This window comes from Hyperoodon ampullatus (assembly GCF_949752795.1).
Source record: "Hyperoodon ampullatus genome assembly, chromosome: 8".
Classification (NCBI taxonomy): domain Eukaryota; kingdom Metazoa; phylum Chordata; class Mammalia; order Artiodactyla; family Ziphiidae; genus Hyperoodon; species Hyperoodon ampullatus.
In genome coordinates, this window is record NC_136921.1 from 101,086,709 (window position 1) to 101,156,379 (window position 69,671).

General features: G+C 58.7%; 1 protein-coding gene across 1 annotated transcript; it reads left to right on the forward strand.

The window, feature by feature from the left end:
* Positions 1-13,400: 13,400 nt before the first annotated feature.
* Positions 13,401-57,282, forward strand: HS6ST1 (heparan sulfate 6-O-sulfotransferase 1; the record flags this gene model as incomplete). Its single annotated transcript, XM_079709880.1, has 5 exons — positions 13,401-13,927; positions 53,547-54,512; positions 55,981-56,035; positions 56,353-56,509; positions 56,905-57,282. 2 exons carry the CDS (start codon positions 13,401-13,403, stop codon positions 54,253-54,255), a joined length of 1,236 nt encoding a protein of 411 aa, XP_079566006.1. The 3' UTR covers positions 54,256-54,512; positions 55,981-56,035; positions 56,353-56,509; positions 56,905-57,282.
* Between the last annotated feature and the right edge of the window lie 12,389 nt (positions 57,283-69,671).

Below are 69,671 nucleotides of genomic sequence, written 5' to 3' on the forward strand. Positions count from 1 at the left end.
CTTTCTACTGTTCCTCTGTATATAATGCCTTTTTTCCTCTGGCTGCTTTTAAGATTTTATCTTTATCTTTGGGCTTCAGTAATTTGACTATGACATGCCAAGGTGTGGTTTTATTTGCTTTTACTCTGCTTGAGGGTCACTGAGGTTCGTGCATCAGTGGGGTTATTGTCTTTCATCAATCTTGTTAAATTCTGTATCATCTCTGTTAAATATTTCTTCTGCCCCAATCTTTCTAGCCTCCCCTTCTGATGCTCCACTTACACATTTATTGGACCATGTGGTATTGTCCCACAGATCTCGGATAATCCCTTCTTTTTTTAATATTCTTTTCTTTTGTATTTCAGTTTGGAGATTTTCTCTTGACCTATCTTCCAGTTCACTGATGTTTTCTTCTGGTGTTCATTAGCAAATAAATTTTGTGTTTTCGATAAAGTATTTTTCATTTACAGAATTTCCATTTTGTTCTTTTTTTCTTTTAAAGACTTTTTAAATTTTATTTATTTTATTTACTTATTTTTGGCTGCATTGGGTCTTCATTGCTGCGCACGGGCTTTCTCTAGTTGCAGTAAGCAGGGGCTATTCTTCGTTTCTCATTGCGGTGGCTTCTCTTGTTGCGGAGCACAGGCTCTGGCATGCAGTCTTCAGTAGTTGTGGCTCACGGGCTCTAGAGTGCAGGCTCAGTAGTTGTGGCACATGGGCTTAGTTGCTCCACAGCATGTGGGATCTTCCTGGACCAGGGCTCGAATCCATGTCCCCTGCATTGGCAGATGGATTGTTAACCACTGCACTACCAGGGAAGCCCTGGTGTATTTAACTAAACAGAAAATTAGAACTTCTATATGACAAAATATATGAATTAAAAGATAAATGAAAGTCTTTGAGAAATTATTTCTAAAATCTGTAATAGATATGGGATTAACACTATTAATATTTTAGAAACTAATAAAAATAAAAAATAAACACCCCAATAGAAAAACAAAGAAAATGAGTGAGTAACTTGCAAAAGAAGAAAATAAATGGTCGAAAAGAATGAAAACAGTTCATTGTTATCAGTAATTGAATAAATGCAAATTCAAACAGTGAGATACCATCTTTCACCTGTCAACCTACAACAGTTTGAAAATAGTAAGAGTCCTTCATTCAGTAAATATCAGTTCAGCATCTTCTACATGCACCATCTGTATGTATCCCTGGGAGCTGGAATCCAGAAGTGAATTGACAGTCTCTGCACTTAGGGCCTAGTGTGGGCAAGACAAGGTGATAAATGTAAGGGAGAAAGATAAGGGAAAGAAAGGGGGCTAGGAAATAATGGGGATAGGGGGTGGCTGTTTTACATAAGATGAATGGGGAAGGCAATTCTAATCAAATAGTATCTGAGCAGAGACCTGAAGAAAGTGAGGGCCGTTTGGATGTCTGAGAAAAAATATTTCAGGCAGAGGGATCAGCAGGTCAAGCCAGGGACCAGCCCCTGAGGGCAGGACATGCTAGGAACACTCAGGATTACAGTAGGAAAGCCATACCGTCTGGAAATGAAGGGGAGCATGAAGGATGGAGTCAGAGACCTTGAATTCCTGGAAACTAGTTTTCTCATACACTGTTGGCAGAAATATTCATTGGCAAACATTTCTGAAGGGCAACTTGAAAAGAGTTATCAAAAACCTTAAACCACACATATCCTTTGACTCCAAAATTCAAAACTTCTGAATTTATCCTGAAGCAATAATCAGATGAATGCACCAAGGTATACATAGAAAAATGTTCATCACGGTATTAATTACTATTGAAAACAGGGTAACCTAAATTTTCAACATTTGTGGTTATTGAAATTTTGTATATTAGTACAATGGAATTCTACATTGTTATTAAGCACAATAATATACTTGCACATTTCTTGACAAGGGAAGATGTTCACAATACGTTTTTAAAATGAAAAAGCAGATTACAGAATGACATGTATTTTATGATTCCATTTTAGCCAAAATGTTTTTTTCATATGCATTTGCATACATAGAAAAAAGTCTGGAAATACAAATATCAAAACATGAATGTTGCTGTCTGCTGAGTGGTGGAATTGCAGTAATTTTTATATCTTTAATAAATAACATGCTTATGGGACTTCCCTGGTAGCACAGTGGTTAAGAATCCACCTGCCAATGCAGGGGACATGGATTCGAGCCCTAGTCCTAGAAGATTCCACATGCCACAGAGCAACTAAGCCTGTGTGCCACAACTACAGAGCCTGCGCTCTAGAGCCCGCAAGCCACAACTACTGAAGCCCATGCGCCTACAGCTCGTGTTCCACAACAAGAGAAGCCACCGCAATGAGAAGCCCGCAAACGAAGAGTAGCACCCACCCAGAGCAACTAGAAAAAGCCTGCACGCAGCAACGAAGACCCAACGCAGCCAAAAATTAATTAATTAATTTATTTAAAAATAAATAAATAAATAACATGCTTAATTTTCTTGCAATCACCATGTATTACTTATGTAAGCTAGAAGGAATGTCTCAAAATCAAATGACACACCAAAATGATAAGGGAAAGTGTTTTTAAAAGGTGAGTCTCGGGGAACTGCAAAGAAAAAGAAAGCAAGGTTCTCTTTGACCACTATAAAGATTTTATTGTCTTTCATTTTCACAAGTTTAATTATGATGTGTTGACCTGAATGTCTTTGGACTTATCCTATTTGGGGCTCACTCAGCTTCGTGAGTCTGTGGGTTTATGTATTTTGCCACATATGAGATGTTTTCAGTCATTATTTCTCCAGGTACTCTTTCAGGCCACTCTCCTTCTCCAGCTGGACTCCAACAGCACATGCTACAAAGGTGGGATCTCTTGTTATTGTCCCATGGATCCCTGGAGATTTTGTTCAGGGGGTCAGGGGGGGTGTTTGTTTTGAGTCTATTTTCCCTCTTTTGCTCAGATTGGATGAATTCTATTGTTCTGTCCTCAAGTTCACTGATTTTCTATCCGCATCAACACTCTAGTACTGAGCCCATGCAGTGGGCTTTTTAAAAATTTCTGTAATTGTACTTTTCAGGTATAGTTTTTATAACCAATTTCTTTGCTGAGATTTTCTATTTTTTTCATTTGTTTCAAGAGAATTTGTAATTGCTTGTTGAAGTATTTTTATGGTGGCAACTTTAAAATCCTTGCCAGATAATTCCAATATCTGATTCATCCAGGGTGGCATTAATTGATTTTTTTTCATATTCAAGTTGTGATTTTCCTGATTCATTGAATGATGGCTGACTTTTTATGGTATTCTCGACATTTTCCTTACTACATTTGGTGACTGTACGATCCTACGTTTCATTTTAGCAGTCAGTTGCCAGTTTAGGTTTAGCCTGGATGTTCTGGCCTAACTTTATGGACTGAGTTTCCAATGAGAATCTAATTTCCAGAGCCTTACAGCACTATTTTGGTCTGTTGCTTGATCCTGTGCATGCTGTGTCTCCCACTGGTCCCTACTGGTGCCAGAGAGGTAGATGGGGTTTTCCCAGGCCCAGTCATTTGGGGCCTCTAGGTGGGTGAAGGGATTCTCCAGCCAACAGGGATGAAGGGGCTTCCTGGGTAGGGCCTCTTAAGGGTGGAGGTGGAACTCCCCCTTGCTGTGGGGTTGAGGCCCAGCAGGGAAGGAGAGCATCTCACCTGGCCACTCACTGTCAGGGACCTCCCCAGTGACCCTCCTGTTGGTGCTGCCTGGCTCACCTGTGATTTCAGCAGCACTGCCAGTCCACTGGGGGAGGAACGAGCCCATCCAGGGTCCTTATGTTGCCAGACTAGGGGGCGGAAAATGCCAGGCCCAGGTCCTTCTTCTGTCACTTGGGGTCTGTATGTAGCCCTACCCCTGTGCTGTTCCTCCAGTCCTAGGGTCTCAAACTAGCTCACCCTCCTTTTCTACCTTCCAGAATCCTCCACGGGTTGTCTCCTGTGCCATTTCCAGAGTTTGTAGCTATACTTAGCAAGGAGGAATAGGGAGAAACGGGTCTACTCCACCTTGTCCAGACCAGAAGTTGAAACATTGCTTTCTCTTTCTTTTTTCTTTTTTTTTTTTTTTTTTTTTGTGGTACGTGGGCCTCTCACTGTTGTGGCCTCTCCCGTTGCGGAGCACAGGCTCCGGACGCGCAGGCTCAGCGGCCATGGCTCACGGGCCCAGCTGCTCCGCGGCATGTGGGATCTTCCCGGACCGGGGCACGAACCCGTGTCCCCCGCATCGGCAGGCGGACTCTCAACCACTGCACCACCAGGGAAGCCCTGTTTTATTTTTTATTTAATATTTATTTATTTATTTGGCTGCATCAGGTCTTAGTTGCGGCGCACAGGCTCTTCGTTGTGGCGCATGGGCTCCAGAGCGCACAGGCTCAGTAGTTGCGGTGTGTGGTCTTAGCTGCTCCACGGCATGTGGGATCTCATTTCCCAGACCAGGGTTGGAACCCGCGTCCCTTGCATTGGAAGGCAGATTCTTAACCACTGGACCACCAGGGAATTTCCAAAGCATTGCTTTTTATTTCTCCATCTGCTCGATCTGCTTGACAGCCCCGTCCCAGGGTTACAACAGAGAACACCTGATTTAGCCCCACCCAGTCATTCTAGATAGATCCAATCATTGTTAAGGTTTTATCTTCTTTCTTTTTTTATTTTCTTTCTTAGCTTTTGTTTATGAAAAGTTGGAATCCACGCAGAAGTAGAGAGAACAGCATAATGAACCCACCGACGCCCATCACATTTCATAGGCACCCCTCCCTACGGGAGCATTTTAAAGCAAATTCCGTAAGTGCTTCAGATTGTGTCTCTCATCAGATTGTGATCCTCAAATCCCCCCTTTGGACAGCCTGGTCTCTACTTGCACAGCTCAAGGAAATTCTTTCAGAACTCTGAATTCTTAGGAGCCCAAGAGGGCCCAGAGCAAGAGGGCAGGTGAGATTCATGGGAAGCGGGCTCGCTGCTGGGATTGATGTGGCCACTGTCGCATGAGGGGAGGCTGGTGGAGCCACCCACATGCATGGGCATGGGCTTTACTGCAACCCCAGACCTGGCCCTGTGGCCCACGGGAAGCCACCCTGCCCTGGGACGCAGTCAAGTTCTGAATCCCTAGTTGGGGCGTCAGAAGCCTCCAGGCCTCACCTCAGCCACAAAGAAACCAAAGGCCGCTTGGGAGAACAAATCCAGCCTGCCCACCACGCATAGCCGTCGGGGCTTCCCCCGTTGGCATGGGCTGCCCTGCGGAGCGGACAACACCACCGAGCAGCTCTGAAGGGACTAGGCCCCCCACAGACACCTCTGTATTCACGGACACCTACTTTCATCTTGAACGGTTAAGAGACGAAAGTTTTCGAAAATGTTTATCTCACAACGAAGTCTGCCTTTCAAGCCTACTGGCCAGGTGCAAACTCAGAAAGTCTCATTTTGGAATTCTGAAGCTGAAGATTGCTCCTGCATGCCCAAACTGTCTGAGGCAAGAGGATGCCTCCAGCGAAAGAGGGAGACTTCAGGACCAGGGGATGCAAATGAGATGGGTGTATTAACATATTCAAAACATATTATTCCAATGAAAAAGTGATGAAGGCTCTGTGAGGGGAAACAAGGGCCCAGAGGCACACTCAGTAGGGTCCCAGGGTGGGAAATGCCAAGCCAAGAAGAGTTGGGACAGTGCAGGGGGAGGTGAAGGCTGGACCCCACCCAGAACCTGGTTCTTGGATTCCCCCAGGGCTCAGCTGCCCAGAAGTGTGAAGGTGAGAGGACCCTCGGCCCCAGCTCTCACCAGGCGTGGGATAGTGTCACCTTGGCCAAGACACTTCCACTTGTTCAGCCTTAACGTCCCCATCTGTGAAACAGGGGAATGATGCCCATAGGGCAGCTGAGAGAACTGAATAAAATAATGCCCAGAGGAGGCCAGTCCAAGGGCTGGCACATGGGAGGAGCTGGTCGTCTGTATTCAGTAGAGTGCTTACTACGGATCTTTAGTGTGTGATGTACGTTGGTTCACTTATTCCTTACAATGACCCTATGAAGTAGTCTATCCTCATTTTACAGATGAGAAAATGGAGGCCCAGGGAGCTCAAGTAACCTGCTCTGGGTTACACAGCTGGTTAGACAGAACTGGGAAGTGAATACAGCACCCTGATTCCTAACAGCTCCACTTGACTTTGTTCTTATATGGCTGAGGCCGAGACCCTCCTCCTTGGGCCCCTGCCCCACATGGCCTGAAGCGACCAGCCTGAGGAGGGAAGGAGTGTCCCAAGTCTCAGTCACCCAAAAGCCAAAGTCCCACAAGGAGGCTCTCGTCCAGCCCCAGGGTGGCCGGGATGTGCAGGCAGGCATTGCAATGCAGGCCCCCATCCCTGGGCCTCCTCATCTGAGGTGCAGCCTCTCCCTGCCTTGCAGGCCTCAGCCATGAAGCAGAGGCCTCCATTCCCTGCCTGCTTCCTCCTCGGCTGGCCCTGTGGCCTTGGCCTGGCCTCCCTGAGCCTCAGCTTCCTCATCTGTAAAGAAGGGGTGACAACCGGACTTGCCTGAGAAGTTGCTGTGTGTGCAGATTAACTGAGATGATGCCTGAGAGGCTGGTAAGACTCGTTACCGGCACAGAGGCGGCCTGACTGCCCCGGGCAAGTGGGTCTGAGCTGTGCTCACTCGCCCTGCTGCCCACCTGAGCCAGAAGCAGACCCCTTCCTGACCACCAGCCACGTGCAGCCACCGCAGGGAATTGGGCCCAGCCCAGACCTCAGCCAGGCAGGTGTCCTGGTTCACCCTGCCCACGGTGTGACCCCTGCCCCCTGCAGCTGCAGAACTGAAGTAGATGCTATAGCTGGGGGCTAGCCCTCCCCATCCGTCTTGTGGTACCCAGAGGGGGGTGCCGCCCTCCTCCCATTAGCTGCTTAGAACCCCGGGGCCAGGGCCCAGCTGGGACTGTGTCACAAAAGCCTCCTCTGTGAAGGAGGGGGGTTAAAAAGGGGAAGGGAGAAAAATGAACGGCAAGAACATTCCCATTTGGAGAGACAGGTGGTCACTGCAGAGCTGGGAGAAAGTGACATGGCCAGTCAGGTCACAGCTGGGGGACACAGGAGCAATGCCTCCTGGGGCCTGGTCTCCAGGACAGATCAGCCCCCTCCCCACAGGGCTGCTGGGGCAGGCAGGCCACACAGGCAGCAGCCCGGGGACCCTCTTTGACACCCAGCCCTCTCCATAAGCCGCCCGTATCCCCACCTTTGTGCCCCCAACTGGAGCCCACTAAAGGCCCTCTGACCCCACCCGGGAGAAAAGCTTCCATCAGAAAAATCAACCAGGTGTCACACCAACTCGAATCTATCAGGAGGGTGAATCTTAAATAACAGCCTAAAAGGACAGAGGAATCTGTTAAGAGCCAGGAAGAGAAGTAAGGGGTAGGCCGTTATCTTGCAGGATGGGCGGCTGTCGCAAAAGGGGGAAATGCACCCTAGTGAGATCCACAGGGAAGTCGGTGGAGGGGCCAGACAGTGAGAGGCGACCAGCTAAGCCCAGAGATAGAGAGACACGAGCTGGTCACAAGCCTCACATGGAGTGGAGGGTGCTGACCTCACACACCCTCTCCCCTCGCCAGCTCTGCAGGGCGTCGGGTCCCCGGAAGACCCTCCCCCACCACCCCGTGCCCTGGCCCTGGTGGGGGCAGTGGCAGCAGGCACCCCTGTCCTGGTGGCTCATCTCCATCTCTTCCATTCAGCCCTCTAAAGGGTGCCAACCCCCCAGGGAATAGTCCTACCACTGCATCTTTCCACTGTGCCCCCACTGGCCTCCCAGATGGCTCCCCCAACCCCAGGTAGGTTGGGACCCCTTCTTGGTAGAAAAAACAATGATATAAATGTGGGATGACGTCCTGCTGGGAGCTGGACACACCAATGAGACACCTCTCGCCTCTCACCTCACCGTTAGCCCTGGAATTTCCAAAGGCGTGTCCCTTTACGAGAAGTTTCCACGTATAAGAATGAGGACAATGCTCTCGGGATAACATTATGCCCGACCAGGCCCCACCGAGCTGGCAGAACCTGGCCCTGCCTAGTTCAGGCCCTGCCCTGTCAACATCCCGGTCAGCAGGGAAGCACCTGGGAGGAAGGCGGGCCTCACTGCCCTCTCTGTGGTCCAGGAGGGGAGGGAGACCCAGAACAGGGTCTCCAGTGCTGGGCGGGGAATCCCCACCGGGCAGCAGGCCAGGTGGGTCCCTGCCTCGCCCACCTCCCAGTGCCCTCTACACAGCGGGCACCCGGTAGAGGGTAGCAGGGCCAAGCTCCCAGGTGTGATCGGTTGGCCAGGGTGGGCAGTCACCCGGGTCTAGCCGGGCAAGGGCTGCCGAAGAGCCACTCACACGGGTTTCCCCTCTGGGCCACAACTGGGTCACAAACCTCAGCTTTTGGGGGCGCGTATTAGATGTGGACTATGTTATTTCCATCTGAATTGCTCAGACTCTCATTAAGCTATTTATACTCCCAGCTCCACCACCACCCCCCGCCCCGAAAGGATTTAAGGATGCCTTAAAATCCAGCAGGAGAGAACACAAAAACCAGCCACTGGCCACTCGGCGGTCAGGGCAGGCAGAGAGAGTTAGAGACCGCTGCTCTGGGGCGCCCCTCCCCCAGGCCGGGCCGGGCCGGCCCCGGCCCTTTCAAAGTTCAGGTGGAGGTGGGGACAGCCCTTCGACCCACAAGACCGCGCCCTGGGAAGACACTGCGCAGGCCTCTGTGCTGGGCCGAGGTGGAAGGAACTGGGTACCGCGCATAGCCTGTGGTGCAAGCCAGCCCTGGACACCGGGACAGCTCTGCGGCGGGAGGGGCGGGTGACAAGGCTCCCTGGAGGAGGAGGCCTTAAATAGGCCGGTAGGACTCCCCAGGAGACGGGGGCAAAGGCAGGAGACACAAGGGGGAAGCGTGGGGACCCCTGGAGAGAGAGGCCTCCATAGAGGGGAGGACGCGCTGGTTAAACCAGAGTGGCCCTGAGTCTCCCGGCTCGGGCCCCTGGCGACCCCACCCTCCCAGGTCCCTCTGGGCCAGCCCCTGGGGTCACGGCAGGCCACTCGCGGCCCCCCAGGCCGGTCTAATCGCAGCGACGCCGATTCCGCCGCGATCCAGAGTCCCCCTTAAAAGTTTGTCCCCAAAGAAACCCCTCTCTCTTTCTGCCCCGCCGTGGGAAGCGGGACCATCCCCGGAGGAGGCTCTGAGGACAGAAGGGGCTGCCCTCCTCCACCCCCTCGGAAACAACAATGGGCGACCGACCGAAAGAGAACGAGGGAATCAAGCGTGGAAAATCCCCCAATCCTGCAATGTCAATGCTGGGCGCGCGGCGGGCGGGCGGCCGCGGTGCTGCCTCCACGCGCCCTTCCGCGGGACTGCAGCCCGGGAGGGAGGGGTGCCACGGGTTGATCTCCTGGTTCTCGGACTCTGAGGACGCAGGGCAGGTAGGGAGGGAAAGCTTGCGTTTGGGTTCTTCTGGCTATTTTAGGCTCAAAGGAAATTGCATTTCATTCCTAAAGCCGAAATCTTCTCACTGCTTGCACTTTCCCGAAGCAGAAGTACAACGACTTGTTTTTATTTGATGATCACATCCTACAACTAGCCGTGTTTTTTTCTCTTTCTTCGATATTTAAGCCAGAGATCATACATTAAAGATTTTATGAAGTGAATAGTTAGAGGACAAAGATAGTCATGGATCAGAAGAGCGGCGATTGCTTTTTCCTGAACTTTGAAAACACTCAAAGCTGGGCGCTGCATCCAGCAAACTATTAGCCCTCCTTCTATTCATTCATACACGGTCTTAGGACCGTGGGGAACCTTGGCTACCAGGCCGATCAGGTAGGGAGAGGAAGGAAACAGCGTGTGAGGAGGACCCAATGAGTGCCAGGCGCTTGGCGACGCTGTGACCTCACTTGAGATCCACACCGCCCTTTGATGTATGTGTTTCTCCAGGTTGTCAGGAGGATGGTGGAGGCTCAACAGGGAGTAGGTTGATGAGGCTGCCAGTCGGGGAAGGGGAGAGTCTGTACTCCATCCGGCTCCCAAAGGTCCACTGATTCACTGAAGCAACTTGAGTCCATCCGTGGCTCCTCTGACTTGACTTGGCGATAAACTCACCTATGGCCTTGGGGTCTCACAGTGTGTGTGCAGCACTTAAATCAAAGGGGATAACTGAGTAAAATCCTATAGCCATCTAGAAAGATTTTCTTCCCCCTAAAGGAATTCTAGGAAGAAAGGACTTCTGAGCTGAATAGGAGGTTCCCTATGAGCCATTCTGGCAGGTACAAAGCTGGATTAAACAGCTTCCCTGGCAGAGCTGCTAATCCGAGGGTCAGGAAGCTCTGGCTCCCATTACGGCTCCTGGGAGAGGCAGCCACCCACTGCAGACCCTGTACTAGACCCTCTACCCTCTCTGGGCCTTAGTTTCCCCATTGGGACAGTCAGATTGTCACAAGATGGGGCCGCAGGCCAAGCACAGATGGTTTTGGTGGCCTTTCGGTAACACTCCAGGTTCCTCCTGGACATTCTGGACCACATTCCCATCCGGCAGCAGAGACCATCACCAGGAGCTGAGGAATGGTCCCTCTGGACCCTCTCGCTGTGCCCTGCTCAGGCCTTGGCCCCTGGCCTGGGGGAACCGAGTGGAGTGCAGGGGTGAGTAAGGGCCAGATGGGCCAGGATCAGAATCCCAGCTCTGCTGACTTCACAAGAGTAAGAGGAGCTCTGCCAGCCTGGGGGGCCACCTGGGGTCTCCACGCTGGGCCCAGACACCCAGAGCTGAGGGGACGGGGTGCCCGCAGGGGAGGCTTTGTTCACCCTGCTCTCAGTTTTCTCTTCTGTAAGATGGGTATTATAGTCTCCTCTGCAGATTTGCTGATGGGCTCAGATATGAGACATGTCTGTGCTGCTGCCTCCAGGGCCATAAAGGAAGCCTCCTCAAGCCTCAGCCAAAAGCGGGGTCAAGTGACTGCAGACAGGCAGGTGGCTCCAGGCTCCCCACTGTGTGCCAGCCTCCACTCCTGGCAAGAAGGAGTCATTGCTGGAGAAGTCTGAGCAAGCTACCCGCAGGCCTCCTGGGCCAGGTCCAGTTTTCAGGCAGCTAGAGGATGGGCGGGGGCTTTGGGGCCCTGGGTCACACTGGGGACTGGCCACCCTACCCCACCCCCGGTGGGCCTTAGGTCACCCTGTATAGTGTTCAGGGTGCTGCATCAGAGTGGAAATGCCTTCAGCCCTTTCTGAAAATTGCATGCTTCCCTCTTAGTTGGATTTTTGGGGTGTCAGTCGTTGGTTTTCCAGTTCTCCGGGTTTGCTACCAGAAGGGATTTCTGGCATGATTTTATATATTTTCAACAGTTTCGTTGAAGTAGAACTGACAATATAAACGCTCACAAACCCTCCCCCCGCCCCCATGCTTTCAGGACCCACGACAGAACAGAAACCAGGGGAGCTCCTGACATGGGGTGACGTGGGCATTTGAACCCAGGCCTGGCAGCCGCCTGAGTCCAAAAACTAGGACCCAACCCAGCAGTGCGGGACACTGAGATTCTCAGCAGGTCATTTCTCACCCTGGCCCACCCCATTCCACGGAGGTGCCACAGCTTCTGAGCCCAATCAGGGCCAGGCGGCGTGGGTTTCGGGGCTAATGCGGGGAGTGTGGCTCAGGGCCCAAGCTGGCAGGCGGTGGGGGGGGCAGGCTGGGCTAACGGGGAGGGAGGCCCGCAGGGCCCAGGGGCACCACCGAGGATAGGAGAGGCCCAGGGCCGCTAGACCCTCTGACCCATCTACTAAAGCAAAAGTTAATGTTTTTGTGGACCATCAAAATTTTAAATATTGGTTCAACTTTTTATAACTTTTTCATTGGGATCATAATAAACTTGCAGGGGAAAGCGCCCATTGACTGAAATTCCTTTTAAATAACGAAGGACTGCATAAAGCTGGCCCTTGCGGACACTTCTGCATCTCTCCACGAGGGGGGAGGGGGGAGGAGGGGGAGGAGGGGAGGGGGAGAGGAGGGGGGAGGGGGAGAGGAGGGGGAGGAGGGGAGGGGGAGGAGGAGAGGGGGAGGAGGGGAGGGGGGAGAGGAGGGGGAGAGGAGGGGGAGAGGAGGGGGAGGAGGGGAGGGAGGGGAGGGAGGGGAGGGGGGAGGGGAGGGGAGGGGAGGGGAGAGGAGGGGGAGGAGGGGAGGGGGGAAGGGAGGAGGGGAGGGGGAGAGGAGGGGGAGGAGGGGAGGGGGGAAGGGAGGGGAGGGGGAGAGGAGGGGGAGAGGAGGGGGAGGAGGGGAGGGGGGAAGGGAGGAGGGGAGGGGGAGAGGAGGGGGAGGAGGGGAGGGGGGAAGGGAGGAGGGGAGGGGGAGGAGGGGAGGGGGAAGGGAGGAGGGGAGGGGGAGGAGGGGAGGGGGGAAGGGGAGGGGGGAGAGGAGGGGGAGGAGGGGAGGGGGGAAGGGGAGGGGAGGGGAGGGAGGGGAGGGGGGAGGGGAGGGGAGGGGAGGGGGAGGAGGGGAGGGGGGAAGGGAGGAGGGGAGGGGGAGAGGAGGGGGAGGAGGGGAGGGGAGGGGGGAGAGGAAGAGAGGAGGGGAGGGGAACGAGGGGGAGGGGGAGGAAGGTCCCACCACTGCCGTGGGTCCCAGGCTCCCCACCCCCAACCCTCCCTCGTTCCTTCCCGACCCGCGCCCCGCCCCACGCCCCCAGATCCCACCAAGTCCATCCAGCCCGGGCCCCCTCGCGTTCGGATCTTCAGAGTGCCCAGCGTGCAAAGCCAAGGCTTTCCCTCCCGTGAAGCGGTGAGGGGAACCCAAGCCCCAAGGCACCCACCGCCGCGAGCCCCTCCAGCACAGAAGGGCCGTCCGCGCCCCACTACACGCTTCTCCAGTCTCTCCCCACGCCTCTGAAGACAGAGATCAGTTCCTAGTCCTCGCTGCCCGCCTCGGAGCGGCCTCCCCAAGGCCGGAGACCTGCGTCCGGGGGCCAGGTACCGGCCTGCAGCCCCGGGGCTCTGGGGGCGGAGCCGCGGATCGACGCGGGCGGCGACGGCAAGAGGCGCGGCGGGGGCGGGCCGGGGGCGGGCCGGGGCGGGGCGGGGCGGCGGCAGACTGCGGAGACGCGGCGGCGCGCGGGGCGGCGCAGAGCGTTCTCGGCGCGGCGCGGAGCTGAGCTGACCGGCGGGCGAGGGGCCGCAGGGGGAGCGGACCGGGCCGGAGCCGAGCCGGAGCTGAGCCGGGGTCGGGCCGCGAAGCGGGGCCCGGGCGGGGAGCAGCCATGGCGCCGCGCAAGGCCGGGGCCTGCGCCGCTGCGGGCGGCCTGGGTGCCGAGTAGCCGGGCCGGAGCGCGGGCGGCGGCGGCGGCGGCGGCGGAGGCAGCTGCGCCCGTGCCCCCGGCTCTCCAGGCCCCGCGCCCCGCGCCCGGGCCTCCGGCGATGGTGACACATGCGGCGGCGGCGCGCCGGCGGCAGGACCATGGTTGAGCGCGCCAGCAAGTTCGTGCTGGTGGTGGCGGGCTCGGCGTGCTTTATGCTCATCCTCTACCAGTACGCGGGCCCGGGACTGAGCCTGGGCGCGCCCGGCGGCCGCGCGCCGCCCGACGACCTGGATCTCTTCCCCACGCCCGACCCGCACTACGAGAAGAAGTACTACTTCCCGGTGCGCGAGCTGGAGCGCGAGCTGCACTTCGACATGAAGGGCGACGACGTGATCGTCTTCCTGCACATCCAGAAAACGGGCGGCACCACCTTCGGCCGCCACCTCGTGCAGAACGTGCGCCTCGAGGTGCCCTGCGACTGCCGGCCCGGCCAGAAAAAGTGCACCTGCTACCGGCCCAACCGCCGCGAGACCTGGCTCTTCTCCCGCTTCTCCACGGGCTGGAGCTGCGGGCTGCACGCCGACTGGACCGAGCTCACCAACTGCGTGCCTGGCGTGCTGGACCGCCGCGACCCCGCCGCGCTGCGCACGCCCAGGTGAGCGCCCGCAGCCGGCCGCGCCGTCGGCCCGGGACGGCGGGGTGCCTGCTCGCGGCCGCTCCCCCGGGCCGGCCCTCGCCGGGCGGACCTGCGCCCACCCTCGCTCCCTGCCCTCTTCTCCTGCCCTCTTGGGGACCCCACTCGCCGCGGCCCTTCTGGATCCCCTCCTGATCTCAGGGCGTCCGAGCCCCCAGTGGGTCCGCCGCGGTCCGCCGCTCGAATCCCGCTCTCACCTCCTTCTCTGTGCCTCTTTACTTTTCCGCATCACCCGGCGGGCTGCGCGGAGCCTGGGCTTCCCGGGGTCACCGCCCCCTGCCCGCGGCCCGTCACCTGTCGTGACCCAGCGCTGGGTCCAGGCTGGCCTGTGTCGTCGGGCGGGAAGACGGGTTCCTGTGCGAGTGTAACCCACCTGGAGTGCTCGCTTTCCTGCGCCGCTCTCACGCCCAAATCGGAAGTGAGAGAAGTGAGGTGCCTCTCCCCCTGCACCTGCGGGGCCCCCGGCCCACCAGCCTGCCTCGAGAGGGCTGGGGAGGAGCTGCCAGGGATGGGGGCTGGCTCTGCCGTGCCCGAGTGTGCAGGTAGAACAAAGGCCCGAGTGTCCCCTGGGGCTGGGGGCAGGGAGAAGGCAGTGCTGCGTGCCCCTGCGAGTTGGGCCAGAACCAGGCGCAAGCTCGCTCTGAAAGAAGAGCAGACGGAGGCCTAGGGCAGGTTGGGGGGAGCTGAGCTGGCTGGGGGCACCTATGCAGCCAGGTGCCTTCCCTGGGGGCCCCCATTACTGTGGAGGTTGGGAGCACAGGGCTGGCCTGTGTTGGGGGACAGCTCTCCAGGGAAGCGCATTGTAGCCAGAAACACTCTCTCTCTCCCCACGGTGCTGGGTTTCCAAGGGTTAAACTTGGGAATCTTTTTCTCCTGTTCACGTGGGTGCCCTGCGGGGCCTTCTCCCCGAGATGCCTGGGCTGGGAAGGTCCTGAAAGGAGGTCTTCTTGCCGGCCTTTTGTTTATCTTCATCGTTTGCCTTAAGAGTGCGGTCACAGGCAGGATGGGCGTCGGGGCGCTGTGTGACCCGTGTAGCTGAGTTCCTCACTCCTGGGTCGAAGGTGCAAGGTCTCGGTGTGTCTGGGTGATGAAGCTTTGGTATCTGGCCAGCTCGGAGCTCTCCCTGCTCAGCCTTTCAGTCGTTCTCCTGTTGTCTTTCCCAGATGGTTAGGAAATTGGGGCCATAGAGCTGCGGGGTGGGGGGGGAGTGTCTTCCCACTTTCCCTTGGCTGTCCCCCCACCAACAGTAGCTCCCAGCCTGAGCGGTGATGTGCTGGGTGCCTTAAGGCTACATGGCCACCAGTCGGCCTGTCCAGGGGCCCTTGAAGCATTGCTTCCTGCCCAGCACTTGGTCTGATCTGCGTAGATGCACTTTCCTGGCCTCGTACCATCCCTTCACCCCCTCGATCCCCGGTGTCCCGTCGCTCTGTGCTAGACTGAGCTGGGCCTGGGGGCTTGCAGCCACTTGCCCATCTGTCCTTCTGCCCACCAGGGCTGCAAGCCCCCGGAACTGGGCACTAAGCAACCCACAGAAGCCCAGGTGGGCACCTCTCTGCCTGCAGGAGTCGGGGTGTGGAGGGCGGAACGGTCCTGTCTGCCAAAGGCAATTAAGAGAGCCGGGAGCGGAGAGGGTGCAGACCTCGCTCTAGGCGCTGCCGAGGGGCCCGAGTCAGGCTTGCCAGCAGACGTGGCCTCGACCCTCGTTTGCCACCAGGACACTCGTCCTACAGCCCCACCTCCTGAGACTGATTTTCTCTTTGGGTCACCAGGGTAAAGGGCCCCTGGCATCCCTTCTCCAGAGTCTGTCCACCAGAGCAGGAGGCCCCGCTGCCCCTACAGACAGGCACGGAGGAAATGGGGAGGCAGCCAGGGCCGCCGGGTGCTGCACGAGGGTGGGTGCGTGCGGCAGGGGTGGAAGGCTCCGTGCGTGGTCCGCGTGCGTGGTCAGCCGTGGCTCCCTCCCTCTGCGGTGGGGAAGTTGCTGAGCTCAGCAGCTGCTGGCCGTGGAGGGGGGGTTTCCAGGGTTCTCGGGAGGCCCGCCCTCTGCCGTCCGCTGGAGGAGTGGGCTGTGCCACCAGGCAGGTGACAGAGCCTTGCCGGCCTTCCATGGCGCTCTCGCCGCCTCTCCCTTCAGTTCTGGTCCAGGCGCTAGGTAGATGGCATTTTTAAGGAGCTTCCTGGAGGGGCCGGGGTAGTCTTGGTTTTGTGTGTTTACAAGCCTGTGTGCTCCCCTAGTCGGGCTGGGCCAGAGCGCTGGGGGTTCAGGAGGCAGCTCCCCCATCTGCCCAGGGACCCAGCACCCAGAGGGACGGTGGCAGTGCCCAGCCCCCATGGGGTGCCTGCTGTCGGGTGGTGCCTGGTTTCAGGAGACTCGGGTGTCGCCCTTGCCCTCCTTCCCGCCCTCCCCAGGGCCCTGTGGTGTTGGAGCGGCCACCTGGCTGGTGAACTGAGGAGTGACATGGCACTTTGGGGTCTGGGCCTGGGCGAGAGCCCTTTCTTCCTCCTCTCCGGTCCCCAGGGCCAGCCACCTTGGGGGCTCGGGGTGGGGGGCGAATGTCTTCCCGCTGTGAGGTATGCTTCTAGAATCTCTCCACCGAGCCTCTCCCAGCTCGTGGTGCCGGCGTCCGCAGGGCTTTGGGGCCTGCGGTGCGGGGAAGTGAGGCTTTTAACGGCTCCTGTGCCCACCCCACCCCACCCCACCCCCCGCCCAGCGACGTCAGCCGGGGTAGTTCTGAGATGGGCATGCATCGAGGTGACAAATGGAGATGGACAGGTTTCCAGCGTTTTGCTGGAATATGGTTTGGAACCTGCAGCATCTGTGAGTGCTTCTTGGTGTGGAAGAGAGGAGCAGGTGTGTGAGCAAAGCACTGGCAGGTCCCTGTTTCGTCCTGTATCCAGCAAGGGAGCTGCCACACCTGCTGGCATCTGCCAGGAATGCTTGTAAGGCCCCCGGGGAGGCCTGGCCTCAGGCAGGCGGCCGACCGTTGCCAAGGGCCACTTTGGTTAGAGTGTGCCAGTGCCCCACGCTGCCATTCACCTCGTAGGGTCGGGATGGTGCTCCTAAGGTCCAAAACGTTCCTCCTTCCTCTTCCCGTCGGCCTGAAAGAGACAGAAGAGGAGACACGGTTAGGGTCTTGCCTCGGTTGCCCTGGAAATGTCCCTAAAATCGTGTAGGCTTCATCTGAAGCCGCAGAGGGCATTTGGGACCCAAGTATGGCTTCCGGGCCACCTTCGTGGGGTCCTCTCTGCAGGTGGGCTCCCAGCATCCTTGATCTCAGCCGGCAGAGGCTGTGCTTCCTCGTAGGAGTGTCCGTCCTGCAGCCTCACTCTGGTCACACACCCTCCCTCCACCATCCCGAGTCCCGTCTGGTTTCAGAAATCTGCCGGTGCTGCCAGCTGAGCCTGTGCCGCCCTCAGCACAGCACGCCCTCCTCCCTCCCACTGCGCAGCCAGCTGCTCCCTTCAGCCTCAGCTTTGCTGCCCCTTCCTTCAGGAAGCCTTCCCAGATAGCACCCTGTTGCCTTAGGTGCCCTTGGCCACTCTCCATCTGCCATCCTGGCATGTCCACGGCATGTTGGCACTGGCCGGAGCCCGAACGGGTGCTGCCTACATGTGGCACCAACAAGAACGTTCACCTCTTGGTCCTGCAGCCTCTCCGGGAGCTGCAGTCAGCGCGCCCTTCCCCCATGTGTTCTGTGGTGAGTCAGGTTCAGGAAGACAGTCTTGAGTGCAGTGCTGGTCCCAGAGAACCTCAGGGGCTTCTCAGTGGGCCCAGCCAGGTTAGCTTGGAGCATTCCTATGGCACCGGACAACTTGGCTTCACAATCACATCCTTGTGTGCAACTAAGGGATAAAACCTGCATTTGCCTGCAGTGGGGCACATGTTACCCAGAGCACATGACAGGGACCAGTGAACAGGGCCCGGACACCTGAAGGAATCGCCCGGTGAGGTCTTGGGTTGAGACGGAAGGAATCCAAGGTCAAGAAATTCAGAGTTAGGTTTTCTTTAAACATGAACAGACAACCAAAAAACCTCTTCTTTTTAAGCAAATGCATGAGAAGACAAACTTTCAAATGACTTACCGGCGATCGTTTTAAATGATGCCCTGGCTTGTGAAATCATCAGGCTCTACAACTCATGTTCTCCTCAAAACACCACAGAACTTGCAAGACCAGGGCTTCCTGTCCTCCTAGGCGCTTCCCTTGTAAATTAACCCGGGGCAGTGCAGAGTGGGCTGGACACGGTGCAGGGGCTTGTGTGCCCCCCGGGTCAGAGAGCCTTCCCGGTGGGTGCAGCTCCCAGCCCTGGGGCCCGGGGGCTGGTAAAGCCCCTGGTCTTCGTCGAATCAGTCAGGGTCTCTTTCTCAGTGGCAGGACTGAGAGGTTTGGCTGCTGCCCTGGGAGAGTGGCAGGCCATCAGCGGGGGCCTGGCTTTGTCACCCTTAAGGGACCCTGCGTCTTTTCGTTTCGTATTCTTTTCGTTTTTGTTATGAAGTAATGACTGTAGTAGATAATGGGCAGTAAAGTATAAAAAAGGAAAGTTACTGTATTCTCTATGCATCCCTTTTCTTTTTATCATAATTGGAACTATAACGTAAATTGTCTACAGATGTTATTCTGTGTCATTAAAAATAATAATTTAGCGGCTACAGGTGACTCACCTCTGGGTGCACCATAGGTGGTTCTCCTCTGGTGTTGAATATGCAGATTTCCCATTTCTGGTTCCTGTAAGTAGCGGCGCGGTGGACATCCTTGTACATAAAGTGTTTTTGCATACCCTTGACTTCCTTTGGAAATTCCTAGGTGTGGAATTTCTGAGTGGAATGGTCTGAATGTTTAAATGCTCTCAATGTAAATATTAAATTACTTTACACCTTATTTTGTAGCCAAGTATGGTATTTGAGTACTCACTTCATTGGTATTCAATACTGTTCTGGGTTTAAAGAGTTTACTTTCTTCAGTGAGCAAACTGTCTGTATCTGGTTTTTATTGAAAAGTCCCGCCTGACAAGTGCACCCTTGAGGGTGGCCCATCACTTTGGCGGGGGGTGGACAGGGCTGTACCCAGCCACCCTGAATGCCGGCCCGTCTGATCACAGATGTGTGCATTTCACCCCTGCCCAGAGCGGAGGTGCAGTTCTCTGCCATCTGGGGCCAGAGGGGAAGGGTGAGCGGCCATGGGGGCCTGAGTTGGGGGAGCCAGGGTCACAAACGGAAGGGTGCAGACGGGAGGTTGGCTCTTGTCCCCTGAGTGCTCCGCGAGTACTTGGAATGGGCTATCTCATTTCCCCCTCCCCACTTCCACAAAAGCATGTGTGACAGTTGTGCCCATTTTCCCCGCAAGGAAGTCAAGGCCCAGAAAAGTTAGGAAGCTGACATCCCGACGTTTGTCTGTCCTATGGCCCGTGTGCCCTCCCCCTTGGTGCCCCCAGCTGGGAACACCAACCTCGGTGAGAACCGCCAGCAGCCATCGCGTCTGTCCCGCCCGGGGCAGAAGGGCTCCCGAGACCCTGGGCGGACACGGGCGGTTTCACGTGCAGATCTGGGTAGTCGGTGGATTGGAGAACATCTGGCAGTCTTCGCCCCTGCGGTAGCAAGATGGGACTCAGGCCACACCCTTCTGGCTCTGGCAGGGCAGCGCAGGAGGGGCTGCGGGAGGCGTCGGCGCTGCTGACAGCCGAGAGCAGGTGAGGCTCGGGGGCTGCAGGCACAGCGGGGCCCGCGCCTCCTGCCGCCCCTCCTGGGTGACCGGGTCCTTCTCAGGTGGTCCTGGTCCTGCAGCTGCCAGCCCCACCCCCAGCCCTGCCGGAAGGGCTGTGGAATTCAGGTCAGGACGTGATTCAGCTGGTCTGCGGGGAGGACGGGAAGGGAAGGGGGCACGTCTGACAGGGGGTCTCCCTGGTGGGCACTTAGAGCCTTGTGGATGCGTCTCGTGGCCGACCCGCTCTCTCGTCTTCCCGGGCCCGTCCTTTGGCCTCGCTGGCCGGCACTCGTAGGTGGGCAGGCGCGTTTGCAGGGTCTCCATCTCTCAACCCTCTTACTCCTGCTTTTTCCAGAACTCAGTGGGCTCTTTCTCTTCCTGTTACATTTTTGCTGTCAGTTTGGTTTGGGGGTTTTGGGTGGGGGAGGGGAGGATGTTATGCAGAAAAAAGGTCCTAAGCACAAAAACAGGCAGGCACGCGAGTGGTGACAGCAGGAGGTGTGACCTGTGGCGTCGGAGGGATTTGGAGGAGGCACCTCCGCGTGGGGTTTTGCAGGATCCGTAGGAGTAGAGACGGGAAGCAGCGCTCTGGAACCACAGTGACTCGCGTCGTCTGAGACCCGCAGCCAGTCACAGGGACAGATGGTAACAAGAGGGCAGTGGGGGCAGGGAGGCGGTGTGCGTGGACAAGGGCCCTCCCAGAGGCCAGGGTGTCCAGTCTGTCCCCGAAGGCAGGCCTGTCACTTTCTGGCTGTGGGACTTGTGGCCTCATCTCTCTGTTCCTCCCGGGGTAAAATGTCCCTTTCCTGGTGTGGTGTTGTCCCAAGTCCCCAGCTTCCAGGCCCTGTTATTTTGGGAAAGCATTGCGTGGCCACATCCACACACCAGAGAGCTAACAAGCTGCTCCCAGGCTGCCTGACCCGGGTGGGCATTGTTGGAGGGCATCAGGGTCAGTGGGGGGCTGGGCCCAGGGAGGAGGCGTCCAGCCGCTGGAGACCGCACACATCCTACCCCAGCCTTGGTTTAGACCTGGGGCCTCTCTTCCTTGATGGGGGAGCAGAAACCAGCCAGAGCAGCCCTGCTATCCCACTGCCAGCGAGGCCCCCGGCCAGGCTCCTAGCCGGCTCTGTGGGTGCTGGCAGCTTTGCTGAGGACACGCAGCCCCGCGGCTGGCCGGCGGCCTTTCCCTGCAGCACTGCCTGCGTCCGTGTCTCTGGAGGCTCCTCCAGGACAGCTGGACTGTTTGGAGGCCCCGCCTCACCCTAGCTGTCGGTCTGTTCACTCGCTCAGCCAGGCACCCAGGGTCTGGGGCCTCGGCTTACCAGGGGCTGCCTGCAGGGACTGACACACCCCGAGTTCTGCAGGGCCTCCGCAGGAGCTCCTGGGCCCTCTCTGGGTGCCCGGGGCTCAGGCTCCGGGGCAGGGTGGAGGTGCGTGGGGACTTGGCTCTTGGGTTCCTTCCGAGAAGCCCAGGCAGCAGCTCTGGGCCCCAGCAGGCCCGACTGGGAAGCAGAGGAGGAGAGAGGAGCCCCAGCAGCCTCTCTCACCTTGTGTCTGGAGCCAGTGGGTCTCATGGGCACAGAGAAACAGCCCTCTGAGCCTCAGTTTCCCCATCTCTAAAATGGGGATATGGAGCTTGTCATTTGGTTCTGTGGAGAAACCCAGTGTCCTGTTACCCATGACCTCCTGTGACTTCCTGGGCCCTCCGGCCCCAGTTTGTGTCCGTGTCCTGTTGGAGCCGTAGCCACTCGTAACCCCGTAGAATTCTGCAATCCAGGGGTGAGCGCAGGCCTCACTGCCCAGGGGTGGGGCCCAGGTCCTCACCTGTATGGGGGCGGCTGTCAGCAGCTTCCCTCAGCGCAGAGGGAGGGAGGGGGTGGGCCTGGGGCACTGTGAGACAGTCTGGCCTCCCGGCCACCCATGAGCCTCTGTTACATGGGTAAAAGGCCCCGGGGTCGGGGTAGGGGGTGGGGCATCAGAGCACATCAGTAATCGTCTGGAAGGGTAGTAACTAGAGAAATTAAAACTCTGGAATTAATTGTTTACAAAGCTATAGAGTTGAAGGAAGTCAGTGGTGCGGGGGACCCACCCCCCTTGGTCACAGGCAGCAGCTGGGACCCCAGCCTCTCTGCAGGCCAGGTCCCTTCACAGAAGTTGTGCTCGCCTGACGCACCAGGGTGGACACCTGAGCTCCTGAGTCAGATCCGTCTGGGTTCCCTGCTCCCCGCCTGTACACGCGGGATACTCGGAGCCACGTTTTCTCGACCTGCCTTGTAGAGCCGTGGGAGGACTCGGGGGACATGCCGGACCCCGGCAGGTGGTCAGCTCGGTAAGGTTCTCTCCACTCTCCATGATAAGGAAGGACAGAGGTCATCTCTGGGCCACTCAGCAGTGAGGGAGCACAAGCAGCGGGCGGCCAGGCCCTGCCTCGGCCCGGGAACCCTGTCTCTGTACCAGGGGTGGTGGCAGAGCAGGGGAGGGGGCCCAGACTTGGAGCCGCACCAGCCAGGTTGAATCCCGGTTCTGCCACCTGCGAGCTCTGTGACTTCTGTGCCTCGGTTTTCCCATTTGTGAAATGGGCGTAGTGACAGTGCCTGTCTCATAGGTAGGAGCTTGCAATTATGCCTTGTTGCTGGGGACTCTTTTTTTTTTTCACAAGAGGCTACAGTGCCTCCCCTCTCTCCGGGGACAGGGCAGAGCCCTTCAGAGCCAGCTGGGAGCTCGGCTCCTGTCTCCACTCTGAGTTGGTCCGCTCAGGGGTCAGCAGGGCACTTCCCTGGCAGCAGCTGAAGTCTAGGCACTTAGCTGGGAGGCCAGTGACGTCCACAAGCGTCACTGGCCTTCCAGCATGATGGCCTGGGGTGTGCTGTGTTTCGGCCATGGGGGGTCTCTTGCTCACCCCAGACTGTGGCACTGGGGACCCCCTGTTCCTTCCCGCCTGTGCCCACTTGACAAAAGGGCTCGTTTGCTCCCCGTATCTCCAGAAGGCCCCTGCCTTCCTGTAATCATGGCCTGTGGGGACAGTGCAGGTTGGTCCTGCTGTGCGGGCAGCTTGCCCGCCTCCCCCTCTGAGGACCTGGAGACCCAACCAAGAAGAAGTCAGTGGTGAGGCGGGGACGGGCAGCAAAGCCAGGTGGGTCCCACGGCCTTACTCCTCTCCCCTCCCCGGGCCCCCGTGTGCCCCGGCCCTGGGCTGCGGTCACCCACCCACGGGCGTCGACGGGAGGGGAGCGGCAGGCAGGCTCGTGTGCTCACGTGGTGTCCGCCGTGAGCTGGGCCGCCAGCACCTCCGCCCCTCCCCACCACCGTGTCCCCTGCCTCCTCTTTTATGCTTTCACTCACGGCAAACACATGTATCCCTTGAACAGCACACAGCACCGTTGGGTGTTACACACTGTACTTGACCTTCTACTCCTTGCTTCCTTCACTGGGCCTTGTTGTTGAGATTTATCTGTGTTGGTCCATGACACGCATATTTAATTCATTGACTGCTGGGTTGGTCTAGACACATCTTTTTTCCTGGGCTTTGTTCTGAGAGCAGACGGGAGGCACGTTTCACAGACCAGGTGATGGTGACCGGGCGTGCCCATCCTCCCCCCGTGCCCCTCGGAGTGGAGCGAGGGAGGGCTGTCCATCCTCAGCTCTGCCAGCGCTCTCCAGACAGGCTCCACTGGCACAGACACACAAAGACAGACAGACAGACACACACACACACACCCGCCCCAGCCATGCCTGAGGTCCCCACCATTGGGCCTGTCAGGTGCCGCCATTTTGGCAGAGCCAGCAGCCAGGAGCTGGTCCGCTATGGTCTTAGCACATGTTTCTTTTCCCCTAACTGGGTGAGACGGGCATCCTGTTGTGTGGTTACTGGCTGCTGAAGTTTCCTCCAGCTGCTTAGCTGCTCACATCTTTGGGCTGTTTCTCCCCGAGAGGTGGCTTGTCTGTATCCTGGTATGAACTTCTGTGCGTGGTGTGCTCGGCAGGCATCTCCTCTTGACTGTCCTTCCCCTGCCTGTGGGTCTGGGCATTTGGTTTACCGGCGCCTGTACTGGGACGGGCTGGGTGGGCCAGGCATGCCCTTGTCCTTCAGCCAAGTGCACGTGCAGCGGGGGAAAGGGAGCGTGCCTGCTGACCTCTGAACCCCTCTGGGACGCCCTTGTGCTGGGGGATCAGCCAGAGGCCCGGAAGGTTGAATGAGTGGACAGGTGGCCGGCTGACCGGCCATCCTCCCTGCGGCAGGAGCGCCCCCAGGGCCTTCCTCAGAAGCCCTGAGCAGTGCCCAGGGCCCCAACTGCACAAGCCCAGAAAGCCAGACAAGTAGGCAGGCCCCCTGCTGCATCTCACTCCCATCAGCCCTGGTTTGTTGAGTTGGAAGAAAGGAAACTGCAGCCAAAACCAGAGCCTGCAGCCCACTGCTGTAAAGTCATGGGCCCTCCCTTCCCCTCCTGATGGAAATCTGGGCAGGGCTTTCCCAGAGTGAGGCCTGCCTGTGTCACGCCCCAGCCGGGTGCCTGGTCCCCCACCTGCAGCAGTCACCCCCCAGGGCTTAGCCCTGCATGGCCCTCCTCTGGAACAGAGCTTCCTGCATCCTCCTGGAAAGGCACGTGGGGGCAGGGCAACCTTGGACCGCAGCAACCCCTCCCCCCGCCAGGCCCCACTTGGCCCCATGTTTGCAGCATTTGCCCCTAGACCACCTCCCCGACCCGGCCTGGGAGGGGTGGCCCGTAAATCACCGTCCGTCTGAGAGTTTGCTCCTGCCAGGGTTCCCAAGGCCCCAGGAAGAAACACAGCATGCATTTGTGGCCCTTGAGCAGTGGGTGAGCATCTCCCCTCTGCCTTGCGAGCTTTAAAGGCTCACTTGTAAATATTTACTTCCCTGGAGTGCTGGCGTCCTTGGAAAACGAGGACCTGCAAACACAGAGGTTCTGTGTTTGCATCAGTGCGACAGGAAGTGGGGTCGGGTGTCGTCCCAGAGCAGTGAGGGTTTTCTGTGAGTCCTGGGTCACGTTCCCTGTTAGGGAACCTGACCCTGGCCGGGGAGGGAGGGGCTGGGGAAGGCTCCGGTCTCCGTGCGCCCCACTTACAGGGTGCTGTGCACCGTGCTGGGGGCGGGGTGAGCAGGTGTCCTCGCCCGGAGGACACAGTCTGGGAACAATAAGTGGCCGTGACCAACAGCCACACTGGGTGCCAGGCCTTCCTCACTCCCACCTCACTGGCAGGGCCCCGCTCTGCAGATGAGGAAACCGAGGCTCCGAGAGCCGAAGTAACTTGTCACCACGGTCACACGTGGCAGAGCTGGGATTCATACCTGGCCTGTGGTCCCAGGGTTTCCTGTTAAGCCCTCCCCATGACAGGGAGCGGGCAGGGTCCCCCAGGAGGGGAGAGCCAGGTGTCACCCAGGCGTAGGGTTCAAGCTCGCCACGCTGCCTGCCTGCACAGGAGGGTGTCGTGGCTGCTTGGAGGGTGGGCTTTCTCAGCAGCCCAAGATGGTACAGGGTCCCGGGGTGGGGCCTCGAGTGACCGCCGACCCCCTCCTTCTTGGGGCCCCGCTGCATGAGTGGCCGCCCGCCGGAAACAGCCGAGCCATTAGGTCTGACGCGTCACTCCCCGGGGGGGAGAGGATCGAGGCCGGTGGAACCAGGGCAGGCGGAGCAGTTGGTCTCCCAGGGGTTTGCAGGTTTCTGATGTCGCCTGTGAGGAAGGGCCCTGCTGGGCAGGCGCGGAGCTGGGAAGCAGGTGGGCCGTGGAGTGAGAGCGCACTTCCCGCCTGCCCGGGGCACCGCGGCCTTGCCTGCCCAGCCTCACGGCCTTGCCACGGTGCTCGTCCCTAGCCTCTGCACCTCTGTCCCGCAGGAGAGGCCGCAGCTCGGGCACGTGCCAGCACCCTCCGTTCCCTCAGCGAGCGGGTCAGCAAGCGAGCAGGTCCGGGCACCGTGTTGCTCAGACAGGTCCAGACGGGAGGCTGCTTGGTGGCCCACGGCGTGGACCCTGCAGAAGTTGAGGGCCGACCGAGCCCTGCTTTCAGACCAGCATCCCACAGTCAGAGAGCCCAGGCCTGGGAGGAGAGCCCTGTTCCTTTGCTTTCCTGGAAGCTTGGCTGGCAGAGCGCCCAGCGGGAAAGATCGTTTTTATCAAATCGGAGGCAGTCACGTTTCAGCCAAGTGGGTCAAAGGCAGGCAGTGGGGCTGGTGGCGGCCTCCCCCGGGCAGGAGCAGACCCCTGTCCTCAAGCATCGGGTCGAAAGGGGGCCCGGCGGGCGTCAGGCGGGACTCGCCACGGGGCACGGAATGCACGCCAGGCCCGCAGAGGCCCAGGACACGCGTGCCGAGGAGGCCCCTCACCTCCTTGGCCCGCCCGAGCCACAGAACGCTCGAGCACCCCACGGTAGCCGTCCTCAGGGCCAGCGCTTCCCACGAGACCCTCTCTGGGCGCAGATCAGTTGAGAGGAGTTGACACAGCTCCGCCCGGACCGAGGGACCCCCCAGGCAGCGGGGCGGGGGCCGTGCCCGCCCGGCAAGGCTGAGGGAGCCCCAATCCCTCTCGCCCTCCCCCAGCCTGAGCCCTGCTGCCTTTGGTCACCTGTCCCTCTGCTGGTCAGGCCAGCGGAGGCCTGAGGTGGTGCCGGCCGTGGAGGGGCCGTCCCGGAGCTGCTGGGGGCGCTGACTGGCCCCAAGGGGGGCCGGAGACGGGCTGGCGGGCAGGGGTGGCGGCCTCCTGCAGAGCCGTGCTGTTCCGCGTCTCTGCCAGAGGAAGTGCCCTTCGGAGGGTCGGTGTGTGAGCGCAGAGCCTGGGGGCGGTGGCCTGCGCCGTGTGTGGCACTTGGTCGCTGGCCTCCCCCAGGTTCAAGGCCGTGGCTGAGTGTGTCCCTGGGACTCAGCTGGCCCTGGCCTCCCCAGCCAGAACCACTCAGAGGTCCCAGCTGGCCCTGGCCACAGAGCTGGCACACGAGCCTGAGCCTTGGGGGCCGGCAGCTGTTGCCTGCTGAGCTAGCACAGAAAACCCCAGCCTTGACCACCCGGGGCTCTGTGCATGGACCCCTCTGGGTCTTTTTAAACTTCTTTAGTGGGTTTTGATGGAGCCCTCACTCTGTGCAGTCTCCAGAAGGACACTGGTGTGGGATCCTGGCCCCCAGCCCTCCCTTCCAGGGCCGCCCAGCCGTGTCTGCAACGGGTGCCCAGCTGTATCTGACGGGCAGCCAGGTGTGGGAGGGCCTGGGGGTCGCGGCATCTGGCATCTCCCTTGGGTTGTACTTGCAGCCCCCCTGGAGTTCCCGGGGCAGGATAAGGGCCTGGGCCCCTCGGGTGGTGACTCTGCCATCTGTCGGCCAGGCCTCACTCTGGTTTTCTCCAGGTGACACCAGGTCGGGGTCCCTTCCCACACGCCCTGCCCTGCCCCAGTCTCGGTGCACCCTGGACCCCCCGTCACTCTGCCGGCCTCTGGGTACTTGGCCCTGGCTTGCGGGGACCCGTGGGCACAGGTACTGTCCCAGGTGCGCTGAGAGGTAGCTGCACTCTTCTGTTACCGGTGGGGAAGCAGAGGTACGGAGAGGCCAGGCGACTTGCCAGAGGTCCCGTGGCTCAGGCAGCAGACCCGAGTGTCCTGGAGCCCCGTCTGTACCACCCACACCTCTGGCTGCAGCTGCTTGGCAGTTGTCTTTCTGGAGCCAGTCCTCAGAGAGGGGGCGGTGCTCTGGTGGGCCGCCAGTCCTGCCCCAGGGAGCAGCGACGTACCGACTTACCGAGGGAGGGCCATCACAGGAATGCAGCCAGCATCCTGGCAGAGTCAGAGGGCGCCCGGAGGCAGCCCGGTCGGCCCCACGTGCAGCAAAAAGGAAGCTCAGGGTTGTGGAAAATTTAGTGCTAGAGCTGAAAACTATTTAAATATTTGCCTTCCGTTCTTTCTTCCTACAACAGAAGCACATACCGTAGCTCGGGAGCTGGCCCAGGAGTCATGGGGCCCAGATGGGGCGTCCTCCTCTTGCGCCTCTCTGGGGAGGCCCCGCTCGGAAGCAGCAGCGCCAGCTCAGAGTGCGGGCCTGGCTGGAAGCCTCCGTGCTGCGGCCCCACTGTGCGCGGCGAGGGGCCGTGCAGTCTGGCAGCCCTTCGGGCTCCCGGGTGCCGAGTGAGCGTTCCTGAGAGACAGGATTGCCTTCGTGGGTCAGGTGGGAGTGTTTTCCGATCAACTGGGGCTCGACGTTATCCAGGGAGAGGATGGTGGGCACGTGGAGGGCTGGCACCCTGCCCCCTGCCCTGCCCCGCCCTCAGGCCCAGCTGGGACCTCTGAGTGGTTCTGGCTGGGGAGGCCAGGGCCAGCTGAGCCCCGAGGACACACTCAGCCATGGTTTCCACTGATGTTGGAGGATGCCATGGGGGCCAGGCTCTGGCGGGCAGGGCCACGGCCTTGAACCTGCACACGTGTACCCGAGGTGGGAACGAGCGCCTCCACCTCGGTCCTGCGCACAGACGGTGCACACGACTGGCAGCTCCTGGTCCGTCGCCCGCTGAGTCTCCACCCGGCTCCCAGCCCCTCCTGCCCCGACGCCTGCCGTGCACACCACCAGGGTAAAGCTGACAGGCCGCCGCCATGGGGAGTGTGCCTTGGCCCCAGCTCTAGTTTGGAGGACTTTTTTGACATGTCTGCTCCATGTCAGGCCAGCCACAGCCCATCCTCCACCACCCAGAGCGGCGGCCTCGGGCTGGGGCTGGACTTCCTCAGGGACACGGGGTCCCCTCCCCAGGGAGAGAGCCGGGTGAGGGGCCTGGGGGGCCTCTCCCGGGGCTGACCCCAGGCTGCATGAGGCACCCACACTGCCACGCAGCCACCCCACCTGTTCCCAGGCACACGCCCGCGCACACTCCCGGCAGCAGCTTGCACTGTGGGGCAGCGGTGACCCAGAAACGTCCTGGAACAAGAATCCTTTCTTCCTTACAAGCGGTTGGCACTTTGAGACATTTCCTCCCCTGTGAAATTCCTTCCCGCTAGCCCCCTTTAAGAGCCGAGTGGTTTTTCCACCCTGTGGCTGGGCCGCGCCTTCATCCCTGCCACCTGCGAACAGGCCAGGACATCAAGGAGACGTGTGTTCGTGGGAAATTCGCTGTTGTTGCAGAAATGCGGGCAGGGGGCAGCCTGGAGCTGAGCGCTCAGCCCCCTGCCCGCAGAGAGCCGGGAGGGCCGGGCCCTGGGCTTTGCAGGAGGCTGTCGTGGGGTGGAAGACCAGACTCCTGGTCTGGACCTTGGCTTCCTGCCTTCTTCCTCCTGGCCTCCCAGGAGGAGGGAGCCTGGCTGATGACAATGACAGAAGTCCTGGTTTCTCGGGCAAGCGTGACGGCGCGGGACACGAGGTAGGGGCAGGCCTTGGAATTAGCGGCGGAAACTCTGGGTCAAAATCTTCCTTGAGGGGGTCCCTGGAGAAGTCCCCCCCATTTTGGGGAAGGTGTGAAAAAGGAGGGGGTCCTGGAATCCATTTGCCAGGCAGAGCCAGGCAGAGCTCACCTGGCTGGGGTCTGATGTCCTGTGCTGCCCTGGCCTGGGCCCCGAAAGGGAAACCTGGGTGTTGGGTGTGGATAGGAAAAGGCCAGCAGGACCCCTGGCTGAGCCCCCACCCCCACCCCGCCCCAGCCTCTGCCTGGCGGATGGGCAGTGTTTGCAGGGCCGGGGGCGGGTGAGAGGCCATGAGTTTCTGTCCACCATAGCCGCACCCCCGACCGCCCCTTGTTGGACTCTGTCCCGACAACCGGGCTCCCTCAAGACAGGCTTGGGCCACCGTGACTCTTTGCTGAGAGGACCTGGCACAGAGTAGGTCGTGACCTTCAGAGACAGCCTAGCTCAGGCCCCCTGTGTTGTGGCCGGGCAAGTGTGACCAGTCTGTGCCTCGGTTTCCCCATCTGTAAAATGGGGCCCGTGCTGCTCTCTCCGATGCCCCTGGGGGTGGGAAGTGCGCCCTGCTGGGGTGCCTGGCGCCCAGAGAGGGCCCCAGAGGAGAGGGCACTGCCCGCTGTCCCTTCTGTCCACCCTCGTGTCCCAGGTCTGAGATCAGGGAATCCTAAAAGGACCACCCGTGGTTTCCCCGTCGCCCTGGGCTCACGGTCTTTGTCGCGTTGACTCCGTGTGTTTGTCGAGAGCGCTGCGGGGGCCGGCGGGGCAGAGGCCTGGGGGCTGCTGCCAGTGAGCCCCACCTCACAGGCAGTTGGGGCTAGGGTCCCCGGCATCGGCGTGGAGTGTAGGGGGTGGCTGCGTGCCCCTGTCCCCACCAGGCGAGGCAGGTGCTTGCTGCGCCCCTGCTGTGTCTGGCCAAAGAACAGAAGCAGGGCTCTCGGCCAGGTCATGCCTGCGGCTGGTGCCCTGGTCTCGTCTTCGGTCCTGTCACCGCCCCCCCATCCCCACCCCGAGAGAGCTGAGGGAGTTCCCCACCCACCGTGGTGGGCGCCGGTTTAGACCAGGCAGGCTCCGTTTGTCACCCCATCACTGCGGGTCCCCTGGAGCGGCTGTACCCAGAGGAGGGCCTCCTTCTTTCCTGAGAAGCCCGCTGTGGTTTTGCCCAAGACTTGCTCAGCCCAGGGCTGGCTGCAGACGCTCCACTGTAGGAGAGACTTCTGTTTTTTTTTGATTGTGCTAACATGTACATAACATACAATTTACCGTTCTAACCATTTTTAAGCGCACAGCTCAGTAGCATCAGGTGCGTTCCCATTGTCGTGCAGTCGTCACCACCATCCGTCCACAGAACTTCTCCGTTTCCCACAGCTGAAACGCTACCCATTAAACACCCTCCCACCCAGCGCATTACAACCACCCTTTTACTCTCGGCTTCTATGCATTTGACTCCTCTAGGGACCTCCTGTAAGTGGACTCATGCAGAATTTGCCTTTTTGTGACGGGCTTATGTCACTTAGCATAATGTCCTCAAGGCTCATCCATGCTGTAGCCTGTGACAGAATTCCTTCCCTGTTTAAGGCTGAACAACATGCCATTGTCCGCATATACCTCATTTTGCTTTTCCATTTGTCCTTCGATGGACACTCGGGTTACTTACCCCTCTTGTTCCTTTGAATACCATTGCTGTGAATGGGCAAATAGCTGTTCCCATCCCTGCTTTCCATTCTTTTGGTATCTATCCAGAAGTGGAATTGCTGAATCACGTGGTAATTATACGGTCTAACTTCTTCAGGAAACCGCCATCCTACTTCACTTTCCCATCAAGAATGCACATAAGGGTTCCAGTTTCTCCGCCTCCGTACCAACACGTTGTCTTTTCTGGTTGGTGACTTGTCACGGCCTAGGGCAGGACGGTCCAGAATGTGGTGCAAGAAGCGCTGGGGTGGGAGTTGCTTGGGGTCTCGGGAGGAGTCTGGCAAGGCCAAGTTCAGACTCCGTGGGCCCAGAAGTTGGGGAAGGCTGGGGTGTGGGACAGCACTATGTGGAGTTTGGGGCAGGAGTCCAGCAGAGGGTCTGGATAGGTGCAGAGAGGAGAGGGCAGCTGCATGGTGTGCTTCGCCCTGCGGTGGTCTCAGCGTGGACCCACGACCGCGGCCAGGCCCACAGCCTGGGAATCCCAGCACGGTCAGTTCAGCTTCTGCCTCGTTCAGTGTGGCCCTTCCATGGTCCGAGGCCAGCTGGGAGACTGACGGGGTCTCGTCGTGGCCACAGACCCCTGCCCTATGGGCACGCAAATCCCTTGGCACTTCCCAGGTTGGTTTTTAATTCCTCGGCCCCCCGTGGGCAGCTGGGAGGCAGCCACGTCTGTGCTGCCTGAGGCCGCCGCACACACGTGGGCTGTATGTGCCAGGCCATCCCCGTGTCCCCTCTGCCTGTCCGTCCCCGGGGCCCCATGCTGGCCGGGCTGGGGGCTGCTGGGAGCATGTGCCGAGCTCTTGTGGCCTCGGGCACCCGGGGTTTATGAAGGATCCCTGCACAGGGTCGTCTGTGGCTCTGGAGGCTCCCGGGTCTCAGGCCGTAGTGGACTTACCGCTCCTCTCCTGGGCGCAGGGCTCTGGACGACAGGCAGGATATTTACGGCCCAGCTGGTGCCACTTGCAGGCTTGTCGCCTTCACTTTCCTGTTTCCTGATTCCCACCAAGATTGGTGTCACGTCAGGGACAGTGCAGGGGCCTTTGCCTCTGAGGCCATCACTCAGCAGCCACGGCCCCGGACGCACAGTGGGAAGCCTTCTCATCTGGCGGAAAGGGCCGCGGCAGCGCCCTGGAGGGCTGGAGGCCACGGCCCTTCAGCTCACTCTCCAGACACAGTTTGGGCCATGTTTTTCTTCTTCCTTGTGAGAAGTTTTAGATGCGTGTGTCCCGACTTCTGAGTCCTCCTGGGGCCTGGCAGTGAGGCCCCCTCCTTGTGTATCCTCACGCCTCACCCCAGAGCCCCAGGCAGGATCGGCCTGGGGTACAGAAGGTGTGGGTCTTTGTCCCGCCCTCCAGGACGCACTCAAACCCCATCTTGCGGCGCCTTCCTCTTCTGGGTCCTGGGGGTGCCTTCCACGCCCAGGCCCACCCTGCTTCCCCATGCGGGCTGCACACACCCTGAGGTGTGGCCTCAGCCAGCAGGGGCTCCATCCCCAGGTCTCTTGGGGCCTATGGTTCACTACTGCAGCTGCTGCTTCCACCTGGAGGGCTCCTTCCTCTCTAGGGGTCGCAGAGCCGCGGTTTCTGGGAAGTCGTGAAGCTGCTCTCCTGACCTCCCCACTCTGTGCCAGGAAGTTGCCCGGTGGGTGGGCGACGGTGGCCGAGGTTACCACCACGGACTGCTTTTGCTCGACGTCTCAGGGAGTGAGCGTCACGCTCCCTGGTCCGTTTCGTTCCCAGCCTCAGAGCCCGAGTTGTTCTCTGGGTCCTCACTCAGGCCCCGTGCCGGCCCTGGGGACCTGGGCAGACGGGCCAGGCTAGTGGGAGAAGAGCCCCATGTTGGGTGCCACGCCATGGTTGAGAGGTGGGCCAGGGTGGAGAGGGTCCAAGGGGGAAAAGGGGAGGACGAGGTTCCCCGGAACAGGACTGGGGAGCAGCGCTGCTCGGCAAGGAGGCGGCCGCGCCGTTGGGCACCGGGGTGCCTGGTCCGCCTGGGGGCCCCTGCCCACACCGAGGGCTTGGCTGCTGGGGCAAGAGAGCACAGCAGGGAGGGTTGCTGAGCAGGGAGCAGCTCCACCGGCGCCCCTGAGACAGAAGCTTTCAGGTCCTGCCCAGCTGAGGGGCCTGCAGCCACACACAGGACCCCAGACGTGGGCCTGGGTACACCCAGGGTGGCCCCCAGGACCCCTTGGCAGCAGGAGCAGGGTCAGAGCAGGAATGGGAGGTGGGGGCAGGCGCTGTCACAGTGGGTGAGGCACGCGGGGCCAGACAGGAGGGAGGCCAGCCTGGACTCAGACCCCTAAGGGAGCCCCCTCCCCCGGGGACCTGGCACGCAGCGGGCAGCCACGGGCCACAGCTGCTCATGGCAGGCATGCGGTCCTCCCTTGAGCTGTCAGCCCTTGCTCCCAAGGTGGTGGTGAGGGGCTAAGTGGGCTCCTATGGCACGGGGACCTCGGTCCTGAGAAGGGCCTGTGTCTCCAGAGAACTCGAAGGGCCTCCAGAGTCCCTCGGACGTGCTGGGAGGACCCGGGCTGGGGCGGGCCCAGGTCCAGCTGTGCCAGGGGCAGGGGTCCGCAGCAGTGGGGTGGCTCTCCATAGGCCCGCCCTGAGCTCCCAGCGGGCCAGGCCCAGCAGGGACCCCACAGACAGGCCTTGGCCATGGGTTTTACCCTCCCTGAGCCTTGGGGAGAGAGATGTGTCCAGGTGGGAACGTTGGCATGACCCTGTGTGTCTGGGGGAAAGAGATACAGGGGGGCCTGCCCTCCAGCGGGGGGATAAGCCTGTGCTGTAGCCCCTTGGACTTGCCTAGAGATGCCCTGAGGGGGTCGACGCCCCACAGTCAGGGTCCCGAGGTACTAAGCCTGGGCTACTGCCCCGCCCTCCCCCAGGTTCCTGCACACTGGCCACGCCCTGCCTCCGAGCCGGGAGGGGGGCCCTGGGTTCTCCCTGCTGCCGCAGTGGGAGGCTGAGCAGCCTGTCGGTGCTGGGGCCTGTCTCCTACCCCGGGAGACGAGTGCTAGTGACCAGAGGCGTAGGTGTGACCAGGCAGAGGCCCGGCCACAGCCCCTTGCATGGCCTTTTTTGGGATCTCCTGCGTCTCGGGCATCCTCCCACGTGAATCAGGCCGTCTTTTCACGATGGAGCCTGCCAGCTGACTGCCCGCCCCCCACTCCGCCCCCGTGCTCCCGGTGAGTCACACCTCGTGCCCTGGCCTGCAGCCCTCGGAGCGCCCCGAGCGTAGGGCCCTACCCACTTCCTCATCGCCACTCCCGTGCTTCAGAGCACCGCTGTCCCCACCTGAGCGCCGGGACACCCCTTGCAGGCCAGCCCGGGCTTCTGCTCGGCGCCCACAGCCAGGAGAGCTCTGGCCTCGCGTGCTGGCGCTGCCCGTTCACGTTGGCATCATGCCCGGGCTTCCCAGTTACACTGTCAGCGTTCCCCCAGAGATAGGGTGCATCCTCCCCAGTCGTCTCCCATCACCCAGGCCTGGAGAGCCCTGCTGACGGGGAACGCTTCAGCCAGCTTCTCCTGGCAAGCAGGTCCCTGAGCTCCTGGGCACCGAACACACTTTCCCCTGTAGTACAAGGCTCAAGCCCTGAGTGTTTCTGTGTCCGGGCTGGTACAGGCCTGGGCCCGCTGCTTCCTCGTCTGCATGTGGTGTGGGTGTCCCTACCTCGAATGCCAGGCCTGAGTGTGTAGTGCTAGATGGGCCGGGATCCCGTCCAAGCCACTGTCCTGCCAGACTTGGGCTCCGGGAAAGGACGGGCACGGGCAGCTGGGGGTGGCCCCTCTCAGGTCACACCCCTCTCACCCAGCTTGGTCCCCGTGACAGTGGGAGGGCCTGGTGCTTCCTCAGCCCCGGCGCGCTGGCCTCCTGCCGCAGCTCTTTCTGTCCAGGCCTTCCTGCTCCCCGCTGCCCAGCTCGGCCTCCCCCAGCTGGCTCCCTCCACCCCCAGATAGGCCCGGGCTCCTCTGCCGGGCACACACAGGCCTTCTCCTGGGTCAGACCCTCTGCCCGCGGCCACCCTGGGGTCAAGGAGGTCGGCAGGGGGATGGTTCGCCCGGGGAAGGCCAAGGGAGGAGCGTACATTCGGATGATCCTGAGCCATGAGGGAGCCAGACGCAGGAAAGGGAGGGCTGAGAACCGCTTACTGGGAGGCACAGTTCTGCTTGGGCAGAAACGCACCCATGGGCCCCTCGGCCAAATCAGATGAAGCGTGAGCAGGCTCTGGGCCCAGGGCCTTTTGCGCTCGGGGCAGAGCTGTTAGAACTCGTCCTTGCAGGGGCTGTGCCCCTCCGGGTCTGTTCCCTGAGCACAGCCGCATCTCCCACAGACAGAGAAGGGGCCAGCTGATTAAGGCAGCGAAGGCCGGTGCCAGGAAGCAGGAAGCAGGCTTGGAGAGGCGTGGCCCCCATCCTGCCACCACGTGAGCGCTGCCCGTCCACTTGCTCCAGACGGGGCACCGGCCTCTGGAGACCCCAGCTCATGCAGCCAAGGGCCTCTCCCTCGGGGGACCAGAAGCTAGCCCACTGAGCTCACTCAGAAGCGGGCACTCTGGCTGACATACCTGCTGAGCTCACCTGGGGCCTGGGGCCCTCCCTGCCCAAGGCCCAGGCCCCAGGTGAACTCAGCACAGGGAGGATGCAGGCCAGTAAGGCCACCACTGCTCCAGTGGCATGGCTGCCCCGAACCCCCAGAACCCTCAGCCCTCCAAGAGCCACCCAGACCCTTAACACCAGGCACTCCAAGACCCAGCAGAGAGCACAGGGCATGCGAAGCAGCCCCCTCCCGCATCCAGGTTTTGAGGGTGAAGCCCCAGCCCGGTGCCTGCACACAGGTGCTCAGCAGAGACGAGGTGGACAGACAGGGTCCTTGTCGTTTTATCACAGGAGTGGAGAGTCGCGGCCCGGGGAGTGGGCGTCTTTGCCCCGTTCCTTGTCTTAGAGGAAATGCATCTGAATCTTCCCCACGAGGACCATGTTGGTTCTGGGTTCTTCTGGATACTTTATCAGGTTAAGGGAATCCCCTTGCAGTCATGAATAATTATTTAATTTTAGCAAGCACTTCTTACACATCTGTTGACGTCTGTAATCCATGGATGTGATGAATCAGATACGTGGATTTTCTCGTATTAAACCATCCTTGCATACCTGGGATTACCTGACTTGGTCATAGTGTCTTTTATATGCTCTACTGGATTTGATTTGATAAGATTTCTGTTTGCAGTTTTTTACATCTATATTGAGAATGAAAAGAGCTGTAATTTTCCTTTCTTCTCATGTGTGTGATTTTGTTGGCCTCATAGAACGAGCTGGGGGTGAGCATGTGCATTTCTTTGCTGTTATCTAGGAGAGTTTGATAATCTGTTCTTTTAAAATTGGGTAGAAATTTTTTTTGTAGGAATTGTCCCCCCCAACTTTTTATTTTGAAAAAATGTCAAACCTACGAAGCAGTTGAAATAGTAGTAAAACTTTAGCGCTTTGACTTAGACACACTGCTTGTTAACATCTGTCATCTTGGCATACATGCCGGTAGGTATGTGCTGTCTCTTGTTCTAACACATAGGAAGATTTTTAACGACTGCTTTGTTTTTTTGTTTTGTTTTGTTTTTAAGCTTATGGGCCTACTTGTGGTTTTTATATTTGACTGACGGCTTCCGTCTCTCTCCCTCTCTCTCCCTCCCTCTCTCTCTCTCTCTCTCTCCCCACCTCTCTCGCACGTTCTCCCGGTGCCCGTACCCACGCTTGGCAACAGCAGATGAGTTCGTTCTGTCTGTTTCCTTCCCTCATGACCCTCCTCTCCTTCCCTCTGGCTGGGCTGGAGGTCCCCAGATGGCCTCCCTCATGTGGGGGGCATGGTGTCTGTATCATGTGGTAAGGAGACATTCCTTGGGTTACCCATCAGGGCCACACAGCAGCTAAGTGGCCGAGCTCGTGGCAGGTAGGGAGCCCCCTTCCCGGTGCGTCCTGCCCCAGCCCCTCCTGGGGACCCTGTGTCTGAGGTCAGTCAGCGGCAGACACACGCACCAGGGGTGGACGCCCCTGATAACTGGGGAACTTCAGCGGCGGACGTTGGCCCGTCTGCAGAGGGCATCTGACAGCGGTGCCCGCCCCAGAGGTCGCAGGAGTAAAGCGAGTGTGTGCCAGCTACGCCCCACCACCAACCACAGAAGCACCTGGTGGAGGGGCCCCTGGGGTGGCCTGGCGGTTCCTGGTTCTGGAAAGGTCCATTTCTCTGGCCCCCAGGACCAAGGGTCACTGCTGAGGTGACTGCCCTCCCAGCTCACGGGGTGGTTGCCCCTCCGGGAGCGCAGGGCCCACAGGCCAGGAGAAAGCAGGGCACTGCAGTTAACCTGGGCATCACGTGGCTTCTGTCTGGGGTGTGCCGTTTCGGCTCTGGATTTCTGTGTCTGGGGAAAACTAGTTTCTGTTCAAAGAGCTTGTGAGGCCATCATCCCCTGGCTGACTCTGCTTGTGTGGGAGGATGTGTGTGCGCGGAGCGGGGGGCACATGCCAGCCTCCCCGTTCACAGGTTCAGTGCGCCCGCGAGAGAGTGAACCAGGAGGATTCGCAGGGGTTCGCTCGTGGGAGCAGGCGTGTTGTGGGGTGTGAAGCCAGCCCCCAGCCGTGGGGTCAGCAGGCTGAGCCTGGACGGGGTGCCACGGATGCCTCCAGTGGTCCCCAGACCACCTCAGGCCCCCCTGACCCCCAAACAGGCGGATAACTGGTGGTCTCGTGGCTTTGGAGACGTCTGCACAGCCACGGGGGAGGCCCAGGGCCTCCCAGGCCTCTGACTCCGAACCTCTAGTGAGAAAATCAGGTTAGGTCAGGTACACAGAAGGCCTTTAATCTGTTGGTTTTGTAATGCAGGCTTGGTTGCATGAAATTGGAAAAATACAAAAAACTGAAAGCAGAAGAAAAAGGTGCCCAGAGCTGCAGGCCCGGGGACGAGCCCCCGCCACGTTGTGTTTCTGCCCTGTCTTTCCCCTGGTACCAGTTTCTGTGTTTTCCAGAGCTGGCGTCAAGTTGTAACGTGAGCTTTGACGCCGTGCGTTTGCTCATCACGCGTACGTAAGTGTGTTCCAGTGTCATTGCAGAGTCCCCAGAAGGGCTGTCCCTGTCGCCGTGGAGTCACCGGGTGTAGGTTTCGAGTTCCCTGTGCTCGTTTTAGGCCCTGAACTGTTTGTGACCTGGAGGGGGCAGTGTCCACCGGGCTGTGCCCTGCTGCGTGGGCCTTCTGTGCTGGGTCTTGACTGCCGTAGGATGTGTCCCTGGCACAAAGACCCAGAGGCTACGGCGGAGGCAGGGGGAGCGGGGCGTGCGTGCTGTGTGCCCGGGGCCACACTCGCGGTCCTCGGCGTCACCCTCCTCGGGCCCCGGCGGGTCTGCAGTTACAGGCTGGGAGGACGAAGGGGACCAACGCCAGCAGAGGCCTGCGGGCAGAACGAGTGAGATGAAGGCTCTGGAGGCAGGTCTCAGGCCCGGTCGGCGAGCGCACGTGAGGACTGAGCAGGGCTCGGCCACCTTCCCTCTTCCCCGGGGCGGGGGCATGCGTGTTCCGGTGGAAGGGAAGCCTCCCCGCTGGTGTCGAAAGCCAGAAAGCGCCAGGCGGGCAGGCACGAAATGTGAATGGCAGCCCCGCGGGGTCCCGCAGGTGCCGGGCTGGGTCACCTCCGGAGCAGCGCCCCCTTAGCTGGAGCACAGCCCGGGAGCCGAGGCGGGAGCCTGGTGGAGTTGGGGGGCGGAGGGAGGCTCCCTACGGCCTTCGGACAGCCCGGAGGAGCACCGCTTGTGACACTCGGTCGAGAGTCCGAGGCTGAGGCCAGGCCCTCAGAGTTTGGGAACAGCAGACAAGCTCCCAGAAAGCCATCCTTTGCTCATTGGAGGGGACGTCTCTGGAAAGGTCCGTGCTTGGGTAGGTGGAGAGTAAGCCTGGCCTCAACTGGGAGGACATTGCCAGTATATCCTCCTGTGGCCCCGACCCCTGGCAGGGCTCCCAGAACCCCCCGCAGCCGCAGCCTTTCTGGTCACCTGCCAGGAGGGGTGGTCAGGGGCCTGGCATCCATCCTGGGTCCCTCGGCATCAGTGCTGTGGGAGGTCTGTTGTGGGTCTGTGCGCCATTGCCAGGCACAGTGCGGTCTGTCCCTGCGTGCATCTGGGAAGGAGACCTCACCGCATCTTCATGGGCGGGGCACCCGAGCCCCCAGTGCTGGACGTGCCCACTGAGAGGTTCTTGCAGGGCGATCACCCCTGGTCAGGAATGGAGAGTGACCGGCACACAGGCTGGAACCAGGGGGGCAGACGTGCTGGGGGCCTGGCTGGAGGCCCAGGCGGGACCAGTCTGTGGCCACACCTGCAGCCACCAGCTCCGCCCCTCGTGGTACCTGGCTCTGGCTTTGGGCCTTTCCTCCCTTCGGTGCGCACAGCTCCCCACAGTGTGTGTTAGCCTGGTGGTTAAGTCACACGCCCCTCCCCCACCTCATGGCTGTCCTGGGGGGCCTTGTGAGGGTCCAGTGGGATCACAAAGGTCAGGGGGCTGGGGGGGAAAGCTCAAGCTTCCTGCAGACGTGGGGTCCTTGCCTTGAGGGGGAGGCAGGGGCCGCAGGCGCCTGGAATGCACTCGGGGGGCCCTCCTGCCTTGGGGACCCCCTTGCCATCCCCCGCCCAATCGGCAGTGCCTCGGATTCTCTGGGTCGCAGAGCCAGGGGCTGAGGTAGCCTGCTCTTGCTTCCCTGAAATTTTGCTAACGTTGTGTAGAAATCAAGGGAAGCTTTTCATCCGCCCACGGAACTCTAGGTGCTGTCAGGGGAGGGGGAAGGCGACTGCAGAGGTGCTTCCGAAGCCTGAACTAGGAACACTCGTTTTCCTTCATATGGATTTTTTCAGCCACCTGGAATTTTGGAACAAGGACGGACATTTCCTTTTTTCCCACGGTTTGATAACAACGTCCTTTCGTCGTTGAAACCAAGACCTCCTTTCTGCTTCTCACCGACCTGTGCACTTAGATGAGCTGGTCTGTGCCGTGGTGTGCCCGCCCCCGGCCTGGCCTGGGCGTCTCCTCTGCGGGAATGCTGCCCCGCCCCCAGCCCTGCCCTCTGCCAGGCCTCCTCCTTCAGAGCTGAGCTCGGATGTCGCACCTTAGAGGCCCTGCCTGACCCTGACCCGGCATCAGGCACCCGATCTCTTGGCGCTTGTTCATCTAGGTGTCTCACGGTCACAGGTCCAGCCCTTCAGATGCTGCAGGGGGGCAGGGCTGCACCGGTCCCACACACAGCACGCGCTCCTGTGACGGAGGAAAGGATAAGTCCAACGGGAGGGGGCCGTGGGGTCCGAGGCAGGGCGTCGATCCCGGACACGGAGGGATGTGGTCCCCCAGCTCTCCGCCTCTGCACCTGCCCGGGCTGCGAGTTCCTCCCCTTTGTGGATCGCCTGGGCTGCAAGGCTGCTTGACACATTCCCTTTCACCTGATCCTTGCAGGAGCCCGGGAGGCACAGGAGGCAGTAACGGGGGCCGAGGGCCCGGCTGGCATGGAGGCGGGGACAGGGGCCGGGGGTGTGTGTCTGTGTGGCAGAGTCTGACGCTTGACCCGCCCCCTCTGCGAGGATGCCTCACGTCACAGGGACAGGATGCAAAGCTCCCTCGCCCTACATGCTCAGCCTCCTTACTGGGACAGCTGTTTTTGGGACAGACAGCGCCCCTGTGTCCCTGCTGGCCCAGGGAAGGGATGCAGGCTCTCAACTCCCCAGCAGCGCCCCGCTGAGCCAGCACTAGGCAGTAATTGGCAGCCAGGGCACCCACGTGGGTAGGGAGACAGCGTGTGAGCCTCCAGGCAGGATTTAGCCTGGCAGGAGATCTGCGGGTGGAGGATGCCGGGGAGGGGCCTTCTGCTGTGGAGGCCTGGCCGGAAGGTGCCATCCCCAGCTCCCGCAGCCTCCCTCACCCTCACCCACTCCCTTTTTGGGTCCTGCTGGCACCTCCACGCAACTCCGACGGCCCCCTCCCGGCGGCTTGTACAGACCGGCCCTGGGGGCAGTGGGCGCACCGCATGCGGGGGCCAGGCCAGCACTCCCCTGCGAGCCGTGTCCATCCCTCCAGGCGCAGAATCCCAGAGGCCCTGGAAGCAGGTGGTCAGAAAGGCCTGCATCTGGAGCTGGGGGCCCATGTGGCCCGTACGCCCCCAGCAGGCTTAGGCCTCCAGCCAGGCCCTCCTCCTTCAGGTGGGAGCTCCTGGGGGCACGGGCTTCCCCCTGGGGTGGGGGGCAAGGGCATAGGGGCAGGGCCGTGGAGGCATTGGACTCAGTGCGGACTCACGGCAGCCCGGCTCTCAGCCCTGCCGCTCCTGCCTTGGCAGGGACACGGGGCCCCGTGAGAGTCAAGCCCTCCCCAAAGCTCTGCGTCTGCATTAGCGTCATCAGCCGGCTGGAGCGGGGCTGGAACCAGAGGAGAACCTGTCCGGGAGGCCCGCCCCGCATCCCACAGCCAAGGTGCCCAAGTCCAGGGCTGGGCAAAGTCCAGGACTTTGGCTCTTCCCCTCCCGGGACGGCCATCAGGAAGACGGTCACAGCTGCTGGGTAAAGTGGTTCGTCGCAGGGCTGGTTCTTCCTCCCTGCAGGTCTGGATGTGTTTTTTCTTTATGCAGACCACTCTGACTCTTAATTAACTCACTGTACTTTAAAGGAAATGGATCGTAAATTGTGTCCATAGTTTAGTTAAAAATACCAGCACTCCTGACTGTTGTTTGGCAAGTGGTCAGCAAGTGGCCAGGGCCAACCTTGCCAGGTGACGTGTTCATGTGCCTTCTGGGGCCTGTGGCTCAGCAGGTGACCGGTTCTCCCCAGGCGGTTACAGGCTCCGGAGGCCTGAGCTCCAATCCCAGCACTGCCACCAGCCAGCTCTGTGGCCAGGTTTGCTGTTTAACCTTTCTGGACCTCAGTTTCCTTATCTGCAAAATGGGAATATTTTCTTCCTATAGGGTGTCTGGCAGTGTCCAGGATGACCAGGGTAAAGCCTTGAGGGTTCACTAAATTAATGCAGTTATTACTGAACCTCTGCTACCCCAGGCCTCGCCCCAGACCTGGCTGGCCTCACCGCTGATCGTGCCTGGGTCCTCGTGCATTGGTCCTGGAGTATATGGTTAGGTTCAGAGACCAAGATAGGGTGGCAATTGATTCCTCTCTCTTTGAAAGGAGCCCAGCGTAGGCAGGGCAGACAGGTGGTGCAGCCGCAAGAAGCACCAGGAACCCAGGCTCTTCTCTGGCCCTACCATCCCCAGAAAGCAAGGCTTCTGCTTCATGGTCCAAGACGACTGCTGGCCCTCTGCAGTCACATGCATGCTGCAGCCAACAGGAGGAGAACGGTGGGGGGGAGGAGGTGTCTCTAAGGACATCCTAATGGCCGAGCTTAGTCACACAGCCACGCCTGGCTACAAGACACTTCCTGGGCTGCTTCCTCCTCAGGGATTTCCATGCTGTTTCCTAAACCTGTGGAGCCACCTGGGGGCCCACGTGAGCGCCGCTCCCAGTAGCTGGACTCTCTCCCCGCTGTCTGTAAGAATTCAGCTCCCTGGGTGAGCCAAGGAGGGCCTTCCCACCTTGTTGGAGGTGGGCAGGGCAGGGAGCAGAATTGTGAGGCCAGCTGGGCCCCAGCCTGAGGGGGGCACGTGCCTCCGGGCGTGCCCCCTGCTGGGGAAGGACGGCAGGGCTCCCGTGCCCAGGTGGCCTTGGGCCGGCATTCTCCTCGCCACCCATCCAGCTGGGACAACCAGCGAGGGGTCTGCGCCCGCCCCAGAGCTTCCATTCTGGTCCTGCCAAGGACTGTGTCCGCTTTAGGCTCTGCCTGTCCACAGCGCAGGGGCTCTGGGAGGACTGGCCCGCCTGTGTGCACACTGCACCTGACCACTGATGCCGCGGGGCTGCTCTACCAACCCGGGTATTTTGGGAAGCAGAGTCAGTTAATCGACAAAAATAACAGCTATGAGTTCACAGCTGCTCTGTGGACACGTTGCCCAGGAAGAAAGGCCTGAGGCGACTCCTACCTGCCTCTGGAGAGGGGCTCCCCAGCCTGCACTGCCAGCTCAGCACTTGCTGATCTGGGTTTTTCCTGCAGGTACCTGGGAGGGGCGCCGTGCTTTGGTGCAGGGAGGTGAGTGCTGGCCAGAGCCAGTAGAGACGGTCCGTTCCATCAGCTGGTCCACTCTCGTGCTGCCCGGGATGGTCCAGCTCCCCAGCCATGCCTCTCGGAGCAGGGCCCGCCTCTCCTCCCACCGGGCCCCTCTCGCATGGGCCCGCACTGCTCACTTAGCCGTGGCGAGGAGAGGGAGGTGACACAGCTGACAGCTGCTGGGCCCTGCCCTGGGGAGCTGTGCCTGCAGCCCCTTCCTGTGACAGGAAAGGGAGGACGCAGCCAGCCCACATGGGCACTCAGCTGCTTCCATCTCACCGTGAGAATCAGAGCTAGATCAGGCTTGGGTTTTTTCTAAGGCCTCAGATCCCTCATCTGGATTCTGTGCTGCGTTGTTCTATGGCGTGAACTGCGCTCTCGGAGCCGGCCTGACCCACATGCAGCACTGTCTAAGGCCAGGGGACCATCGCGGGCAGCAGGCGCTTCCAGGCCATGGGCTCTGCGGGGCACCTGGCCTAGGTGAGCAGCGTGCAGTGCTGACGAGGGCCCAGCTCAGTGACCTGATGACCAAGGTGGTTCACGCCATGACCTCCCGAAGGGTGTCATCTTCTTGCTGGGAGGGGGACCCAGACCTTGGTGAGCAAGCCGGCACCCCCACCCCTGGATGCTCCCCAGGCCCTGGGGTGGGACGGTCATCAGAGCAAGGCTTTGGGAGGCTCCTGCACACCTGAGCAGGCCCCATGGCAAGTTCTCCCCAGGGTCCTCCCTCTGAAGTTCTGGAGACCTCACAGAGTATGGTTTTTTTGAAAATTAACCGTCTGGATACTGGCTTCACGGTGTGGCCTCTGTCCTCATGAAGGGACTCCTGGTCCCTGGGAGACCACAGTACAGAGTTGGGGTAGAGGGGGCCTCAGGTACCCCTCACAGAGTTTCCCTTGCTGCCCTGGGACCCCAAAGCTCGTCCTGGGGGAGAAAGTGGCAGTGAAGCCAATCCCCCTATGGCATTAATTTTTTTTCAGTGACTGTATATCTGGAAGTAATACAACAGTATTTCTTTAAAAAAAAAAGAAAAGGTTGTAATTCTAATGCTAAATAACAGTGTCCTCACCCGCAATTAGGGAGCTGCAGCTCTGCTAGCACTGGTAGAAAAATCCACCTTCGTTTCAGGGTCTGAGTTTGTTCCTTGAGTTAGAACCTTGTTCACAAAAGCCCCGCCCTTGGAGCCCCCAGCCCGGAGCGGAGGGGGCAGCTGGCATCCTATCACAGAGGACACGTGAGCACAGAGCTTGCAAAGCTGGCCCTTTCTGATGGCCTTTTTGCACACCAAGCAACAGGGATGTTTTATAACCTTTATTACTTGATTTCAGTTACGTAAATGACGTGTGCTCACTGCGGGCAATACAGACTATATAAAGAAGAAAATGGGGGTTTTTGTTTTTCTGTTGTTTTTTTGGGGGGCTGCACTGGGTCTTTGTTGCAGCACACAGGCTTCCCTAGCTGTGGCACGCAGGCTCAGTAGTTGGCGGCGTGTGGCCTCAGAAGTTGTGGTGTGTGGGCTTTCTAGTTGTGGCACGCGGGCTCAGTAGTTGTGGCGTGTGGGCTCTCTAGTTGTGGCACGCAGGCTCAGAAGTTGTGGCACACAGGCTCCCTAGTTGTGGCATGTGGGCTCAGTGGTTGTGGTGCATGGGCTTAGTTGCCCTGTGGCGTGTGGGATCTTAGTTCCCTGACCAGGGATCGAACCCATGTCCCCTGCATTAGAAGGCGGATTCTTAACCACTGGACCACCCGGGAAATCCCCAAAAAATGTTCAAGTCACCCATTTGGGCATATGAGTGTTCACTGAACTTTCAACTTTTCTTTAAGTTTGAGTTTTTCGTAATAAAATGTTGGGGAAAATCCATAGTTTCGCTCTTCTGAGAGCCACTTAATAATGCCTTCTGTCTCCGCACAGGTAGGCACAGGCCCTTGTGTGCACCAGCAGCCTTGTGAGCATCTGCGCCCTTGGCTGCAAGACCATCTGCCGTGTGTGTCTGCCATTGACTTCTGCGTCTGTGCCTCCTGTAATGGCCGGCGTGCCACCAGCATCCTGCAGCAGACTTGCCACATCTCAGCCCTTCTCTTTAGAGCAGACTCCTTCTGGAAGCGTAATTGCTGATCCAGCCCCTCAACCAGCCACAGAATTGTGCACCCATCCCGGCTCTCCCGGCTCCCAGGAGGAGGGTCAGGGGTGGGGTTTGGGGCAAAAGAGGGAAGCTCCTCCAGCCATGGGTGTGACCCGAGGGAGGGGAGGGGCCGTTTCTGCTTCCAAGCCTTGCATCAGCCACCCACCTCTGCGAGCCCGGTTTCCTCATCATCGATAAAGTATGCAGGATACAGAGCGGACCTCCCAGTCGGGACTGTGGGCTCAGACTTGCCCGATGCCCACAGCAGCGGGCAGGAGGAGGAGGGGCTTCTGAGGACAGTGAGAAGGGCCCTCTCCCTGATCCCAGCCCTGCGGCAGGACAGGCCCCCCAGCCCCTGCTACTCAGCCACCTCGCAGCTGTCACCTTCCAAGGAAGGAGTGCAAAGCTGCACCTTGCAGAATTTTCCCAGAGGCCGTCTGAGAGTTTGTCATCAATAAAGCAGGGCTTCCTGGCTGCTGGTCCCGTGAGAACTCAGACTCTTAAAACTTTAGAGCTGGCCTCTCCCTGACAGCAGCGTTTGCACCCAAGAACAAAACACATTCCTTGTTCACTAGGATGTACATGATTGTGGGATGCACCGAACCAGGGCACACAAAAATGTCAGAACAGCCAAGGTCACAGAAAGCATTAAACAGAGCATAATTAAATGCAAGGAAGCATGACGCGGTCAGTTCACGCGTGGGCTCTTGGGAGTGGCTGTAGACCGGGCAGGCTAGAATTGTTTCACGGCATGAAGTTTCTTTGAAGTCCTATGTTCTGTCTTTGAATCCATGTGAATTTTGCACTCTGTGCCACTTCCCGTCTGAGCTTGTTTTCCTGTAAATGAACAAGACCCTTCTCTGTCCGGCCCCGCCTGCACCTCAAGCCTGCACTGCCCCCTTCTCAGGTCATGAAGGGCTGTGTCCCCACCGTCTCTGAGAAGCCTTCCTGACCTGCCCCGTGGGTGAGCGGTGCCATTCACCACCTCCCGCTGCCCTTGTTGGTTCCGCCCCACGCAGCCCAGAGCACGCTAAGAGCCCTGCCCGCCTCTGAGCCTGGGCTTATCCTCTGTGAAAGGGGAGAAGTGCCTGGGTCCCGGGCTCTGCCTGGCACGTCGCAAGCCTGTTGGCTGTGGCCACTGGTGCCATTGTCAGGGCCCTGGGGGCATTGCTGGCTTATGTCCTTTGCTGTGCGTCCATGGAGTGCCAGGACAGGGCCACAGGCTTCCACCTCCTTCCTCACCCCATGTCCGCCCACCCAGCTGCAGCCGTTCCCACTGTGGCTCCGCCCACTTCCCAGGGGACAGCCCCCAGCCCAAGGAGTTCCGTGGGCAGCTTGGGTGCTGAAGGCAGAGGTACTGAGTGTGAGGCCCCCTCCCTGTGCACAGGCCGCACGTGCACCCTCGGCCGAGCCTGGGCACTGAACACACTCCCGTGGCCACCACCCAGCCCACGGCGGGGCAGCGGGCCCTGGATGCCGTGGGCTGTCTCCGCGCTGAGCAGGGCACTGCGGTGTCCCCAGTACACAGGCCTGCCTTCCAAGAGCTTGCCCCCATTGGGGTGAGAGGGTGGGGTGAAGACCCTGGGGAGAGGGATGGCGCATGGTGGCGGCCCGAATGACCTTGCACACAGCTGCAGAGGGACGACCTCATGCCACGTCCTGCCGCCAGCAGTGGACCGTGTGGGGTGCCAGCTGGCTGGCTAGATGGTGGGGAGCAGCCAGTGGTGGAAGCTTCAGAGGAAGAGGTGTGCGCAGGGCCTCCTTGTCATCCCTCCGGCCCCAGTGTGTGCCCCGCCAGGGTGATAGCGCTGTGAGTCCTGCCCCCGACTCACAGGCAGGACGGTCTGGGCTGGGGCGTGCTCTGTGCCGCTCCCTGGGTCTGTCCTGGGACGTAGCAGGCAGCCCTCTCCAAGGAGACCGGCCCTGGAAGTTGGGGTGCAGTGAGCTCCCGCTTAGGCCAGGATGTGGGTTAGGGCTGTGCTTGCAGAAGTGCCAGAAGCCTCCCACCCTGACAGCATAATTTGCCCGACAAGTCACTAAATAGGGTCCCTGGTCTCCCGCGTTGGGCTTGGCAGCAGGAAAGGGGAGCCCCAGGGGTGGGGCGCACTGTTTGCACCCCAAGGCCCTCCTGGACGGGAAGCCGGCCATCAGCTGGGAGCCCCAGCTCCGGAGGAGCTGTGGTTCCTTCCCGGAGGCAGGAGCGGCTGGCTCACTATCATGTGGTTAGTTCACAAGCCACAGGGCGGCCCCGCCTGACCCAGAAGCCTGGCCACCCTCACAGTCCCCAGAGGTGATGCCCCCAAGGGGTCCTCCCCTCCCCCGTGGAGCCCCTCCCTCCTCACATTAGCATGTAGGAAGGGGTCAGGGGTAAGGAGAGGGCTGCAGACACCTGGAATTGGCTGGCACAGAGGTGGGAGGGGAAACCAGACGCTTTGAGGAGCTGAGGCTCCAGGTTTGGCGAGAATGCTGGTCCACCTGCAAGGCCAGCAGGGGCCTCGCAGGCTGCCCTGGAGAACCTTGGTTTTAAAACTGCTTTCCTCATCACACAGAGTTTGGGAAATACAAAAGAAGTTGCGTGGACGTACATAGGGAATAAAGCACAAGGACGCACCCTCGCTTCTGCCTTAAGCACAAGGGCGTGATCAGTGCCATGGACGCCACCACGGACTAGCGCGGTCCCTGCCTCCCCCGCCGCCACCCCCCAAGACACCGAGGCTGAGCTCTGACTGGAGGGCTTCTGTGTATCACCTCATCACCTTTTTCTTTTCACTGTTTTCAGTACGTATGTACGTACCACTAAATAGCATTTTCTTTGGTTTTATTTTTAGCAACTTGATAAACCATATCGTTGCGCTCTGTTACATTTTCTTCATTTGCATTCTTTCTGCAACATCGTATTCATCATATTTACCCGAGTTGCCGTGAGTAGCTGTAGTTTGTTCCTGTTTGTTGCTGAGCAGTGTTCTGTTGGAAGAATATACCCCGTTCGTGTACGCATGCCTCTGCGGCGGATGTTTGGGGCTGTCACCAGCAGAGTGCTGTGGACTGTCTTGTCCACATCTCCCAGGGCGCATGGACGAGGCTTCCCCATGATGTGTGCCTAGGAGAGGACTGGGGCGGGGGGAGGAGTGTGAGGGTCACGGGGTGAGTGTGTGTGCGCCTTCCGCCTTCCCGTGAAGTCACTCCACGACAGCTGTCCCAGTAAGCATTTGTCAAAAGTTGGCCTTGCGGGCTTCCCTGGTGGCGCAGTGGTTGAGAGTCCGCCTGCCGATGCAGGGGACACGGGTTCGTGCCCTGGTCCGGGAGGATCCCACATGCTGCGGAGCGGCTGGGTCCGTGGGCCATGGCCGCTGAGTCTGCGCGTCTGGAGCCTGTGCTCCACAACGGGAGAGGCCACAGCAGTGAGAGGCCCGCGTACCGCAAAAAAAAAAAAAAAAAAAAAAAAAAAAGTTGGCCTTGCCCCACCGTGTTTCGCTGCTCCAGTGGGTATCACGTGGCTGAGCGTGCTGTTCCCTTGATGACTAATGAAGAGGAGCGCCTCTCCAGTTTCCACATTGTTTTCGTGTTTTTAGTTACAAGAATTCACACATGCTTCAAGACAAATAGCTCCAAGCGGTTGATGATAAAAACCAACAGATCTACTTTTCCTTTCCAGCGTCCCCAAAGGACCTCTTGCAGCTCTTTTTGGTAGTCTTCATGTATTGACTTCCATGTTTCTGAGTCGTGTATGGTGCTATTTCTTGTTCCATTGATTTAAATGTTATCTGTGTACTTTCTGTTTTGATAGATGAAGTGTTCTTATACCCTTATCCTTCTCCACACCCCACCCATTCTCCAAGGAGAGTTAAAGCTCAAGTTTTTATTCGATCACTTACCACTGTTTATATCATGAAGTCTCTAAAACCATTGTTTTCTTCTGAGCCTAGTGGCATACTTCATTTTTTTTTATGTAACTTTTCATTTTTCCTAGAATTAACGATTGTCCTACTTTTTTTTTTTTTTTTTTTTTTTTTGCAGTACGCAGGCCTCTCACTGTTGTGGCCTCTCCCGTTGCAGAGCACAGGCTCCGGACGCACAGGCTCAGCGGCCACGGCTCACGGGCCCAGCCGCTCCGTGGCATGTGGGATCCTCCCGGACCGGGGCACGAATCCGTGTCCCCTGCATCGGCAGGCAGACTCTCAACCACTGCGCCACCAGGGAAGCCCAGCCCTATTTTTACTTGCTTTGTCTTCCATCTTCATAGACTCAGTTTTTTCCAGGTGATTCCAAAGATCTGCCATGTACCTACCATTCGGTTTTTTTTTTCTTCCACCAATGCTGTTTTGTCAGGTCATCTGTCTGGGCCCCTTTTTCTGGAAGCCCTGTCCCTCTTCTCCTGACAGACCCAGCGGGATGCCCAGTGGACATCTGGGATCTCTCCTGGGTTCAAGCTCCTGTGTCCCACACTTTTTTTTTTTCTTTCTCATCTACTATATGAGATACATACTCCAGTATCTTCCTAGAGCAGGATTCACAGAAAATACATTTCCCAAGCCTTCACGGGTGTGAAGCTTGGCTGGGTATGAGATACAGTTGGTCTGTTTCCCGTCAGCATTTTGAAGCCATCACTTCATTGATTCTTAGCGTATGGTGTTCCATAGAGAAGTTGAGTCCCACTCTTTACGTGTTCTGGTTTTCTGTTCACGTGCTTCATGGGTCATCTCTGTAATCCTGGGTCTGGTCTCCATGTTCATTTGCTGGACAGTGGGCGAGTCACTTCGCTCTAAATGAATTAAGTGCTTGACTTCTCATTGTTTCTTTCATCATCTCCTCCGCCATGTCCTCCCTGTCCTCCTAATGGAACCCTTGTTGGTGAGCAGTTGGACGGCCTGGATGGGCAGATCCTGCTGGAGGGTGAGAGGCAAGAGGCCCCCTGTTTGTGGGCGACCCCAGATGTGAGTGCAGGGGGAACTTCGCTCTGGGGCAGAAACCCTGAAGTTTCCTCTGGGGGGCAGCTGGGGCAGAGGCTGGGTCCCCCATGAGCACGCAGGCCGTTGTTTGGCCCCCTGCCCAGTCCCTCGTGTCTCTGAGCCATGAGCGCCTCCAGAGAACACACACCTGGTTTCGTCCTGGGCAGGGAGCTGCCTGGACGTGGACGGCCGGTCGTCTGGGGGGTCTTCTGCCTCCGCCACACCTACCCTCTGCTCACCTTCGACCAGTGCCCTGGCTCCCCCTTCAGTGGCCGGTAAAGCCGCCCTGTCTGCTGTCGTGCCTAACGGGCTAGAGGGTGCAGAGCGCGTGAGGCGGGAGCAGGAGCTGCACAGAGGGCGGCCGGGGCACAGGCCTGTGGCCACGGGTGCCTGCCGTGCCATGACAGCGGAGCAAGCAAGGGCCGGGGGGGACCGGGAGGCGGAGCTGGGGGTCAGGCGCATGCGCTCCTGAGGAGGCCAGCCAAGTTCAGGGGTGCGCACCCACAGGGGCTCCCGTGCCGTCCAGGCAGGGGCGGGGCGGGTGCTGCGCAGTGACCGGGGGCCGCTGGCCCCGCACACAGGGTCTAGGGTCTGCCTGGACCCTTAGTCTCCACCGCAGGCCGTGTTGGGAGCACAGAATCGGTCACCATGGGCGAGCCCCTGCTCCTGTGCAGCCAGGCCAGCATCCAGGGACGCAGCGATGAGCAAGGCCACCCCACTCAGCGCCCATGCGGTGCACAGGGGAGCCACGGGGTCAGCGTGATCCCAGGGGCTCCGGGGGGCTCAGTCGGCTCTGGCTCCAGCACGCCGCAGGGGGGCTAGCGGCCCCGTCCCCCTCTCAAGGGCGCATTGAGATCTGTGAGGGTCTGGGGGGCAGCTGGACTTCTCCAAGCCCGCACTCGTGGTGGGTGGTGACAAGTGCTGACGCAGGGCTCCAGGCCTACGTGACTGCAGAGGCCTGCGGGGACACAGACGCTGGGGCAGGCGCTGGTGCCCCGCTGGGCACAGTGAGCTCTTGCCCTCAGAGGTCACCTTGCAACCAGGTTGAACCCTGAGTGGCTTCGGTGGGGCCACGTAGACAAATCTTTGTCCGCTGACACGTCGTACTCTGGTTTTCTGTGTCCAGGAGAATCCACCCCGCTGGCCTGCCCGTGTGTGTGCACACGGGGTTGGGAGGGCCGAGGACAGGACAAGGGACCAGCCGGGCTCAGCAGTGGACACGGTGTGTGCCAGCAGCCTGCACGCAGCACTGTGTTTGTCCACGTGTGTTTCTAGGTGTATCTCTGTGTCTGCCTGTCGTGGCCTCTTTAGAAGCAGTTGTCGTGGTCAGGATTTATAAATGTCATATACTAGGTCTCTAGAAGGCTGGCCCTGCGATGAACTGACCTTCTCGTCCTGGCTACATTGAAGGTCTTTGTCACCGGTCCCAGTCCACCTAACCAGGGTCTGCAGAGAGGGGCCTGGCCGCCCGCCCTACCCAGTGCTGAAGCCACTGGGGGTCTCCAGGTAGCTGCCTAACCTCTCAAGGCTTGATTTCCTCCGCTGCGGGGTGCTGAAGGTGCTGTGTGAGAGGCTTGCCCCGAGGCACCTTCTGTCTTGGACCATCTGGCCCCTCCCAGTCTTGTCCCCAGGGAGGCACCACGGCCATGCTTAGCGCACACACAGGAACCAGCTCCCCGCCGCCCCCTCCCTACCGCAGGGTGAGCTGAGAGGTCAGTGGAAAGTTACCACTGTGACAAAAGCCCAAGAGGGAGCCGTGTCTGCAGGACGAGGCTTCCCTGGGAAGTGGCTCTGGCTGAGGTCTAGGGTATGAGTCAGAGTCAGCTGATGAAATAGAGGGAGGACACAGTTCGTGCAAAGGCCCTGGGGTGTCTTCTTGGGAGCCAGCAAGCGGGGGCGGTCCCAGTGGTCAGAGAGGAGCTGGGAGGGCACAGGTGGGCCTTTGTTCTTCTCCCAGGGGCAGCCAGAGCCACCAGGGCACGTTCCACAGAAGCTGGGGGAGGGGACCACACTGGGGCTGCCAGCCATCCCCACCCCACCCCAGGGGCTGGGACGTGACCGCCTGCAGAGGCCAGGAGCGCGCTGTCAGCACCTGGGCTGGGGCAGGGCGTGTGAGAGCTGACGGGAGCCCGAGGCACAAACAGGAGAAGCCGGGCTTCGCCCATCCTGCTCTCTCCTCCCTGCGGACTCCCTCCCCCAGCCCCCTGGGTGCCCTCTGCCCAGGCCTTCTCCCGCTGTCTGCCATCCCCCTAAGGCTGGGGTGACCCCCAGTGGTACCCCGTCACCTTCGCCCTTGCTAGTTACCATGCCCGCACCCCAGGGCCTCCTTGCCCCCTGGGAGATGCGGTCAGATCAGGGCACTGCCAGACCCTGCGACGTGTCTTGTGCCCCCGTGGCTTCCCAGAGGGCGGTGTGAGGGCTGCTCTTGTTGGGCCTCAGTGAGGAGGGGGCAGTGTGGGTGCAGCTTCCATGTTGCCGTCAGGCAGGGGCCGGGGAAGGGGGATGGACCCCCCCAGGGGTGGCGTGTGGGACCCAGTGGGCCCCTGCTGCCCGCTTCCGAGGACACTCGAGGCTGCCCGCCCCAGGCCCTGGTTCCCCTTGGCCTGGGACCTGCCCCGCCTGCACAGGCGGCTGCTCTGCCAGCCCTGGAGGTGGGGCTCCGAGAAGAGCCGCAAACCCCCCCTGGGGCGACCCACGCCCACCAGGCCCGTCACAGTTGCTGGCACTGGGGCCGATCATCACAGCACACCCTGCAGGGACCTGAATCACCCCGAGGGAGCGGGGAGAAGGGGTCACAGCCCTCCTTGAGTCAGGTCTCCCGTGGTACGGATGGATGCCCCTTACCCACAGCGTGGGGAGGGGGCATCGGTGCCCAACTCCTTGGGGGCTAGAACAGTTCCTGGGAGACGATAAAAATTATGAGTTACGGCTCACCCCGGGGGCTGGGTGGTCTCCTGGTGCCCTTCCCCCACTGGACCTCCGCAGGAGCCTGGGGTGGAGCGGGCCCAGTGGGAGGCCCTGACCCAGACCTGCCATGCAGCCTGGGACTGTGAGTGACTTTTCAGTGGCCCCTTGGGCTGCACCAAGCCTGCCACTGTGCCAGCTCTTTAAACGTCCGTGTGGACTCCGGGGCCACTCTCCTCCACCCCCTGCAGGGCAAAGTCAGGTTGTCCCTCCCAAGGTGCGAGCAGGCAGGAGGGCACGCCTGGGGCTCGGGGGAAGGCCCCAGAGGAGACCCCGGGCCAGGCTTCAGGAAGGCACCAGGGCTGGGCCCTGCAGGACACTGCAGCGGTCACACTCGGCATTGTGGTGGTGGCCTGAGACCTTTGCAGGTTACATCACATCTCACGCCTGGATTTCTCATTCAGCAGTGGCCCTTTGGAGACCTGAGATGTGATGGCTGATCTCAGAGGTGAAGCCACCCCCCGGGGGTCCCATAGCCTAGACGCTGAGCAGAGCCACCCGACTCAGGGCTGCAGCCTCCCCACTCCTTCACCCCCCCAGTGGTCCCTGCGTGCCCCACCCCCGCCTGGCACCCCGGCCTCACCTCCCCTCCCCCCGCTCCCCGTCTCGTTGCAGGAAGTTCTACTACATCACCCTGCTGCGAGACCCCGTGTCCCGCTACCTGAGCGAGTGGCGGCACGTGCAGCGAGGGGCCACGTGGAAGACGTCGCTGCACATGTGCGACGGGCGCACGCCCACGCCCGAGGAGCTGCCGCCCTGCTACGAGGGCATGGACTGGTCGGGCTGCACGCTGCAGGAGTTCATGGACTGCCCCTACAACCTGGCCAGCAACCGCCAGGTGCGCATGCTGGCCGACCTGAGCCTGGTGGGCTGCTACAACCTGTCCTTCATCCCCGAGGGCAAGCGGGCCCAGCTGCTGCTGGACAGCGCCAAGAAGAACCTGCGGGGCATGGCCTTCTTCGGCCTGACCGAGTTCCAGCGCAAGACGCAGTACCTGTTCGAGCGGACGTTCAACCTCAAGTTCATCCGTCCCTTCATGCAGTACAACAGCACGCGGGCGGGCGGCGTGGAGGTAGGCGAGGACACCATCCGGCGAATCGAGGAGCTCAACGACCTGGACATGCAGCTCTACGACTACGCCCGGGACCTCTTCCAGCAGCGCTACCAGTACCGGCGGCAGCTGGAGCGCCGGCAGCAGCGGCTCCGGAGCCGCGAGGAGCGCCTGCTGCACCGGGCCAAGGAGGCGCCGCCGCGGGGGGACGCCGAGGAGCCCGGCCGCGTGCCCACCGAGGACTACATGAGCCACATCATCGAGAAGTGGTAGTGGCGGCCGGCGGGGGCAGGTGGGACCAGGCAGACTGACCGACGCACTCGGCCCCCAGAGCTCCGTGGGCAGAGGACCCCCGTCCGCTCGTCAGAAGACGGACGAACGGTTGAGGGAGGGGAAGGGGTGCGCCTGGCGGGTCGGTTCTTCCCACCCTCCCAGGCCGGGACTCTGAGCAATCAACGTGGGAACCCACTGGGTCAGAGGGAAGGGTGCTCGGAGGACCCCCCCGACCAGGCCTGCAGGGCTGGGAGCAGGTACGTCCCCGCTCTCCCGTCCTCGCGGTCACGACGGCCACAAGTTTGAAGACTAGAAAAATCCAGTGCGGTGGAAGGCGGACCTGCCAGGCCAGATGTGTGGTCACGCCCACCAGGCACACGCCCGCTCCCCACCCCACCCCCGCAGGTAGCTCAGCCTCCAGGGAACCCCCGGGCCCCAAGGCCTGCGTGGAGACACGGCAGCCCTCCGAGGTAGCCTCAGGAATGGAGCTCCCAGCTCACCCATCTTCAGGGTCAGGGCCCACCCCATCTAAAGCCAAGAAGACTCTAGTCCAGCCCCTGGGAAGCCCACTCCCCTCTCTAGCCCAAGGTCAAAACCCACAGTGTGGCTTCATGCTTCGGGTCAAGAGATCAAAGCACATCACCTGGGGTCCCCCACCCCGTTTTCCTCAGTCCCCAGACTGAGGGGCGCTGTGGGGAGGTGGTCCCCATGCTGCACTGCCCCCTTGCATGGGTGGAGGGCATCCCAGGAGTAGGAAGGCCGTGGGTGAGGATGCGTCCACCTGTGTCCAGGCAGACCTCCCAGCCAGACCAGCTCAGACAGGAAGGCGGACAGAAATCAAGAGCTCTCCCTGCCCGCATTGTCCCTTCTGACCCTCTGGGCTTTGTTAGTGGGCTGCCCCCAGTCCCAGGCCCATGACTTGGACGTTTATGTGGGACTTAGACCCATTCCTCCCACAGCCCCGTGTATAAAGTTCAGTCAAGCCTCCGTTGGCTGGAACGCTGCAGACCACAGCCACTGCCCACGAGCCATACTTTGGGGCCATGGTGGTTCAGGACAGCCAGGAAAGGGTGCTCGGGCTTTCAGATTCTCCTCCAGGATTGGAAGAAACAGCTCTGGGTGGCTCCCCTAGTACCCAGATACACAGCCCCCCGACCCTGGGCTCTCCCCGCGTTTTCCTGCACCCTTGCCCCTACCAGCTGGTCAGGTAGCTGCCCCTACCTACCAGGTTCCCCGCAGCCCTGCAGATTGGAGAAGCCATGTTCAGTCCATTGTAGACACTTGCCCCAGGCCCGTCCCTCCTGTGCTCGAGGAGGCCAGGCCAGCATCGCCTCTGGACGTACACCCCCCCACACATGAGGCCCGAGACCTGGTTCTGGGGAGCTGAGTGTGAGCCCCACGCCCGAGGTGGATGGGCATCCCGTCTCCCCAGGAGAGGAAGCACACGTGCCTGGCAGCTGCAGGCCAGATTCGAGGGTGGTGAGGGCCCCGGGCCCCCGGCAGCCTCATGGGCAGATCCTGCCAGGGTTCCCTGCCCCAGGTTCCCCTTAGCCACCCTAGCTGCCCTCCTGTGGAATGAGGGGGTGGGAGCCGAGACCCTTCCGTAAGCACCGGCAGGGTTAGGTGGCCACCCAGGAGCCAGCAGCTTTAGTCTTTGCTTGTCTGGCCTGAGCCCGCCCCACCCCCCGCCCGCCAGCTTCCTGCGCTGACCACTTCATCTTGCAGTCCAAGGACAGCGCAGTCAGCAGGCCCCCGAGAGCGGACACATCATGCTGAGGAGGTGAGTGCTCAGGTGGCTCTTTGTGAAGGTCAGCAGGGGGGTCTGCTCCAATACTCATTTGGGGCGGCCGTGCTCCAGGGAGGAGGGCGGGACACGTTCACGAGAGCTCTGGGATCTTGCACAAGCACCTGCGACGCTAGGGGTTTGCTGTGGCCTCCCACCGGGAGGAGAGCTGTTGTGCGTGAGCCCCCCGGGCACCTGGCCAGTGGCCTGGCTCAAGCAGCCCTCCCCAAGGTGCGCTCCTGAGGGTGTGGCCGGAGTGCAGGATGTGTTTTGTACATAATGGAGTGTTTTAACTCATGGCCCGTTGTCCCAAGTCCCACGGTCTCCTCGGTTTCTTCACTGCATCTGGAAGGAGGTCCTGGCCCCGGCCAGCATCCAGGCAGGGGTGCCAGTGACAGCACCAGCTGGCAGTGCCCCTCGGCCACTTGGGTCTCCCGTCCAGCACTGCCGGCTCAGGACGCCTGCTTTGAGGTAAAGGCTTCTTGTGCCTGCAGCATCTCCTCCAACACCACGGGCTGGGGCTCCAGGGAAGGGCTGGCCTCCCCAGGGCTCTTCCGAGGGCTGAGGAACAGTAGCAAACGTGCAGTGAGCGAACAGCTCCCTGCTCCCACCACCCCAGGCCTTCGGTGTCCTCTCTCGGAGGAGGCGTGAGGGACGAGAGAACTGTCCAAGCAATGAGTCTGTGAACGTTTTGGGAACTGGAAGAGTTTCACTTGAACCCAGGAGTGTTTAAAGCTTTATTTATTTATAGCTTCTTATTAAAAAAAAAAAAAAAAGTGTTGAGAAGAAACCTTTTGGTGACTCATACAAAAAAATGAGTTGATGATGGAAATGCAAGTCATAATCATCTAATTGTTTTTGTCTAGGTCAAGATGAATGTTAGCAGATGAAATAAACCCTGAAAAGGAGCGCTGGTGTGTGTGGTCTGTGGTCACATAGCAACGCGCCTGGCGTGGCGCCGTCCCGGTTTGATTTTTCGAAATGAGCATCTGTGAGCTCACAGGAATCACACAGGAGCAGACGGGCTTCCCTCAGGAGGAGGCGGCGGCCCAGTAAGAGAGGAGTTAACACACTGTGTCACTAAGCCTTGCTTTGTGAAAGTAAGAAATGTGACTGTCACCACCGCAGAGAATAACTTAGGGACTTCCCTGGTGGTCCAGTGGTTAGGACTCGGCACTTTCACTGCCGAGGGCCCAGAATCCATCCCTGGTCAGGGAACTTAAGATCCCACAAGCCGCGCGGCGTGACCAAAAAAAGAATAACTTATCAGTCATTAATTATAGGACTTGAAAAGATGAGGCCCGCTTAAGGGAAGACAGAGCAATGCAGACATCGTGTGCTTACTTTCTGAGCCTCCTTCCCCTCAACTTTCATTTTGAAACATTGCAAACGACAGGTTGAAAGGGTAGGTCGTGGACACCATATACCCTTAGCTGAGATTCCCCTGGATTAACGTGTCACATTTTGTTATCCTGCACTCCCACTCGTTTTCTGTCTCTGTGCACACGCATCGCACGCATGCACGTGGACACGCACATTTTTCTGAAACATTGGAAATCAGTTGCAGTCCCCAGAATACTTCAAAATACTTCAGCATGTACCTCCTAGGAATGACATTCTGCCACACACACACACACACACACACACACACACACACACACAAAACCATTATCATATTCCTAAAATTTAACATAATATTAGCTGATGTACAGTCCGCATCCAGAGTTTCCAGTGGTCCGTACAGTGTCCCCAGAATGTTTCTGTGACCTTTGCAGTGCTCAGCTGTCACGCCTCTACTGTGTCCTTTAGCTAGACAGAGCCCCACCCGCCGCTTTCCTTCGTCTGTCTTAGCGTTGGCATTTTAGTATAGGCCGGTTGTCTCTCTTAAGGTCCACGTGTGTCTGTTTTCTCATGGTCAGATTCAGTTAAAGGTTTGGGGCATAAATGCTGCGCAGATGAAGTGGTTCTCTGCCCGCCAGCGCCGATGAATTGTAGTTCTCTGTCCCACGGGACCGGGAGGGAGGCCCTTACTTGATGTCTGGGTCCTGACGTGATCACGGGTCTCACTGCTTTTTCTTCATGGAAACCGATCCGCTGGGCTCGCGGGTAGGGCTGGCCGTTGCTGGACGATGGAGGGCCGGGGGCCTCAGGAACCGGCCCCTGCACTTCCTCCAGTGGGCACTGTCGCACACAAGACTCTGGAAAGGCTGTGTTCAGACCCTAAGGTCTGAGGGTCTCTTCCTCCTCTTCCCACGGTCTCGACCTGGAGGCTCCTGCATCCAGCCCAACTCCCCATCCGTCCCCATCCCCTGCCTGCAGAGAGGAGGGAGGGCAGTCACAGCCGTGCCAGGGGGCGGAGGTGGCCGCTTCCTAGTCACCAGAGCTTCCCCGCCCAGTGTGCTCTTGACCCTCCGGGTCTGTGGGGAGGCGTCCTCTCTCTTCTCGGAGCGGAGCCTTGCAGGGCCGGGGAGCGGACGCCCCGTGCAGACCCAGCCTCAGCCCCCTCCTGGACATCACACGTGGGGCCTCGGCCTGCTACCCGCTCAGCAAACCCAAGGGGAACGTGTCCTCCCGCTGCAGTGGCTCCATTCAGCCCCGCAGAGCCAGTGTGTGAAAAGACAAAGGCCAAATGATCCCTGAAAACACCTCCCCCGCAAAATGGGGGTTTTCGCCTGCCTTCTCCTGTTTAAAGTTGAAGGTCACTTCTGAGTCTTCTGCCCTGTCTGCGGCCTCCCCTGCGCCAGCCCAGCCTGTCACCCCGTCCACCTTGCTCCTCCTTGGCCTCTCCCGCCACCCCACCTCCTCTCCGCCCACCAGCTGCCCCGCAGCCCAGCCTCCCACCCCTGCATCCCTTGCCGTTTCCTCTTCACGCCAGCCGTGCCCCAAGTGGCGGGCCTGCCACCTGCGTGCTTTCCCTGGATCCTCAGCCCCGACCTTCAGGCGAGCTCGGGACCGCTCAGTGCTCCACATCAGGTCCCTCCTAGGGAAGGCTGTCCCGACTTGCCCACCCACCCAGGCAGGTGCCCTTGGCAGGGACACAGGAGCATGCTCCCAGCCCAGAGCACGGGAGATCCGTGGGGGCCATCACCAACCCAAGAGTCTCTTTCCAGAACACGCACCTGGTCCCAGGGACCTCCTGAGGACTCGGGGTGCAGGTCCTGGGAGCCTTGGCCCAGCACCCCCGGCTGAGCAGGCCCCCTGCCCTGGTGGGCGGGGATGGGCGGAGGGCTTCACCCTTGGCGTGGGGGGCTGGTCTGGGCTCCCCTCCACGCTGCCGCAGCAGGCGGAGCCTCTGGGAGTACACCCTGTTGTCAGGCCAGGTTCGGAATCCAGCTGGACCACGGTCCCGGGTCGGCCCTTCCCTGTGAAACAGGAAGGCTGCTGTAAGGGGTCACTTGCTTCCGGAGGACGAGGCGCCGGGCGCGGGCGGGGCCACAGCGAGCCACGCCTTCATCTCGCCTCCAGCCCCGACCACCAAGCCATGGCTGGGGAGGCCTGACGCTGCCCACGACCCGCTCAGCCTCACCCACTGCACTGCCCCCACGACGAGCCAAGCCACATGGGCCTCAGGTCCCCTGCGGAAACAGCTAAGGACTGTCCTCTTCCTTTCTTCCCCTCAAAGGACCGTGACAAATTTCCAGGTCCCCCCCCTGCCAGCCCCATCCATCGCCCCGGCCCCGGTCAGCGCCATCTGGTTTCCCGCCCCTAGGAGTCAGCTGGGTCACCCAGCTGCCTGCTCTCTCTCTGGCAAAGACAAGACCCTCCTGGCCCCACGCCTGCTGGGCCTCCCGCTTCCCTGCACCCCCAGCCCAGCCCACCTGGTCCCGGGGTGTCTCCCCTGGCCCAGGCTTCAGGTGGGACCCCGGTTCCTGGCGGGCCCAGAGGAGGGGTCTGAATACACAGCACTGCCCAGACTTGCCCCCAAACATGCCCTTTTTAGAGAAATTGCTCATGTCCTGACTTTAAATTTCCATTCCCTCTGAAGTGTGATTGAATTTTTAAAATATGTCCCTTCAAGTTAGCAGTCTCTCCCGGTTAGAACCAGTGTGTTAGGAGTCGTCCTCTGAGTCCCCTCCCCTCTGGGTGGCATCTGGGCATACGGGACATTCCTATCCCCCAGTGACGGGTGGCAGGGCGCTCACACACACACACACACACCCGCCTCGTCCCCCTGCCTCCTCGTCAAGAAGGCCATCGGGCCCCCGGCCAGGACCCACAGCCTCTCCTCACCGACTCCACTGCAGGGCGTCCAGGACAGTCGGCACTTGGGATCGTCCTCTTGGCTTGGATGAGGCACAGAGGTCTCCCCCGGGGGCTGACCCTCCAGCCCCTCCTGCTGCTGTTACTGACCAGGGTTCTTGGCCTCCTCAATCAATAGAAATTGTTAAGAGACCAGACAAGAAATTCAGGCAAGGCTTTACTGGGGCCCCTGCAGCGACAACACACAAAAGTTTCCCTTGCTCACTTGCTCCCCGAGTGAGGGGCGAGCTAGTTCCTTACATGGGGTGAGGGTAGGGGTGGGTCCAGGGGTCAGGCCGGAGGGGTAGCTTAGGTGGTCTGCCAACCCCTTTGGTGGTGTTGAGTGCAGGGGGCATGCGCGGTACCCTGCTTTTGGTCCCGACCCCCTGCTTTTGCTCCTGTCTCTTTAGAAGTGGCAGTTAGGGGTTTTTTGGTCTTTTTGTATCTTATTGTCCAGAATTTGCCCCAACTGCAGGGGCATGCAGTTATTTTTAGTCCCGTATAGTTTCTTTGTATTTTGTTGCTTGGAGACATTTGTCTAGGTACAAGCACTGCAGCAAAGGGTCCCAGATCCCAGCTCCCAGCCTGTCTCACTGCCCCGGGGAGCCCCACACACACTGGCAGGTTCTTAACCTCCCCCCAGACAGCACTGCAGCAAAGGGTCCCAGATCCCAGCTCCCAGCCTGTCTCACTGCCACGGGGAGCCCCACACACACCGGCAGGTTCTTAACCTCCCCCCAGACAGGTGTCCCCAGCCCACCAGCCGTAGGAGGCCAGCTCTCTGCCTCGGTTAGCCTGCCACTCCGCTGCAGCTAACCCGTCCTGCAAACAAATAGCTCCAAGGCCCCAAACAGGCCACACGCAGTCCCCTTTCCTTCTGCTTCCCTCTCAGCCCGGCCACGCTGTTTCCAGTGTCTGACCCTGGCCAAGGCCACTGGCATGGAGCACTGAGACCTCCCCTTCTACTCTGCCTGCGAGGCCCCCTAACCCCGGCCCCCAGCAGCTTCTCCCTCTGAAGGGCCTGTTCTCGCTGACCCCATCCTCCCACCCCACTCTGTGGCTCATCGAAACCCTGGGATTTCTCTGTAAAAGGAAGCCTAGGGACTGTGGAAAACACTTCTTTCGCAAACAAAAAGCCAAGCACTCAAGACACAGCCTCTCCAAGACAAGAGAGCCGGCCTGGAGCCTTGCAGCTGGGGCTCCACAGGCTGTTTTGTCCTGTGTCACCCTTCCGCAGAAGCCGCAAGGCCGGTATTCAGGCCCCGGGGGGCTCCGATCAATATTGTGTGCTGAACAGGTCAGCCTGGTGTTTTCGCAGTGCCGTCGAGGAGGGGGGCGCCTCACACAGGGTGCTCTAAGGGACTCTGGCCAGAGGACTTCCTGTGCAGCAGAGGCCGTGTTGTACAGTTCACACATTGTTCTCTAGGAAAGATGTTTAACGCACAGTCTGCCCTCGTGCTTCCAGAGCGCATTGAGAGGTCCTGCACAGGACCTGGCCCGGACTCTCTGCCCATTTCCAGCTGGCAATCCACACAGGAAGTGATCTGTCCACATCAAAGGATTTTAAACCTCTGGCATTGCAACAGAGCCTGCTGGTTGTCCCCTGATACTTGTCCCGCACTCCTTCCTTAGCAAGAGAGCCTCCACGGATCAGTGGGCGCACAACCAGCCAGGGTCAAGACCACACTTCCCAGCCCCTCACAATGACACATGGCTACACTACGGAACTCTGGCTGACAGAGTCTTAACCACTAGACCACCAGGGAATTCCCCCTTTTGTACCTTTTGAATTTTGCAACATGTGAATGAATTACCTTTTTGAAACATAGATGGCTGAAGATAAAAAAACAAAAGTGAAATGGAAGATAAATGTTCAATTCACAACGGCGATTTTTCTCAGAGTTGGCAGAGCAGGGAGCAGGTGGGGCTTTGGCTAAAGGAATAAGGGAATTTCAGCTTTATCTGTAACACTTTACATGTTATAGTTAGAAAACAAGGCACACCAAAGAGTAACAACTGTCACTTCTGGGTGGTGGGTCCGGGGGCGGAGGTTGTCATGTTATTTTCTGTACTTTCTGTATGGTTTTCTGTGTCTCAAAACAAAATCATCGGGCTTCCCTGGTGGCGCAGTGGTTGAGAGTCCGCCTGCTGATGCAGGGGACACGGGTTCGTGCCCCGGTCCGGGAGGATTCCACATGCCACGGAGCGGCTGGGCCCGTGAGCCATGGCCACTGAGCCTGCGCATCTGGAGCCTGTGCTCCGCAACGGGAGAAGCCACAGCAGTGAGAGACCCGTGTACCACAAAAAAAAAAAAAAAAAAATTCATCTATGTGAAAAGCCTGCATGCAAGGCAGGCACAGAAGCTCAGGAACTCGGGCTGGCTTCAGGCTCCTGATGCAGGAAGGGGCCCAGGGAGACAGCCAGGCCCAAGAAGAATTCCTGGCAGAGACGTGGGACTGAGGGATGCGGGGCTTGGAGCTTTTGCTTCATGTCATTTTACTGGATGAATATGGAGCAGTCATGACGGTGCCCAGTGTGGACCCAGCCTTCCCACACGGCTGTTTGTCCCCTTCACTGGAGCCCAAGTGGAGGTAGAAATCAGGTTCCCCACCGGCCTCTCTCATCACCCAAAGTGGGGCTCCTCAGTACCGACCTTCGTGGGGGCCTTATTACCAGCCAACGGGGTAAAGGCCTCCCCTGACACCTCCACCCCCAGCAGGGATGCTGGGACCACGGGTAGTCTAGGAGCCCCACTGGGCCTTTGCCACTGAGGGTGCGAGCAGGGCCACAAGGTTTTCTGTGCTGACTGGCTGAAGCAGGCTGGTTACTGCCTAAGCGTTTTCCACTCTGCTAGGCCGCCCCTTTCCTAGTCTTTTGGCTAAGACAGCAGGCTTCCCTGGGGCTCTGCTGTCTATGCCCACTGGCATCTCTGGGTTCGGGGCTGCTTCTGCTCCATCTCTGGGATACCTGAGGCAAAAAGAAAACTCAGGAACTTACTACCATGTCATTCCTTTGGCCTCAAAGTCCCTAGCTGGTGTGTTTCTTCTTTGCGTTCTAGAGCCTAGGTAGATACAGATGATCGATAGATGATGATAGATAGATAGATAGATAGATAGATGATAGATGATAGGTAGATAGAGTTGATAGATAGACAGATGATAGATAGATGATAGATAGATACATAGATAGTGTTGAATCTAGGTAGTAGGTGTATGGGTGTTTATCTAATTATTTTTTCAACTTTTATACACGTTAGAAAAATTTCAGAAGAAGAAGCTGGGAAAAAATGTTGGATCGGCAGTTGTGTTTAAACGTAACACTGACCAACAATTGTAGAACATGAATCACTAGCTTGAATCGAAAAACCCACAACTTCATTTTTATTTATGTGTTTACATGTTTCTTTTCACAGCACAGTGCCCGAGGGTTAGGGATCAACAAGTTGTGAACAGCCCTGCCACTGTGCTCCGGGGGCCACAGACAGCCAGTCCCTGCAGGAGTGGCCTCCCAGCTTCCTGGGCTCTATGTATTTCCATACATTCAACTGGTAGCCAGACAGCTTCCTGGGAGGCCAGTGCTCGGCACTTAAGTGTCCTGGGGCCCCTCCCCACACGCACACTCGGCCTCCCTCTTGGGCAGAAATGGCTCCACTTCTGAACAAGAGACGCACTGCATCTCCAGCCACAGCTGCCCTGTCACACCCCAGAACGGTCAACTCAACCTTGGCCCATGAGCTTCCTGGCCAGCAACCCCGAGCTCAGGATGGCCACACAGGGCCAAGTGCTAATGAGGCCTCTTGATTTGTGTTTCTTTCTAAGTGGATTAATCAATCAACCGATTTGTGTCTACCCTCAAAGCACATCTAATCCCTTCTCATCCCTGTCACCACCACCCCGGTCCCATTGATCACAGCAAGAGCCTCCTCCCTGGGCTTCTGGCTTCCCTCTGGACCCTCCAAACAGCAGCAAACTGAGCCATACCAGTTTACTTCCCTGCTCAAGATCCTCTGGTGGCTCCCTCTGGGGAAAAGCCCAAGTATTAAGCACGGTCTACAAGGCCGCATGTCAGGGGTCAGCAGACTATAGCCCACAGGCCAAATCTGGCCCACAGCCTATTAGTTAAATACAGTGTATTGGAACACGATCACTCACATTCATTCACTATTATCTATGGCTGCTTTCCTGCTGCAAGGGTTCGTCTGGAACCACCCTAGATGTTGCCATGAAGACATTCAAGTAGCCCCGTGGAGCGGCCCACTTAGAAAGACCAAGGACCCCAGCCAACATCCAGGCCTGTGCTGCCAGCCATATGAGGGCACCACGTGGAATGGGGATCCTCCAGCCCAGTGAGCCTCTAGACGACTGTGGCCCCAGTTGACCTATGACCTCTGACACCAAGTGGAAACTGCCCAGCTGAGTCTTTCCCAAGCTCCTGGCCCACAGATTCTATGAACACAATATGCAGTTGTTTTACACCACTTGCATCAGGCCTGCTGGTAGGCCTGTTCTGCCATTCTGCCATGTCCATATGGTAAGCACAACTTTAATTACATAAAAACGTCTGTATGTATGTGTATGTGTGTAAATATATTTATGTGTGTGTAACACTGTATAGAAATGTGTGAGAATGGGTTTCCTTTATTTTATTTTATTTTTCTTTTTTAAATTTTTTTTGCGGTACGTGGGCCTCTCACTGTTGTGGCCTCTCCCGTGGCGGAGCACAGGCTCCGGACGTGCAGGCTCAGTGGCCATGGCTCACGGGCCCAGCCGCTCCGCGGCATGCATGCCCGGACTGGGGCACGAACCCGTGTCCCCTGAATCAGCAGGCGGACTCTCAACCACTGCGCCACCAGGGAAGCCCGGTTTCCTTTATTTTAATCCTTTTTTTTTCTTCTTTGCTTGGCTCCACATACAGCCCTCCTCTCCCATCTCATCTCCCACATACCCTATATTATAACCTAATTTCCATATATTAGGTTCCATATATTCTCCATATGTCCCTCCATATTTGTATGTAATAATAACCAAGCATATAGATGCATTTTAATACATACGTACATCTATGCATCTGTATGGATAAAGGGTGTTGGCTAGTTGGCTTTACAAAGAGGGATCCCGTTTCACACTTTTCTGCATCTTGATTTTCTCACTCAATGATATCTCATAGAAATCCCCATGAAACCTTCTGCTCAAGCATTCGCTGGATCTTCTTTGTGGCTGCCTTATGTTCCATAGGTGGATGAGCATAGCTTCCCTGTGCACACAGCCTCACCCACTGTGTTTATTTCTATTACAATGGCCCAGAGTGGCTGCTGGGCCTGGTGCATTTTTTTTCTTTTTAAAGATTTTTTTGATGTGGACCATTTAAAGTCTTTATTGAATTTGTTACAACATTGCTTCTGTTTCATGTTTTGGGTTTTGGGCCGAGAGGTATGTGGGATCTTAGCTCCCCAACCAGGGATTGAACCCACACCCTCTGCATTAGAAGGTCTTAACTGGTGGACTGCCAGGGAAGTCCTGGGCCTGATGTCTTTTAAATTTTAATAGATGCTGCTCAGCTGCTTTCCAGGAGGTCTGATGTCCAGGAAGACCTGTGCTTTTTCTTGCTGTGGACACAGGCCCGCAGTGTGCAGGGCTGTCACGGCTGCATGGGGACCAGCCTGCCCCAGCCCCCCACATGCTCCACATAGCTTGGTGCAAAGCCTTCTGCAAAACCACGTCCCATTGTTTCTCCAACTTTCCTCAGGCCCAATTAAACTTCATTAGCTGATCAACACGACTAGATGTAGATAAAAATCACTCCCAAATTCCCCTGGAGAGTTTTGCTCTCAGAGAAGAAACACTGCCCATCAGTGGTCCAGGGGACAAGGGCAGCTTGGGCCTCCACCCCTGCCCTTCCCCTCTCCACATATCCCGGCCCCTCTGATGTCCTGCTTGTCCAGAGGGACCTGCCAAACCATACACACCTGTAGCCACCCGGCCTGAGAGCAGGTGTTAATTGTTAGAGGCAGAACCATCTAAAACAGGTGTCCCTAAACCCTCTCAGATCAGACAGCCCTTGGCGTCTCAGAAACACCTAAGGGGTCCTTTTTTTTTTTTTGCGGTCCGCGGGCCTCTCACTGTTGTGGCCTCTCCCGTTGTGGAGCACAGGCTCCGGACGCTCAGGCTCAGCGGCCATGGCTCACGGGCCCAGCCGCTCCTCGGCATGTGGGATCCTCCCGGACCGGGGCAGGAACCCGTGTCCCCTGCATCAGCAGGCAGACTCTCAACCACTGCGCCACCAGGGAAGCCCCTAAGGGGTCCATTTATTAAGTAGTCAGGTCCAAACACTTAACAAGTATGTATATGCTAATAACTTAGTAGCTGTCTAAAAGCTGTACACATGCATTTTAAGAGACTATTTTTAGTTCATTTTTACATAACTGCCATTAGTTACTGACTGGGTATGTGGGCTTGCTGGGCGCTGCCCAGCTTCCCAATCCTCGCAATCAGATTGTACGCCGCCTGGCCCACAGTGACTTCTAAAACCCATCTTTTGCGTGGGTACTAAAACCTATCTTCGCGAAGACAGGGAAAGCGCCGCAGCATCACCTGGTGTGGAGACCTCGAGCCAGCAGCTCCCCCCATGTCCACCGGAGGGCGCTGCGTGCTCCCGGAACTGAGCATGCGCGGCCCAGCCGCTCCTGCCTCCCGCTGGCTCCGGGCTCCCCCGCCGGCTCCGGACTCCCCCGCCGCTCCCCACTTCGCCAGTGCCTGCAAGAATCAGGTAAGGTCAGGAAACAGAGGCGGGTCCTGGGCTGGGACGTCGGCTACCCAGGTAGGAGCCTGGCTCGGGGAACGTCGCTAGCATAGAGCACAGGCGCCGTGGCGCCTGCTCCCGGGACCCCATCTGTGCGCAGCTTGTCCCCGCGCACGCTGGGGTCAGAAGGGGTCCGGGTGGTGGAAACACGACCGTCCTCGGACACCGCCGGGGGAGGACCCTGACGGACCGCGGGGACCGCGGGCAGCCCATCCTGGGCCACGTGACACAGAAACCGAGGCCGGACTCTCTCTGGCAGCGAGCCAGGTGTGGTCCACTGCGGCGTCCCCACAAGCCAGGACCGGCCCCGGGTCTGCGGCCTCTGCAGTCTCGGGAGCCATCCAGGGCTGGAGACCCGGCCTCGGAGACAGCTGGGGACACAGAAGATGCTCTATAAAGGCTTTTAAAAGAACGGACTACACAGAATGAAGACAAAAGATACACAAGCAATATTCACAGTATTTACTTTTTTTTTTTTTTTTTTTTTTTTTTTTTTGCGGTACGCGGGCCTCTCACTGTTGTGGCCTCTCCCGTTGCGGAGCACAGGCTCCGGACGCGCAGGCTCAGAGGCCATGGCTCACGGGCCCAGCCGCTCTGCAGCATGTGGGATCTTCCTGGACTGGGGCACAAACCTGTGTCCCCTGAATCGGCAGGCGGACTCTCAACAGCTGCGCCACCAGAGAAGCCTAGTATTTACTTTTGAAGTGAGAATATAGACTGCTTTTCTTGTTTTTCTGCACCTTTCAGACTTTCTAAACTACATAGGTATCACCAGAATAAATTTTCTTAAGCAGTGCTTTGCTCACAAAGTCGTGCATTCCTCTCCATCTAGGAGGGCTAAAGTCTGAAAAGGGGATCGCAAACTCAGATGCATCCAGATGCCTGGTGAGTTGGATAAATGAGGGCAGAGCTGAGCATAAGGCAGTAGGGAGTGGTGGGGACTGCAGAGAACCAGCTGCTCTGAAGGAAGAAGGCTCCTCCAGCTCCAGATCATCTTTAATCTAAGGCAGGCCCATTTTGAAGATAAGGAAAAGGGGAGGCAGAGCCCAAGATGACAAAGCAAGAAGCAGCTGCAGGGCGCTCGTGGGAGGGGGCGGGCGGTGCAGGGGCGCGGGCGCCACCTGCCGGTCCATGTGGTTGCGCTTTCCCACGCCACGCCCGTGGCCCAGCCTGCTGCAGCATCTCTGGCCCATCGGGGAGGAACAGGGGGCTGCTCCCTGGCCTCATTTCACCCGCACAGCAAAGCCGTTTGTCCGACCGCGCAGAGGTGTTGTAAGAGGGGTGAGGGGGCAGTGGAAACACTTGAAGGGTGTGCAAATCTCCAAGTATCAATATGGAAAGCATACCAATGAAACTTAAAAGGGTGTACACAGGAGAATCTTTACGACCTTGGGGCAGGGAAAGATGTCTTAAACGAGACAAAAAAGAGTGTAAACAAAAAGGAAGAGATTGATATTTAAAGCTTGTCTACATTAAAATTAAGAAGTTCTGGTCCTTAAAAGACACTGTAAAGAAAATGAAAAGCAAGCGGCAAACTGGAGAAAAGAAAAAGATATTTGCAATACATATACTTGAAAAATGATTTCAACCCAGTGTGTGTGTGCGTGTGTGTGTGTGTGTGAGTGTGTGTGTGTATATATATATTTAAGTCTATGAACCAAGAAGAAAAAGACACAACTCAACAGCTTAAATCCTAATATTTCCTACTTCCTAGGAAAGGAACCAGGAGAGGGCCAGTAAATGTGTGAGAAAATGTCCAGCCTCATTTATTTTCAAAGAAACATAAATTAAAACAATGATATTCAATATCACACTCATTAGATTAGCAAAAATTAAAATTTCTGTCAATATAGAGTGTTAGGAAAGACTTAGGAAAAAAAAGAACTTTCATGCACGGCTAGTGGAATTGTGAAATGGAGCAATCACTTTGGAATACGGCTTGGCATCTAATAAAGGTGGACGTAAAACAAAGGTGCCTCCCCACCGCCCAGGATTCCACTCCTCATATATGTACCCAAATGGAATGCAAGCACATGTGCACCAGGACCCATGTAAAAGAATGCTTGTGGTAGCAATGTTTGTAATAGTAAAAAACCTGAAAACAACCCAAATGGCCTTACTGGAGAGGGAGTGGATAGCCTATACTCAATTTAATATGGACGGACCTAATACATTGCTTTAAATTAAATATGCAGGATGGAAAACTATTAAGAAAAGTAAGGGAATGATTAATACAAATTTTAGAAATATAATAACCTCTAGTAGGAAGAGAGGGGGCTATGATTAGAGAGAGGCATGTGGGATGGGGGGAGGGGAGGAGTTGCTTCTAAAGTCCCTGTAATGTTTTCCTTCTCAACCTAGGTGAGATATATTTTATTTTGAATCTTTAAACTGAACAGATGTGTTTTTTATACACTCTTATTTGTATAGGACATATTTCAAAATTAAAATTTAAGAAGAATGTAATGTAAAACACCATACAGATATGTACTACAGCACATTTTCTATGTGTTGGTCCATTCATATCCATTGTTAAACACCCGCCATTGGGCTGGACCAGAGAGGGAAAGAATTTTCCCTGGCTCTCCAGCCCTGC